Source organism: Zea mays, chromosome 8, assembly GCF_902167145.1.
Source record: "Zea mays cultivar B73 chromosome 8, Zm-B73-REFERENCE-NAM-5.0, whole genome shotgun sequence".
NCBI lineage: Eukaryota > Viridiplantae > Streptophyta > Magnoliopsida > Poales > Poaceae > Zea > Zea mays.
The window spans coordinates 17,257,323-17,328,167 of NC_050103.1; the positions used below are offsets into that span (position 1 = coordinate 17,257,323).

The 70,845-nt window shown below is 47.7% G+C and overlaps 4 protein-coding genes and 1 pseudogene across 6 annotated transcripts; 3 read left to right on the plus strand and 2 right to left on the minus strand.

Moving 5' to 3' along the window:
* The first annotated feature begins 27,865 nt into the window (after window positions 1–27,865).
* LOC100501577 (Autophagy-related protein 18c) lies at window positions 27,866–32,083 on the plus strand. 3 transcript variants are annotated; one of them, NM_001196268.1, is made up of 5 exons: window positions 27,866–28,025; window positions 28,642–29,517; window positions 29,710–29,968; window positions 30,847–30,970; window positions 31,548–32,013. In NM_001196268.1, the coding sequence occupies exons 2-5, from the start codon at window positions 28,756–28,758 to the stop codon at window positions 31,654–31,656; spliced, it is 1,254 nt and encodes a 417-aa protein (NP_001183197.1). In that variant the 5' UTR covers window positions 27,866–28,025; window positions 28,642–28,755; the 3' UTR covers window positions 31,657–32,013. The 3 variants fall into 3 exon arrangements, with proteins under 3 accessions (NP_001183197.1, XP_008655369.1, XP_008655370.1); XM_008657147.2 differs by having other exon boundaries at window positions 28,019–28,280; window positions 31,548–32,083; XM_008657148.3 differs by having other exon boundaries at window positions 28,019–28,147; window positions 31,548–32,083.
* Window positions 32,084–32,674: 591 nt separating this feature from the next.
* On the plus strand, window positions 32,675–35,848 carry LOC103634857 (rhamnogalacturonan I rhamnosyltransferase 1). The gene is made up of 7 exons (XM_020542522.1): window positions 32,675–33,646; window positions 34,257–34,324; window positions 34,435–34,523; window positions 34,657–34,822; window positions 34,918–35,207; window positions 35,297–35,501; window positions 35,582–35,848. Exons 1-7 carry the CDS (start codon window positions 33,406–33,408, stop codon window positions 35,780–35,782), a joined length of 1,260 nt encoding a protein of 419 aa, XP_020398111.1. The 5' UTR covers window positions 32,675–33,405; the 3' UTR covers window positions 35,783–35,848.
* Window positions 35,849–41,837: 5,989 nt separating this feature from the next.
* On the minus strand, window positions 41,838–43,347 carry LOC100285935 (uncharacterized). Its single transcript, NM_001366736.1, has 4 exons — window positions 42,611–43,347; window positions 42,439–42,528; window positions 42,260–42,327; window positions 41,838–42,143 (listed from the first exon to the last, which is right to left on the minus strand). Exons 1-4 carry the CDS (start codon window positions 43,301–43,303, stop codon window positions 42,014–42,016), a joined length of 981 nt encoding a protein of 326 aa, NP_001353665.1. The 5' UTR covers window positions 43,304–43,347; the 3' UTR covers window positions 41,838–42,013.
* Window positions 43,348–57,311: 13,964 nt separating this feature from the next.
* LOC100285289 (anthocyanin regulatory C1 protein) lies at window positions 57,312–58,495 on the minus strand. Its single transcript, NM_001158182.2, has 2 exons — window positions 58,229–58,495; window positions 57,312–58,116 (listed from the first exon to the last, which is right to left on the minus strand). The coding sequence occupies exons 1-2, from the start codon at window positions 58,386–58,388 to the stop codon at window positions 57,470–57,472; spliced, it is 807 nt and encodes a 268-aa protein (NP_001151654.2). The 5' UTR covers window positions 58,389–58,495; the 3' UTR covers window positions 57,312–57,469.
* Window positions 58,496–65,080: 6,585 nt separating this feature from the next.
* LOC103636784 (EIN3-binding F-box protein 1-like) lies at window positions 65,081–70,211 on the plus strand (annotated as a pseudogene).
* Window positions 70,212–70,845: the final 634 nt, after the last annotated feature.

Genomic DNA, 70,845 nt, shown 5'->3' on the forward strand with positions numbered 1-70,845 from the left:
CCTCGAGCCCTTGTTGGAAATGCCTTCCGACAAGGTTTCTACTGGCCAACGGCGGTGGCCGACGCCACTAGAATTGTCCGCACCTGCGAAGGGTGTCAATTCTACGCAAGGCAGACCCACCTGCCCGCTCAGGCTCTGCAGATGATACCCATCACCTGGCCTTTTGCTGTGCGGGGTCTGGACCTCGTCGGCCCCTTGCAGAAGGCACCCGGGGGCTACACGCACCTGTTGGTTGCCATCGACAAATTCTCCAAGTGGATCGAGGTCCGACCCCTAAACAGCATCAGGTCCGAGCAGGCGGTGGCGTTCTTCACCAACATCATCCATCGCTTCGGGGTCCCGAACTCCATCATCACCGACAACGGCACCAAGTTCACCGGCAGAAAGTTCCTGGACTTCTGCGAGGATCACCACATCCGAGTGGACTGGGCCGCCGTGGCTCACCCCATGACGAATGGGCAAGTAGAGCGTGCCAACGGCATGATTCTACAAGGACTCAAGCCTCGGATCTACAACGACCTCAACAAGTTCGGCAAGCGATGGATGAAGGAACTCCCCTCGGTGGTCTGGAGCCTGAGGACAACGCCGAGCCGGGCCACGGGCTTCACGCCGTTCTTTCTAGTCTATGGGGCCGAGGCCATCTTGCCCACAGACTTAGAATACGGTTCCCCGAGGACGAGGGCCTATGGTAACCAAAGCAACCAAGCTAATCGAGAAGACTCGCTGGACCAGCTGGAAGAGGCTCGGGACAAGGCCTTGCTACACTCGGCGCAGTACCAGCAGTCTCTGCGACGCTACCACGCCCGAGGGGTCCGGTCCCAAGACCTTCAGGTGGGCGAGCTGGTGCTTCGGCTGCGACAAGACGCCCGAGGGCGGCACAAGCTCACGCCTCCCTGGGAAGGGTCGTTCGTCATCGCCAAAGTCCTGAAGCCCGGAACATACAAGCTGGCCAACAGCCAAGGCGAGGTCTACAGCAACGCTTGGAACATCCAACAACTACGTCGCTTCTACCCTTAAGATGCTTTCAAGTTGTTCATATACCTCGCTCCCACGCAAAGTTTAGTCATCAAGGAAGGGTCAGCCTTGCGTCGGCAAAGCCCGACCCTCCCTCGGGGGCTAAAAGGGGGGACCCCCTCTGCGTTGAATTTTTTCCTCGAAAAAAAGATCCTTTCTGCCAGAATGCCTTTCGTGCTTTTCGACTACTTCGAAAGTGGATCCTAAAAACGACGGAGTACACGTAAGCAGCCAAGGCTGACCGAGCCGAGGGACTCCTACGCCTCCGGGATACGGATACCTCACTCATCACCTTCTGCGATAAGTAACTCGCGTTCGGATAAGCGATTTCGCGGACCGAACAAGTCTTCACGCTCGAAAGCTCCTCTGCCGAAGCGGTTCTTCGGGCCTTCTCGACTGCGTCGGTGACAGAACCCCATGGACGGGCAAGAGCGCGCGTAAGCGGCAAGGCCGACCGAGCCGAGGGATTCCTACGCCTCCAGGATACGGATACCTCACTCATCACCTTCCGTGAAAAGCAACTCTCGCTCGCACAAACAATTCTGTTACCGACGAAAAAGTCCAGATACTCGAAACAAGAGGAAAAGAAGCGCAGCTTTACAACGCGGCGAGGGTGTGTTTGGGCCTTGGCAGCCGTAGAAAACACACGCTACAAGATGATCCGATCCTGCAGGCCCGGATCTTGACGGTTGAAGGGAGTGGCAGTACCCTCGGCGTCAACTACACCTTCGGCGAGGTCCGACCTAGCCTCGGACGGCGATGCGGTCCGAGGACCTCCACTCTGAAGGACGACATCATCATCACGCCCGAGCCATCGCCGCCAGGGTCTTCTCCGAGAATCTGACCCGAGCAGGCGGCTCGGCTGGTCACCCCGAGGCCTCGGCCAGCTGTCCCCCGAAGACATCAGCCCGGCTCGAGGCCTCGACAGATCAATTCTGGCGTCGGTCCCGCTAACAGACGACCCGGCCAGGCTCCGGTCGACCAAGTCTTCGGGAGAGTCGCCTTTAAAAGGAGGGTGAGTCTTCTCCAGCACGCTCCAAGGTCCTCCCCCTACGGCGCGGGGGCTGGGCCCCACGCGTCATGCAAGCCGGCCCAGGGCAGAAGAAGCCAAACCGCCGCGCGCGATGCATGCAACCGTCCGGCAGTTACAAGCGTCCCTCCACTTTCGCCCAGACCAGCGGGTGAAAGGGCGGGCAGCCATGCAGGTGGCATGCAACCGCGCCAAGTGGGCGTACCTCTCCGACTTCCAACGCGCCCAACATGGAAGCCTAGACCCACGCGTCATGCAACCGGGGCGCCGGATGCTGCGCGCAAGCAACTGCACCGCCGCCCGCGCCACTGTCACGCCTCCTCGACTGCGGGACCAGTACCGCGACTCAAGGCAACCCTACGCGCGACCCAGCAGCGCCAGCCTGGCGCGACGGTCAATGCGGCCAAAAATGGGCCGGCAGTAATGACGGTGGCAGACGGGCAGGAGCAGCGGTCACATCGTCAGCCAAGCTTACGTCCCATCCGGGGGCAGCGAGAGAACCCTCTCTCATGGCGTGAAGACGACACGCCCGAGCCCGAGGCACCCTCGGCCCAGTCCGAGGCACCCTTGGCTCAGTCCGAGGCACCCTCGGCCTCGCCCGAGGCACCCTCGGCCCAGCCCGAGGCACCCTCGGCCCAGCCCGAGGGTGAGGCACTACGCGTCGAGGAGGAGCAGAGCGGGGTCACGCCTGATCGAAACTGGCAGACCCCGTACCTGCAATATCTCCACCGAGGAGAGCTACCCCTCGACCAAACCGAAGCTCGGCGGTTGGCGCGGCGCGCCAAGTCGTTCGTCTTGCTGGGAGACGGGAACGAGCTCTACCACCGCAGCCCCTCAGGCATCCTCCAGCGATGCATTCCCATCACCGAAGGTCAGGAGCTCCTACAAGAGATACACTCGGGGGCTTGCGGCCATCACGGAGCACCTCGAACCCTTGTCGGAAACGCCTTCCGACAAGGTTTCTACTGGCCGACGGCGGTGACCGACGCCACTAGAATTGTCCGCACCTGCGAAGGGTGTCAGTTCTACGCGAGGCAGGCCCACCTGCCTGCTCAGGCCCTGCAGACGATACCCATCACCTGGCCTTTTGCTGTGTGGGGTCTGGACCTCGTCGGCCCCTTGCAGAAGGCACCCGGGGGCTGCACAGGTGGATCGAGGTCCGACCCCTAAACAGCATCAGGTCCGAACAGGCGGTGGCGTTCTTCACCAACATCATCCATCGCTTTGGGGTCCCGAACTCCATCATCACCGACAACGGCACCCAGTTCACCGGTAGGAAGTTCCTGGACTTCTGCGAGGATCACCACCTTCGGGTGGACTGGGCCGCCGTGGCTCACCCCATGACGAATGGGCAAGTAGAGCGTGCCAACGGCATGATCCTGCAAGGGCTCAAGCCGCGGATCTACAACGACCTCAACAAGTTCGGCAAGCGGTGGATGAAGGAACTCCCCTCGGTGGTTTGGAGCCTGAGGACAACGCCGAGCCGAGCAATCAAGCTAATCGAGAAGACTTAGAATACGGTTCCCCGAGGACGAGGGCCTACGCCGACCAAAGCAATCAAGCTAATCGAGAAGACTTGCTGGACCAGCTGGAAGAGGCTCGGGACATGGCCTTACTACACTCAGCGCGGTACCAGCAGTCCCTGCGACGCTACCACGCCCGAGGGGTTCGGTCCCGAGACCTCCAGGTGGGCGACCTGGTGCTTCGGCTACGACAAGACGCCCGAGGGCGGCATAAGCTCACGCCTCCCTAGGAAGGGCCGTTCGTCATCGCCAAAGTTTTGAAGCCCGGAACGTACAAGCTGGCCAACAGTCAAGGCGAGGTCTACAACAACGCTTGGAACATCCAACAGCTACGTCGCTTTTTCCCTTAAGATGCTTTCAAGTCGTTCGTATGCCTCGTTCCCACGCAAAGTTTAGTCATCAAGGAAGGGTCAGCCTTGCCTCAGCAAAGCCCGACCCTCCCTCGGGGGCTAAAAGGGGGGAACCCCCTCTGCGCCGAAATTTTCCTCGGAAAAAGATCTTTTTCGCCAGAATGTCTTTCGTGCTTTTCGACTACTTCGAAAGTGGATCCTAAAAACGACGGAGTACATGTAAGCAGCCAAGGCTGACCGAGCCGAGGGACTCCTACGCCTCTGGGATACAGATACCTCACTCATCACCTTCTACGATAAGTAACTCGCGCTCGGATAAGTGATTCCGCGGACCGAACAAGTCTTCACGCTCGAAAGCTCCTCTGCCGGAACGATTTTTCGGCCTTCTCGACTGCGTCGGTGATAGAACCCTATGGACGAGTAAGAGTGCGCGTAAGCGGCGAGGCCGACCGAGCCGAGGGATTCCTACGCCTCTGGGATACGGATACCTCACTCATCACCTTCCGTGAAAAGCAACTCTCGCTCGCACAAACAATCCTGTTATCGACAAATAAGTCCAGATACTCGAAACAAGAGGAAAAGAAACGCAGCTTTACAACACGACGATGGTGTGTTTGGGCCTCGGCGGCCGCAGAAAACACACACACACTACAAGATAATCCGATCCTGCAGGCTCGGATCTTGACAGTTGAAGGGAGCAGCAGCACCCTCGGCGTCAACTACACCTTCGGCGAGGTCCGACCTAGCCTCGGACGGCGAAGCAGTCGGAGGATCCCCACTCTGAAGGACGACATCAGCACCACGCCCAGGCCATCGCCGCCAGGGTCTTCTCCAGGAATCCGGCCCGAGCAGACAGCTCGGCCGGCCACCCCGAGGCCTCGGCCGGCTGTCCCCCGAAGACATGAGCCCGGCCTGTGGCCTCGGCAACTCAACTCCGGCGTCGGTCCCGCCAGCGGACGACCCGGCCAGGCTCCGGCCAACCAAGTCTTCTTTTCGAAGCCACCTATGCCTCTGTTCGAGCTGACACCGCTACCCCCGGCTTCGGCTCATCGAAGAGCGACCGAGGGGTTCCTTTAACTAAGCAAGAGAAGCCCTGGACAGCAAGGCCGACCGAGCCGAGGGACTCCTACGCCTCCGGGATACGGATACCTCACTCGTCACCTTCGCACGAGGCGACTCACGCTTGGTGAAGCGGTTCAGATAACCAACAGGCGAGTCTTAGTGCTCGAAAATGAGGAAAAAACACGGCCCCGCGCCAAAAATACATACATGTTCAGGCCCCGACAGCCACAATGAACAAGACACCGACACTCAAGGTGCCATTACAAACGGAACCCCGGTTCCACCTCCGCAGGTACGAACAACCCCACACGATTGGGGGGGCCTGCAGAGCAACAGAAGGCCGACGGGTGGCTCGCCGCCGCCCGCTCCGGCAGCAGCGGCAACGACCCCCGCTCCGGGTGGGCGAACTGCAGCAGCGATGGCCTCAGGGCGGACGCCGCTGCAACCTTGCCCTCGCCCACGCCGACGCTCGAGGGGCGAGGACAAGTACAAAGAGCCAGAGGCCCGGAGCGCGGATGGTGGCGGTGATCCCGTCGGCGACGGGGACTTCTCGAGGCGCATCCACCTCGGCACCGACGACAGGAGCCGTCGGCCCATCGGCAGATCCCCACTCGGATCCTCCCGGACGAGCGGGGCACCGACCTCCGTGCGGAGGCGCCGTACCGGTGCAAAGGCAGGACAGCCCCAGAACACGAACGCCGCCCTAGCGGCGCGCGACGTCTTGGGCGGTCCTCCCGTGCGCACGGCGCGACAACTGCCCTTGCGGCGGGAGGGGGCACCGGGAGCCAAGCCGGCGAGCCCAACGTGCTGAAGCTGGCGACGCCCGCCGCCGACCAGCCCCGCGTTGTCGAAGTCCGCCCCTCTCGCAAGGCCAGTGAGCGCCCTCTCCCTTGAATGCTGAAGGAGAGGCTGACCCACGAACCCGCGCGGGAGGTAGAGCTCCGGCTCAGCCCGGCCTCTGCCCCAGCAAGGATGATGAACATCCTTGAAGCTGAGGGCGGGACCAAGATCGCAGCCCGGCTTGCTTCTCCCCACCCAGGGGCTGGTGGTCACCGTCTTGGGTGACCACCGGCGAGGGGATGCAACCGGGCCGCCTGATGAAAATCCTTGAAGCCGAACGATGGCTGAAAGGTACCAACTTCCACGAAGTTGCGTTCCTCCTACGACAAGGCGGAAGGACTGCGGGTGTTCCCCATCCGAGGGCTCGGAAGGTGGAAAGACACGATGCATGAGGGAGCGCGAAGACATGGTCGCTTTCCAAGGGGGTCACCCTCCTTTTAAAGGCGACTCTCCCTGCTTGCGTCCCCAGCCGTCGCGGGCTGAGTCTTCTCCAACACGCTCCAAGGTCCTCCCCCTATGGCACGGGGGCTGGGTCCCACGCGTCATGCGAGCTGGCCTAGGGCAGAAGAAGCCAAACCGCCGCGCGCGGTGCATGCAACTGCCCAGCGGCTACAAGCATTCCTCCACTTTCGCCCAGACCAGCGGGTGAAAGGGCGGACAGCCATGCAGTCGGCACGCAACCGCGCCAAGTGGGCGCACCCCTTCGACTTCCAACGCACCCAGCATGGAGGCCCAGGCCCACGCGTCATGCAACCGGCGCACCGGTTACTACGTGCGAGCAACTGCACCGCCACTCGCACCACTACCACGCCTCCTCGACTGCGGAACCAGTACCGCGACTCGAGGCAACCCTGCGTATGACCCAGCAGTACCAGCCAGGCGCGACGGTCAATACGGCCAAAAATGGGCCGACAGTAATGGCGGTGGCAGGCGGGCAGGAGCAGCGGTCACGTCGTCAGCCAAAGCTTATGTCCCATCCAGGGGCAGTGAGATAACCCTCTCTCACGGCGTGAAGACGACGCGCCCGTGTTCCGTTCCTCGAACGGCTCGCACACGCGCAACGGCCGCCTCGCGAACCACTCGCCCCGTCACATTAACTCCGCGGCGGGACAGGCGGCGCCTCAGGCAGGAGAAGCAAGCGACGCTTCGCCTTCGCCATAATGACCGCGTCAAAAAGGTACGCCACATCATTCGATTTCGTATCCTTTTCCTTTTCCTCTTTCTCTCTCTTACAACAGGGACCGGGAAAGGGGGATACCCCGAAAAGGATCCTTCTCCGTGAAGGAAACATGCCCCGAGCCTCCCTACTGATCAGAGGTTCAAAGGCTGGCCCCTCGGAGGGATTCAACAGCCGCCTCAGAGCGCTTGGGTTCCGCGCCCACTACTGGTCAGAGGTTCGAAGGCCGGCCCCTCGGAAGGGTTCAACGGCCGCCTCAGGCCACTCGGGCTCCGTGCCCACTACTGATCAGGGGTTCGTAGGCTGGCCCTCGAAGGGTTCACAGCCGCCTCAGACACAGAGCGAGGGATGGCCCTGGGTACGTTCGATACATAACCAAGGCTCGGGCTATGCTCCCGAGGTACCCTAGGACATTTCCGAGACCAGCGGGGATGATCTTATAACGGAATCCCATCAGAGGGAGGCATCGAGCCCTCGGACCCCGTCGAAAGGGGACCGGGTCCGGCTGTAATACCCACTTTGCAAGAGAAGTCTAAAAAGAGAAATTTTATTCCTCTATATACGGTTGTTATCTATATTTGTCATTTGGACATCTAACTTAAAAAGAATAAAAGATTAACAACAGACACTCAAATAACTTGTGCATCTTTTGGAGTTTTGTTTGCTTGTGCATTAAAATAATAACAATAATAATGCTGATAGTAATAAAACAATGACTTGAGATGAAGTTTAAATCCTAACTTGAGAATTAGGGTTTGAAATAGAGAAGGGAGGAGAAAGTACTATACAATACAAAAAAATAAATTCATAAGCAGATAAATTTATTTCATAATGATTTATTCAGATCATATACTCAGAAGTTTGAGTACAAGATTCGCCACAAATTTGAAATTCAAATTTAGGTTCAGAAATAAGAAAAAATGGAGAAAAGAATAAAGAAAAAGAACTCCTAACTCGGGTGGGCCGAGAAAACTAATTTTGGCCCAGTAATCGCGCCCTCGCGGGCCGGCCTTGGCTCTGCGCCATCCTTCACGCGCGCGAGCTCATGTGGCTGCCGCGTGGGACCCATTCCCCAGTAAACCGACCAAGCGCCTGGTGCTGACGTGTGGGCTCCGTTAGCCAGTCTTTCCCCCGCTCATCGGACTCTCTCTCTCTACCGCAGAGCCCGCTTCCTTCCTCCTCACCTCCAATCGTAGAACACGCAGAGAACTCCGCAGCGCTCGCCTCCACCCGGACTGCCTTGACCATGCGCAAATAGCGGGGGGCTGCAACCACCGCCCCCACTCTCCAGCCTAAGCGCGCGCGCTCCCTGCGACGCTCACCAGTGGAGCTGCGCGGCAATCCGGCCAGCCCAGCACTGCGCAATTCTTTCTTTCCCCTTGCGTCCGCGTCAATCGGGTGATGGAGAAACCGCCCGCGGCAAGCGCGGATCAGCTGACCGCCTGGGCTCCGGGTTCATAAGGGGCAGGTGGGTTCCCAGACCGCGACCTTATCCTTTCTGAGCCTCAACCACAATCCGCGAGAGAGAGGAGAGAGGGGTAGGAGTTGGAGCCGGATGTCACTGCCGCCTCTGTATTCGCCGCCACCCAATCTCGCCTGGCGCAGGGAGATTTGAGTGATGCAGCAGATGTCGATTCCGGGCTACGTTCGGGCTGGGGCATCGGGAACCCTGGCGTGGCCCTCCCGTGCATTGTGGGTCACCAGCACGTCGGGGACTCCTCACCGGAATCGTCCGTACTCCGCGATGCCGCTGTTCTACGTGGACGGGGATCTGCGCGCCTGGGACCAATGTAAGGATTCCCCCATGTAGTTCTATGTATCCTTCTCTGCATTTAGCACCTTGCAGAATCGTAGTCGGGCTTGGGCGTCGTGGTATGAACTCTGGTATGGGCGTCCGCCGTGGTGGAGTTCCTGACGCCGCCGCGCTCGATAGCTGGAGGTAGGAGATGTGACCGGAACCGTAGGATGTTGAATGTGCGGATGGGATTGAATTGACCAGGAGAGTTGTTCGGCGATGAAATCTAGGGCGTTGGGTTGTTGATCTGTGGCTGGGATTATTGCGGGTGCACCCACTCGGCGGGTTCCGATTTTGGCCGTCGATAGCATGATCTACGCGTAGGATTAGATTCTGGGTTTATAAAATCCTGGCCTTTGGCTCCGGATCGTGTGGCTGGCGCTACTTACCGATTCACAGTCGCGCCGATCTAATCCTCATCATCGGCTGATGATCCAACGACCCTGAGTAACCCATACCCCTTCGACCAACACATTTGTTAAAGGACCCCTGTTTTTCAAAGATATCAACCCGTCGTCCACCCTAGGGTTGGACTGAGTCTGGTGAAATATTCAAATTAGCCCCTGTGCTTATCTGTTTTGTGCGCGAAGACCAGAGGGCAGGGAAAATCCCATAAATAATTATAAGAATTGAATTTTAGTGCCAAAATAAATCCAGAAACTTTATTAATTTATAGAAAATTAATTTGAAGTCCAAATTAATCCGTTCCAATTCCTATAATTTTATAATATTATTGTCTATCATCTAGTACCACTGTTTTGATATGAAAGTCACCTTAAAATTTATATCCCATTTAATCTTGTACAAAACACAAAGAATCTTCAGAAAATCATAACTCCTCCGTTTTAACTCCGATTTGATCCATTCAAGTTGCGTTAGTCCCGTAGCAATGCGTAGATTATTATTATTTAGTTTGTTCTTATGTTTGGTGTGATGTTAATTTTATCTATACCATGTTTGTATTGCTACGACTAGCGCGAGGACACGTGTCATCTGAAAAGCAAGTTGGTACCTGAAATCTCAAGTGCCAGGCAAGTTGTGCCCTTGATCACTTACTTTTTCCCAGCCATGTTCTTATTAATTATAATGATCTGCATAGGATAATTTTGATGGGACCCAATAGGTTACCCTAGTTTTGGCTATCTTTATACCTTGTTTACCACTGAAATATTTCTTTGGGTAGTACCTGCTATTGCTTTATGTGGATTTGGGTATGAAGATACTTTATTCATAATTACTCTTTTATTATTACTGTTCATGCTAAGATCATTATGTTAATGGGAACATGGAGCGACCACCCGGGAAAACAGTGCTACCACAAGGGTATAATGGGACGCCCTTGGCTGATTAACTAGGAAAGCTAGTGGAGGTCTTCCTTACCCGAAAGGGGCAAGGGCAGTAGGGGAGTGGTTAGTGTAGGGAGGTCCTTGGATTGATTTTGCTGCGATGGCGGTCAGACAAGAACCCTGCACTGGAGCTTCCTATAAACTGTAACGGGATTTCTGAAGCTAGTGGAACTTTGTAAAGGCCTCGTAGTGTTACCCTGCCTCGCCTCCTCGGTACAGGTGTATGGGATTGGCCATCTCTTGGCAGATGGGTAACATGACTTGTGGGTAAAGATGCGCAACCTCTGAAGAGTGTAAAATTGGTATACTAGCCGTGCTCACGGTCATGAGCGGCTCGGACCCTCACATGATTAATTTATGGAACTTAAATTTAATTTGACATTTGCATCGCATTTGGGATTATTTTACTATTACTTTTCTTTATTATTATTAAGGTTTGGTATTTACTTACACCTAGTAATTGCTAATAAAATTTTGACCAACTTATAAAAGCGATGCTCAGCTTCAGCCTCTATTTCATTGATCAGCCTTACACTACATGAACTCCCACCTTTGGTGAGTTCATGCCACATTATTCCCCACGACTTGTTGAGCTATGAACGTATGTGAGCTCACTCTTGCTGTCTCACACCCCCCCCCACAGGAGAAGAGCAGGTGGTTCAGGAGGAGCCACAAGGCGAGGAGTTTGATCTGATCTAGGTGGCGTTTCTCAGTTGACATTGGCGCCGACGATCCTTAGTTCGTTTTATATTTATTCTTTTACTTTGTAATAAGTCTTCTGCTATGTAACAATACTCTGATGTTTTATGACATTTATCTCTATACACTCTGTTATTATATATGTTGTCTTCTTGGCGCATGTATGAGATGCACCCGGCTTTGTTCCTTAAAACCGGGTGTTACAGAAGTGGTATCAGAGGAAATGTTGACTGTAGGACGAAACCTAGATAGAAATGGACAAAACCCTTACCTACTTATCTTATTCCGAATCATTCTACACTTACCTCACACTAATTCTTTCTACACTTATCTTGATCCTGTCTCACTTTCTACTGTTCTACTCTGATCATTCTTATCTTTTCTACTCTTAGACAAGATGGATTTCACACCTTGGAATCCCTACCCCTATGACATTTTAAGGGATAGGAAGCCTAAGACAAAATTAAAACTATTTTCTATATTTAAAAATGTTATTTGATTGTTCTGATGATCAATGCTTGATTTGCTTCTTTGATTGATTGAAACATTATAGTCGGGCATCTTAGCATGTACCACCATAAGGTAATGTATTAGCTTTAGAGGATAACACACTAATCCACTTAGCTAATAAATCCCCCGTAGTAACATTCCTCGTAATTACTCGCCTTGTCTACAATCCTTCCTTTCTTACCCTGTGTTTCTAACCCAGATGGACTACCCCTATAGTGTTAGAAGAGAGCACCATAGACGTGATCCTTGGTATGTCATAGTTAAGAAAGGCAAAGGCAGTAGATACACTGTGCTAAGGGAACCATAGAACTCACCAGTTCCAAAGGAGAAAGATTTGAAGTTGGAATTGCAGTAACTACCGCCAGCAAACTAGCGACATTCTTATTCGATGGGAAGTTTGTTGGTGACAACATCCATGTGGTTAAGGATTTTCTGGATGTCTTTCCAGAGAAGTTACCAGGGATGCCACCAGATATGGAAGTTGAGTTGGTCATTGATCTCTTACCTGGGGCTGCCCCTACTTTCAAACGGCCTTACAGGATGTCTGTGGAAGAGTTAAATAAACTGAAGAAGCAATTAATAGAGTTACAAGAGGCTGAGTACATTCGTTCGAGTTCCTCACCTTGGGGAGCACCGGTGTTATTCGTACAGAAGAAGGATGGATCGCAAAGAATGTGTGTGGACTATAGATCACTCAATGATGTCACGGTGAAGAACAAGTATCCATTACCCCGTATTGAGGATTTGTTTGACCAAATGAGAGGAGCCAGGGTATTCTCGAAGATTGATCTCCGATCGGGTTACCATCAGATGAGGATTAGACCATCGGATATTCCTAAGACGGCTTTCTCAACCCGATATGGATTATATGAGTTTACTGTCATGTCATTTGGATTAACCAATGCACCGGCTTATTTCATGAATTTGATGAACAAAGTGTTTATGGAATATTTGGACAGATTTGTCGTGGTGTTTATCGACGATATTCTGATCTATTCTAGGAATGAAAGTGATCATGAACAACATCTAAGGTTGGTGCTACAAAAGCTGCGAGATAATCAACTCTACGCTAAGTTCAGCAAGTGCGAGTTTTGGATTGACAGGGTGTCATTCCTTGGTCATATTATTTCTAATGGAGGAATAGCAGTGGATCCTGCTAAAGTGAAGGAGATTATGGAGTTGAGAGTGCCCACTACAGTTACTGAGATTCGGAGTTTCTTGGGACTCGCAGGATATTATCGGAGATTTATTGAAGGATTTTCTAAGATTGCTAAGCCTATGACCTCGCTTCTGGAGAAGGGAAGAGAATTTAAGTGGGATGAGAAGTGCCAAGATAGCTTTGATCAATTAAAGAAGAGGTTGGTGTCGCCACCAATGTTGGTTATGCCAGATCTACAGAAAGGATTTAACGTTTATTGTGATGCATGTGGCTAAGGACTGGGATGTGTGCTCATGCAAGAAGGACATGTGATCGCCTATGCGTCTCGTCAGTTGCGGAAACATGAATTGAACTACCCCACTCATGACTTGGAGTTGGCTGCCGTTGTGCATGCACTTAAGATTTGGAGACACTACATTATGGGAACCAAGTGCCAAGTGTACACAGATCATAAAAGTTTGAAGTATATATTCACTCAGAAGGATCTCAACCTTAGGCAACGCTGTTGGTTGGAGCTTATTAAGGATTATGATTTGGAGATTCACTACCACCCAGGCAAGGCAAATTTGGTCGCAGATGCTTTGAGTCGGAAGGAGCATGTTCACTCCGCTTTCGTGGTCCAGCTACCCGATGAGTTGGCAAAAGATTTTGAGAGGCTCAACCTGGGAATTGTTACACATACAGAAGGAGTTACCATTGAGCTGGAACCTACCTTGGAGCATGAAATTCGTAAAGGTCAGGTTGGTGATGCTAAGATTCAGGAGATCAAGGATCTTATTACGGAAGGTAGAGGTCTAGAGTTTACAGAGGATGAGCAAGGCACCATATGGATCAAGGACAGAATATGTGTTCCTGATATTGAAAGCCTTCGAGAGACTATACTAAAGAAGCCCATGACTCAGATTATTCTATTCATCTTGGGAGTACCAAGAAGTATCAGGATTTGAAGCTGAAATACTGGTGGTATGGATTGAAGAGAGATGTAGCTGCACATGTGGCTATGTGCGATGTGTGTCAAAGAGTTATGGCTAAACACCAGAGGCCAACTAGACTATTGCACCCACTAAAGATACTCGAGTGGAAGTGGGAAGAGATTGGTATGGACTTCATTACTGGATTGCCTCGCACCTCGAAAAGATATGATTCTATATGGGTTATTGTGGATAGACTGGCCAAAGTGGCTCATTTCATTCCGGTCAAGACTACTTATAAGGTATCTCAATTGGCAGAATTATATATAGCTCGGACTGTGTCTCTACATGGTGTACCAAAGAAGATCGTTTTGGATAGAGGATCACAGTTTACCTCCAGATTTTGGGAAAGTTTTCATGAGAATATGGATACGAAGTTGAATTTTAGTTCGGCCTACCATCCTCAAACTGATGGACATACTGAAAGGATTAATCAAGTATTGGGGGACGTGTTGAGAGCTTGTGCCCTTCAACATGGTAGTAGTTGGGACAAGAGTCTACCTTATGTTGAGTTCTCGTATAATAATAGTTACCAGACCAGTCTAAAGATGTCACCGTTCGAGGCTCGATATGGCACGAAATGCAGGACTCCTCTATATTGGATCAAACTAGAGGAAGACAGATCTTTGGACCTGAACTTATTCAAGAGGCAGAAGAACAAGTTCGTATAATTCGAGAGAATTTGAGGGTAGCTCAAACCAGGCAAAAGAGCTACGCAGATAATAGAAGAAGACCACTGGAATTTGCGGAAGGTGATCATGTGTACCTCAAGGTGTCACCACTTCGTGGAATGAGGAGATTAAAGTTTAGGACAAATTGTCCCCACGCTATATTGGACCATTCTGAGTTTTTAGGCGAGTTGGAGAGATGGCATGCCAACTCGAGTTACCGGATAATCTATCAGATGTGCACAATGTATTCCATGTGTCTCAACTTAAGAAGTGTCTACGTGTTCCTTAGGAACAATTACCAATGGAAGAGCTCGGTGTTCATGGAGATTAGACTTGCACGGAATACCCGATCAAGATTCTTGATACTTTGACTAGAGTTACAAGAAATAAGGTGATAAAGATGTACAAAGTGCAATGGAGTCACCATGGAGAAGATGAAGCTACTCGGGGGAGAGAAGAGCTTCGTATAGATTTTCCCCATCTTTTCCCTAGACCTTCCTAAATCTCGAGGACGAGATTATTTTTAAGGGGGTAGGATTTGTAATACCCACTTTGCAAGAGAAGTCTAAAAAGAGAAATTTTATTCCTCTATATACGGTTGTTATCTATATTTGTCATTTGGACATCTAACTTAAAAAGAATAAAAGATTAACAACAGACACTCAAATAACTTGTGCATCTTTTGGAGTTTTGTTTGCTTGTGCATTAAAATAATAACAATAATAATGCTGGTAGTAATAAAACAATGACTTGAGATGAAGTTTAAATCCTAACTTGAGAATTAGGGTTTGAAATAGAGAAGGGAGGAGAAAGTACTATACAATACAAAAAATAAATTCATAAGCAGATAAATTTATTTCATAATGATTTATTCAGATCATATACTCAGAAGTTTGAGTACAAGATTCGCCACAAATTTGAAATTCAAATTTAGGTTCAGAAATAAGAAAAAATGGAGAAAAGAATAAAGAAAAAGAACTCCTAACTCGGGTGGGCCGAGAAAACTAATTTTGGCCCAGTAATCGCGCCCTCGCGGGCCGGCCTTGGCTCTGCGCCATCCTTCACGCGCGTGAGCTCATGTGGCTGCCGCGTGGGACCCATTCCCCAGTAAACCGACCAAGCGCCTGGTGCTGACGTGTGGGCTCCGTTAGCCAGTCTTTCCCCCGCTCATCGGACTCTCTCTCTCTACCGCAGAGCCCGCTTCCTTCCTCCTCACCTCCAATCGTAGAACACGCAGAGAACTCCGCAGCGCTCGCCTCCACCCGGACTGCCTTGACCATGCGCAAATAGCGGGGGGCTGCAACCACCGCCCCCACTCTCCAGCCTAAGCGCGCGCGCTCCCTGCGACGCTCACCAGTGGAGCTGCGCGGCAATTCGGCCAGCCCAGCACTGCGCAGTTCTTTCTTTCCCCTTGCGTCCGCGTCAATCGGGTGATGGAGAAACCGCCCGCGGCAAGCGCGGATCAGCTGACCGCCTGGGCTCCGGGTTCATAAGGGGCAGGTGGGTTCCCAGACCGCGACCTTATCCTTTCTGAGCCTCAACCACAATCCGCGAGAGAGAGGAGAGAGGGGTAGGAGTTGGAGCCGGATGTCACTGCCGCCTCTGTATTCGCCGCCACCCAATCTCGCCTGGCGCAGGGAGATTTGAGTGATGCAGCGGATGTCGATTCCGGGCTACGTTCGGGCTGGGGCATCGGGAACCCTGGCGTGGCCCTCCCGTGCATTGTGGGTCACCAGCACGTCGGGGACTCCTCACCGGAATCGTCCGTACTCCGCGATGCCGTTGTTCTACGTGGACGGGGATCTGCGCGCCTGGGACCAATGTAAGGATTCCCCCATGTAGTTCTATGTATCCTTCTCTGCATTTAGCACCTTGCAGAATCGTAGTCGGGCTTGGGCGTCGTGGTATGAACTCTGGTATGGGCGTCCGCCGTGGTGGAGTTCCTGACGCCGTCGCGCTCGATAGCTGGAGGTAGGAGATGTGACCGGAACCGTAGGATGTTGAATGTGCGGATGGGATTGAATTGACCAGGAGAGTTGTTCGGCGATGAAATCTAGGGCGTTGGGTTGTTGATCTGTGGCTGGGATTATTGCGGGTGCACCCACTCGGCGGGTTCCGATTTTGGCCGTCGATAGCATGATCTACGCGTAGGATTAGATTCTGGGTTTATAAAATCCTGGCCTTTGGCTCCGGATCGTGTGGCTGGCGCTACTTACCGATTCACAGTCGCGCCGATCTAATCCTCATCATCGGCTGATGATCCAACGACCCTGAGTAACCCATACCCCTTCGGCCAACACATTTGTTAAAGGACCCCTGTTTTTCAAAGATATCAACCCGCCGTCCACCCTAGGGTTGGACTGAGTCTGGTGAAATATTCAAATTAGCCCCTGTGCTTATCTGTTTTGTGCGCGAAGACCAGAGGGCAGGGAAAATCCCATAAATAATTATAAGAATTGAATTTTAGTGCCAAAATAAATCCAGAAACTTTATTAATTTATAGAAAATTAATTTGAAGTCCAAATTAATCTGTTCCAATTCCTATAATTTTATAATATTTTTGTCTATCATCTAGTACCACTGTTTTGATATGAAAGTCACCTTAAAATTTATATCCCATTTAATCTTGTACAAAACACAAAGAATCTTCAGAAAATCATAACTCCTCCGTTTTAACTCCGATTTGATCCATTCAAGTTGCGTTAGTCCCGTAGCAACGCGTAGATTATTATTATTCAGTTTGTTCTTATGTTTGGTGTGATGTTAATTTTATATATACCATGTTTGTATTGCTACGACTAGCGCGAGGACACGTGTCATCTGAAAAGCAAGTTGGTACCTGAAATCTCAAGTGCCAGGCAAGTTGTGCCCTTGATCACTTACTTTTTCCCAGCCATGTTCTTATTAATTATAATGATCTGCATAGGATAATTTTGATGGAACCCAATAGGTTACCCTAGTTTTGGCTATCTTTATACCTTGTTTACCACTGAAATATTTCTTTGGGTAGTACCTGCTATTGCTTTATGTGGATTTGGGTATGAAGATACTTTATTCATAATTACTCTTTTATTCTCTTTTATTATTACTGTTCATGCTAAGATCATTATGTTAATGGGAACATGGAGCGACCACCCGGGAAAACAGTGCTACCACAAGGGTATAATGGGACGCCCTTGGCTGATTAACTAGGAAAGCTAGTGGAGGTCTTCCTTACCCGAAAGGGGCAAGGGCAGTAGGGGAGTGGTCAGTGTAGGGAGGTCCTTGGATTGATTTTGCTGCGATGGCGGTCAGACAAGAACCCTGCACTGGAGCTTCCTATAAACTGTAACGGGATTTCTGAAGCTAGTGGAACTTTGTAAAGGCCTCGTAGTGTTACCCTGCCTCGCCTCCTCGGTACAGGTGTATGGGATTGGCCATCTCTTGGCAGATGGGTAACATGACTTGTGGGTAAAGATGCGCAACCTCTGCAGAGTGTAAAACTGGTATACTAGCCGTGCTCACGGTCATGAGCGGCTCAGACCCTCACATGATTAATTTATGGAACTTAAATTTAATTTGACATTTGCATCGCATTTGGGATTATTTTACTATTACTTTTCTTTATTATTATTAAGGTTTGGTATTTACTTACACCTAGTAATTGCTAATAAAATTTTGACCAACTTATAAAAGCGATGCTCAGCTTCAGCCTCTATTTCATTGATCAGCCTTACACTACATGAACTCCCACCTTTGGTGAGTTCATGCCACATTATTCCCCACGACTTGTTGAGCTATGAACGTATGTGAGCTCACTCTTGCTGTCTCACACCCCCCCCACAGGAGAAGAGCAGGTGGTTCAGGAGGAGCCACAAGGCGAGGAGTTTGATCTGATCTAGGTGACGTTTCTCAGTTGACATTGGCGCCGACGATCCTTAGTTCGTTTTATATTTATTCTTTTACTTTGTAATAAGTCTTCCGCTATGTAACAATACTCTGATGTTTTATGACATTTATCTCTATACACTCTGTTATTATATATGTTGTCTTCTTGGCGCATGTATGAGATGCACCCGGCTTTGTTCCTTAAAACCGGGTGTTACACCGGCAGATCACCCGCAGGTACTTTTGGAGCGCGCCTCTGGGCCTCTAGCCGACCCCTAACAAATGGGGCACGAGCGTCCACTCGGATTACCCGCCAGCAGCTCACCGGAGACACCATGTTCGGCGCCCTCCGAGGGCAACATGGCGCTTTCCCCCCTCCTCCTTGCGGAAAGGCGACGCAGGGGCGTATGTAAAAAAGTCGAGTCTGTCCTTGACCGTCCTCTCGCCCTGTGCGGAGGCTCGGGGGCTGCTCTCGCGAACCCGGCTCCGGCCAAACCGTTGACAGCGTCAACATACCAGCCCGAAAACTTGGGACCCGACCGTGCACCTGGGCTACGGCCAACTCGCATGAGGGAACGACCAGACCAGCCGAAGCATTGTGCGAGGCATTAAGACCTCGGAGGAGTCAAACCACTCCTTCGAGGCATCGGGGGCTACACCCGGCGGGTGCGCTCGCGCGCACCCACCGGAACAAAACGCAACTTTGAAAGGCTCGTCCCCTTGCAAAAAAGTGCGACAAAAGCCTCCAAGCGAGTATTAACACTCCCTTCGAGGCTCGGGGGCTACTGTCGGGGACCATAATTAGGGGTACCCTCAAGACTCCTAAATCTCAGCTGGTAACCCCCATCAGCACAAAGCTGCAAAGGCCTGATGGGTGCGACTAAGTCAAGGATCGGTCCATTCGAGGGACGCGATCACGCCTCGCCCGAGCCCAGCCTTGGGCAAGGGCAGCCGACCCCGGAGGATCTACGTCTCGCCCGAGGCCCCCCTCCAGCAACGGACACACCTTCGGCTCGCCCGAGGCCCAGTCTTCACCAAGAAGCAACCTAGGCCAAATCGCCACGCCAACCGACCAAATCGCAGGGGGATTTAATGCAAAGGTGGCCTGACACCTTTATCCTGACGCACGCCCTCCAGTCGACAGAGCCGAAGTGACCGCAGTCACTCCGCCGCTCCACTGACCGATCTGACAAGAGGACAGCGTCGCCTGCGCCGCACCGACTGCTGAGCCACTCGACAGAGTGAGGCTGACAGCAACCAAGTCCGGCCCTAGGCGCCATGGGAAATTCCGCTTCGCCCGACCCTAGGGCTTGGACTCGGGCTCAGCCCCGGAAGACGACGAACTCCACTTCGCCCGACCCCAGGGCTCGGACTCGGGCTCAGCCCCGGAAGACGACGAACTCCGCTCCGCCCGACCCCAGGGCTCGGACTCGGGCTCAGCCTCAGAAGACGACGAACTCTGCTCCGCCCGACCCCAGGGCTCGGACTCAGGCTCAACCCCGAAGGATGACGAACTCCGCTTCGCCCGACCCCAGGCCTCGGACTCAGCCCTGGCATCAGCCGACGGTCTCCGCCTCGTCCGACCCGGGGGCTCGGACTCGACCTCGACCTTGGAAGACAGACTCGACCTCGACCTCGGAGGAGCCTCCACCTCGCCCAAACTAGGGCACAGACCGACCACGTCAACAGGAGGCGCCATCATTACCCTGCCCCAAGCTAACTCAGGCTACGAGGAACAAGACCGGCGTCCCATCTGGCTCGCTCCGCCAGACAAGTAATGATGGCGCCCCGCACGCTCTATGACGACGGCGGCTCACAGCCCCCTTACGGAAGCAAGAGGACGTCAGCAAGGACTCGACAGCCCCGACAGCTGTCCTTCCGCCAGGCTCCAGCGCTCCTCCGACGACCACGACACCACACGAACCGGGTGCCAAAACCTCTTCGGCTGCCACGATGGCATGTACTTAGGGCGCTAGCTCTCCTCCGCTAGACACGTTAGCACACTGCTACACCCCTCATTGTACACCTGGATCCTTTCCTTGCGCCTATAAAAGGAAGGACCAGGGCCCTCTTACAGAGGGTTGGCCGCGCGGGGAAGGATGGGACGGCGCTCGCGTGAGGCCGCTCGCTCCCTCCCGCGTGGACGCTTGTAACCCCCTACTGCAAGCGCACCTGACCTGGGCGCGGCACAAACAAAAAGGCCGCGGGATTCCACCTCTCACGCCCGTCTCCCTCCGGCTTCCTCCCCCCTTCGCGCTCCGTCTCGCGCCGACCCATCTGGGCTAGGGCACGCGGCGACAATTTACTCGTCGGTCCAGGGACCCCCGGGTCTCGAAACGCCGACAAGGGCGGGTGCACTCCGCCAACCGGCCAGAGATTTCCTCTCCGACATTTGGCGCGCCAGGTAGGGGCTAGGCTTTAGGTTTTTGCTTGTTTCCTCGATCAGCATGATGGTGCGGATCGTTGAGCACCGCGCCGAGACTTCGATGGATTTCGAGGTGGAGGAGGAAGTTGCTTCTTCCACACCACTGGTTCCCAACCGCCCTGTGCCGGGCGCTGCTACTGTGCATGCCGCACGGCAGCATACGGCTGCACAAGCATCCCGGACTCCATCGAGGGCGAATCCGGGAGCATTGTCAGCAGCCAGGGAGTTGCTGCGACACCCTCCAAGCTCCACAGCCTCACCAGGGGCTATGAAGCAATGGCGGGACGATGTTGACCGACTGCTCGGCATGGCACACTCTACCTCGACTAGGTCGAGGCCACGGTCATCCCGGCGCCAACATGAGGTGTCGGCATCTGTGTGCTCACCCTCAGTGAGGGGCGCACAGACCAACGACCTTCGAGCAGAACTCGACCGCAGGCGTGCGGGAGAGGACGCCAGAGTCTCTTTGGAGAGGGCGCGCGAGCGTCGCCAAAACATCGAGGGCCGCAACCTCGATCAAGACTTCGCCGCGGTGGCACCACAGACACCAATGGGCACTCGGTCCCCAACAGGTGTCCCCTTGGCCAGCGTCGGTTGTGCCGCTCTCGCGGATCATCTCCGCGCGGCCTCATGGCCACCCAAGTTCCGGCCACACCTGCCGGAAAAGTACGATGGAACGTCAAATCCGTCGGAGTTCCTGCAGGTGTATGTCACCGCTATCACAGCGGCCGGTGGGAACACCGCTGTGATGGCAACATATTTTCATGTCGCCTTGTCTGGTCTTGCCCGGACTTGGCTCATGAACCTCGTCCCAGGGTCAGTCTACTCTTGGGAAGAGCTCTGCGCAAGGTTCGTTGCGAACTTCGCCAGTGCTTACCAGCAGCACGGTGTGGAGGCCCACCTCCATGCGATGAGGCAGGAGCCCGAGAAGACCCTCCGGACGTTCATCTCCCGCTTCACCAAGGTGCGAGGTACTATACCTCGCATTTTTTATGCTTCCATCATCAGGGCCTTCTGTCAGGGAGTACGTGATGAGAAAATGTTGGAGAAGTTGGCCACGCATGACGTGGAGACTGTCCCCACACTCTTCTCTCTGGCCGACAAATGCGCCAGAGCCGCCGAGGGCCGCGCACTGCACTCAGCCCCACAAACCGGGGCTGCCCAGTCGGGTGGCTCGGGTGCATCCCCCGGGACGGTAAGAAGAAAAAGAAGAAGGACCGCGACTACCAGAAGCCGTGGTCCACCGCTCTGGTTGTTGCAGCCGCGACCAGGGGCCGGGACAAACGCAACAAGCGCCCACGGCCGCAGAAGGGTAGCAGCGGCCCATGCCCTGTGCACCCCAACGGTCGCCACAACGCCGCGGAGTGTCGTGAGATCATTGATCTCGCGAAACGTGTCAGCGAACGGTGCGAGCAGTCCTCTAAGGACAGCTCCCCACCTCGTCGCCGACCTGGCAAAGAAAAGGTCGACGACGGCGAGGTGGCCACAGCTGAACGGGACCTCGAGTATCAGTCACCCGAGGGGGACCTAAAGGATGTCTTCATCGGAGTCTCCTACTCCGGTGGGGACAACTAGACGGACCCCCAGAGGGACCCCGTGCTCCCCAGTCTACGTGGCTGAAGCCTGTCTTCCCCCTGAAACCCTTCTGGACTCCCCACGGGCCCAGATTTCCGACAGGATCATGCAGAAATGGCCACAGCCAAAGACGAGGGCTCCCATGTCAAACGTGGATGGGAACCCAGGGTCGGGACCTAGCCCTACGGCAAGTACCAAACCAAGAAGGGCTCCACAACTCTCCCCCAGCTGGGAAGGACCCTTCAAGGTAACGGGAATGCACTGACCCGAGGGCAACCATCTAGCTACGACTGAAGGAGTGCCTCACCCCGATGCCGGAACATCTCTGTAAGTTCTATCCATAGAGCAAGTCTGAGGGGTCGATTTTGTTTCCCTTTTGTAACCAGGTAGCGCATACGTGTACGCCAACCCGGTGGGGTCCGTCCCCATAAACCCGGCCTGTTGGTCTGCACCCATGCATGATGAGTTATAAAGAAAAACTACCCCTCAGTTGTGCCCCTATGATAGTTCCATCTTGCTGCTCCATGGTCTTACCTTGCAGTTTTTCAGATGATACTTTTTATCTAACCCACCCGTACGGTTCCCCTTGCTCGCTCTGCTACACGCTGAAAGGTAGAACATGTCGACGATGATTCAAGCGAAGACTAAAGAGCGCGAAGGCTGAAGAGTGGGCTCTGCTACGGAGGGAGTGCATAAAGCGGGCGAAGACCTAGGTGCTCCCTCCGTCTGGACGGGTCAGAACGAAGACCATCGAGAATTCCGAAGGTTGAGCGTGTGGAACGTGAAGACCATGTGTTGCAACCTGCTCTTTATTGTAATAAGGGGCCCACGTAAAGCCGACCCATGTTGCAGGGTCCCACCTGTAAGCCGCTATTAGGGCAGGGTTGTTAGTGCGTTTGTCCATGCTTGTAATTAATTACACTGTAATGACCCGTCATAACCCCCAAGTAAGAATATTCCGGGGATAGAGTAGGTAACCGAGGGCACAATCGTCTTTGACAGGGCAGAGCGGACCCTCAATTACCTATAAGTACCTCCGTACAACACCATTGCGGGGGACGAAAAAAAACTGTTGCCCTAATACTCTGGGTTATTCGGCATCAAATCTTTTTCTGTTTTCACACTGTTTGAGCTTGACTGACCGCGAGTTAGCGAGTTCCAACACTCCCTCTAGGCGACTTTCATATATACTATAATTAAGCTATTTAACTTTTTATCAGTTTTTAAAGTTTTAAAAAAATTATAGACTATTTGCACTACCATAATACACATTGTTATCAGATTATAGTGCTTAAAAAGAGTTAATATCGCAAAGACATGAAGTAACTAAAGAATTGAGGAAATTAGAACTCACTCTATACATGGTGGAGTTTCTTCTCTTCCCCCATATGGGGTGGATAGTGGAGGGAGCTTTTGGAGCAGCTGCTCCCCCATAGTACACGATACACGTGGTGGGGGGCTTATGGGGGTGTGGTTGGAGCTGGTCTAAGAGCAACTCCAATAGTTAGCTAAATTTTAGCTCTCTAAATCACACATTTAAGAAGTTGCTAAATGGCTTTTGGAGTAAAAAAATGTGAGTTATCCAATAGTTCTCTAAATATAGGTTATAATTTTGTTTTGTATCTATCCACATAAAAATAAGTCACAAAAACTATATAATACAGTCAACATTTTTGTTTAGGGAGTTGTTAAATGGTTGCCAAATGTAGAGAGAAAATGAGGTTAGATAACAAGTTGTTAAATTTAGAAAGTTCATTTAGAGAACTGTTGGAGAATAGTTTTCATGTTAACTATCTAAATTATTGATTTAGGAAGTCTTTTAGAGAACTATTGGAGTTGCTCTAAAGGGCATATTCTCTCTCTCCCCTATCGGGAGGGGGACATGAAGGGAGAAAAATGAGAAACGTTGGAGGCTTTCAGTGCACTCACACGAAACTTGGTGGCGCGGGGAGGGGGGTGGAGGGAGCCTGAGGAACCTTCAGAGCCTGTCTTAACATTGCTCGGACACAATGTCTCCTTAGTTAATGATTTTTAGCGACGAGATTAGCACGAATGAACATAGAGGAGGTTTAAGGCCCATTTGTAAGAGTGGTTTATATAAATGAGGTACTTCCAAACATACCAATTTATACTTCAGTTTCTAGAAACTGGATTTTCAGTTTATAAGAAACCTATAAGTTGACCTCCGGCTTTCATAAAATCAATTTATGTCCGATAAATTACATAATGTCGTTAGTTGGTTGGGTGAAAATTATGATGATTGTCATCACTCTTAGGTCTATGTATGCACCCCCTCGATGCCTGCTCTATTTGATTTGAATGTTTAATTATCATTTCAAAATTTTGAATTAAAAAATATGAGTTCAATGTATATTCAAAATTTACAGCAAAGAAAATAGCAATTGAATCAATTGTTTTTAAAATAGAGTAATAGACTAAAAATCTAATTTTCAAAAAATTAATGTGTTGGGGAATAAACCTCGCTTATCGTGCGGCAGCTTTGGGATACTTTCTGGACTCTTCCCTTACTAGTGAATTGGTCGCGCCTTGCGCGACTCATTCACCGATATGTTTTTACATTTTAAAAGTATTGCAACATAATCATACATAAATCAATGATTTTGTGAAACTAAAACAAAGAAAGATAGATTTATAACTTGTCTGCCAGTTGATGAGTTTGCTATGGCTCTCCTCATTCCTCGGGTTCTAAGTCAATCACTGATTTTGATGCTGCTAGACAATAGTTATTTCTTGTACCCACTAATTTTCCATGCACATACCTTATCATCAATTACTCTCATATTAGATGGTATGTGCACCTGCTCATGCACTCACACTCACACAAATAACTCATTAAGGGCTTACCCTGTTTGGTGATATAATTGATCAGTGTATTATCTCCCAAATTAGTTCACACGGGTCGTGACTGTCTGTGTCTAGACCTCCACACGCATCAATACCTCGAACACCACATCCTCCCCCAGATTCGGCAAGCTGACCAGCTCGTACCCTCCGGCCTCAGAACCTGGTGGTGGCTGCTCGCCTATTTCTGCGTCTTGTGGCAACTGCTCCTCTAGCAGCGTTAGTGGAGCTTGCAAGGACGAAGACGAAACACATTAGTTAGTAGACACTAATGTTCGTAAACAAATCTGAAAAATGCATATGTTCAATTCATATGTAGACATGAAGAACAATGTGTTTTAACTTAGTTCTTCTCCATAAGTTCTAAGCAACATTATTTGAAACTAATTTGCTAGTATTTTAAAAAGCATATGACCTCAACCAGATTGAATATCAGGAACCTTAGAACACACCTGTCAACAGATTGGAAAAACTTCAGCAATTTTATGTTCTGTTACATTCAAATTGAGATTTTTTTATACTTGACACCAACAGATCAAGGAAAAAAATACTACCTCCGGTTTTTAGTTGACATTTTTAGTGTAAAATTGCATTAGCTAGCGTCAAAGAAAAAACAGAGGTAGTATAATATAACCAAACACGATAGCTCGAATACATGCAGCTCAATATCGAAGACAGACTATTTGTCACACACTATCCTCGCTATCAGCTCGACCAAATGCAGCTGATCAAGATTTAAGCCCGTATGAAACCATTCCTTCCCTGTAATCACAAACCAAATGCAGCTGATCAAGATTTTCACTCCAACTATACTACCCAACTTATAGCACCGACTAACAATATTCTGGGAGAACATAGCGCAAAAAAAACTATAACGAACATCTAATGATAGAAAATTCATTTCATAAGTATGTGAATCAGCTTGTAAGAATCTTCTAAACATCCTTGTATCATACTGTATCAATATCAATCGACTCGTCTGATGGATTGAATTTTATATTGTGGGTAATCTAGACATAAAACCCTCCCCAAAGATTATCTCCCCAAGCGATGGCAACAAAAAATGCAAAGCCATTAACATAAAAAAGTCCAAAGCCGACCCATCCATCGACCCAGAAATAGCCACTACAAACCTCTAGGACGTAGCCGGAGATAATGTGCACCGAATCAGACTCAACAATTCAACGATAATCCAGCGATTCGGCTGATCATTGGCAGATCCATCGTTTGGTAGAGTCGCTGCCCTGGACTGACGAGGGAGTTTTGTGCTCTGGTGAAGCATGGTGTGAAGCCTCCAGCGCCTATGTTCGCGGGGTCGGTAGAGGGGCGTTGGCTGTGTTTGACAGGGCAGTAGAGCTAGAGCAGCAGCGGGGCCGCGGGTGGGGACAAGGGCAGGGGGCGCCGTTGCAAGGTTGGAGCAGCGACATCGTGGTGAGCAGTGGCGAAGGGGAGGGCTTGACCACCGGCGACGTTTGTGGCTGGAGCAGCGGCGGAGCCGTCGGCTTCGCCTTTGGTGCGAGCGAGGCCAGGTGCAGGAGGCGCCATCGTGAGGCTGCAGCAGCAACATTGTAGGGAGCAGTGGCGGCGGTGAGAGCAATGCCGGCGCTCTCCTTCTCGATCTCTCTTCTCTTTTTTTATCGCGTAGCGTGAAACTTCCAGGAAAAGCGAGGGTGGACGGCAGCCTACGCACATGCGAAGAGACGTAGCCGCTGAACAGCGATCGAACGGTGCAACTTTTTTTCGCCGACGTGGACGAACGCGGTCGAGCGTTTACGTCGCGCTTTATATATAGTAAACGCTTTATATATAGTAAATAAATGACAGATACAGTTACCGTACTGTAAACAATAAAATAAGATCCAATGCTGTAATCTGTATCCCATTTAGTTTAAAAATAAAAAATTCCTATTACTACTGAGTAAACGGGGTAGCAAAAGCTAAAGACTACGATGTCCACGTCTTCCTTTTAATTTGCGCCATCAGGTATGATTTCAACAGTTGTGAACATTTTATCGGAAGATTCCCACCGCCCTACACATCAGGTCATCAGCGGCTCCGCAGGCGTAGCAAGCCTTTCCCAATTTTTTTATCGCTCACTTTTCCATGTGATTTCGTAAGACATCTACCATCATACAAACTCCTTTGTGCATACTTCCGTTTTAATGTATTGTAATTACATGTACATTATTCTTTCAAATTACAATCAATGGATCAACAAGCATAACAACATGTACTAACTATTCTGCACCAACGCGAGCCATTCTTCCATGCTAATCTCGATGTCCAAGGAGGCATGCTTTGCTGCATTTTTTTATTCACTATAATTTTTATTCTTCCAATACTCCTTTTTATTGCTTTGCTTGATCTTTGATCAATGAATGATGATTTGTAGTCTTAGACTATCTCTAGCAGATTTACTGTCATATTCACTAGTTTAAACTCTACTCTGTAAACAATGTCATCTACAATTTCACGTCCCATATTTTACATTATCTGCTAGAGAGAGAACCTAATTGTAGGCTGGTTGCAAAGTTTAGTGGTAGTGGACATGATTCCATTTGATAAGTTGTGATAATGAGTTCTAAATTTTACACTATAAAATTTAAGGATCAGATTGTCTTTGGATCGAGCTCTATTTCTATTCATTTATAACTAAAATTAATTGAGATCTCAAACGAATCGTGAAGAAATATTTGAATCATGATTCATTATCACCTCTACGTCCGATTAAATTACTATTTTGCTAAGTACCAAGTCGCCATGCTTATATTCTCAATCCTTAGATCATGGATCCGAAATCTAAAAACAAAACAAGTAATTACACGCGCAAGCTGGCGTGCGCGCCAGTTAACTAGTTTTCAATAAACTAGATTCCGGACATATACAACCAGTTTTTCCTTACCTGTTTCTAGAAACCGGGATAGAAACCACAAGTTCTTATAAATCGTGGGCCCTTCAAACATGCTCACGCTGTCACGCATCCGGCGGAGGGAGCGCTTCCCGAGCCCCCCTCTCTGCCCTTCCGGGTCCGGGCGCCCGGCCTTCGCTTGCGCCACTCCCGTGGCGCCCACGGCCGCGCACGCGTGGTCGCCTCCCCTCGGCCTCGCCTGCAACCGTTCCCGCCGGCCTCCCGCGTCGCGGCGCAAGAGGTAACACTCGCGTCTCATTCTCCCGTTCTTGGGGGGCAATCGCGAATCGCGCTCCTCGCGGTAGCGGTCGATTACCCGGCTCCGCCCAGATCCGCCGCGGCTGCGCTCCAGTTCCCTGTCGCGTGCGTAGGGCTCCTCGTCCCTCCCTCTATCCCCGGCTGTGTACGGACTGGGGATCGGGGATCCCTCCGGACCGGGATAGGATTTTCGTTTTGCTGGCGAGGAAGGGAGCTTCCCCCGATAGATGTGCCCTCCGTCCGTTCGAAATCCCATCCCCCCCCCCCCCCCCCCCCCCCCCCCACCCCCGGGTTTCTCTTGAACTTTCGTTTGCCGTGCGGTGGCATAGCTATAGCGTTAGCTTGTCGTTTCCAACTTCTTTTGGGGGCATCATCCTGAACCCCGTGGGCCGTGGGCAGCATTACGCCTTTGCCTACAAACCTTCAGCTATGCATTATGTCTTTTCTTGCGCCACTGACACATCGAGCGCTAAAACATTTATACCAGCTATGCGCTTCGGCGATTTACAACCTGACGCTTCTTTGCTTGTTTAGCAGATTACAATTCATTCGAGGTTTTCTTTCCTTTGGCTGCTATTGATGCTTTCTACTTGCTGTAGGATACCCTGGATTTCGTCCGTGGCGAGTGGCTACCGCTTGTGCTCCTTTTGTGACAGCTGAATCTTTGTGGTTCGAAGGCGATTGACTTGGGTTCACTGACGCGGTGACGCCCAATGAGCTCCCACGTCTCCACATCGCGGGGTCTTCATCCCCCAGGCAAGCTTGGGACGTTGGACTCACCCGGTGCGTGGCAGCCGCCAGCACCTATGGCTCAGCCCGAAGCAGGCCGCGGTGATGACCAGGAGGTCAGGCTGTTGTCGGTTGCTTGGAATCAGGATTGTGGATGCTTTGCTGCCGGTACCAGTAACGGATTCAGGATCTTTAATTGCGAGCCTTTCAAGGAGACTTTCAGGAGGGATCTCAAGAGCGGCGGGTTCGCGATTGTCGAGATGCTGTTCCGTTGCAACGTCCTTGCTCTTGTAGGTGGTGGCTCCAATGTGCTGTACCCGCCGAACAAGGTGATTATCTGGGACGATCTCCTGAGCCGTTGCATTGGGGAGTTCGCCTTTCGCTCTGATGTCCGAGCTGTAAAATTAGCAAAGGACTACATCGTGATTGTCCTCGAGCGCAAGATATTTGTCTACAACTTCACCGATCTGAAGCTGCTCTACCAGATTGACACCCTGTCAAATCCCAATGGACTTTGCTGCCTCTCTCATCATTCCAATACTTCAGTGTTGGCCTGCCCTGGGTTGCACCAGGGGCATGTTCGCGTGGAGCATTTCGGGCTGCAGATGGTGAAGACAATCCCAGCTCACGATTCACACATCTCTTGCATGTCACTGACAATGGATGGTCTCCTGCTGGCAACAGCGAGCACGAAGGGCACTTTGATTAGAATATTCAACACAATGGATGGCACTCGTCTACAAGAGGTGAGCATAATTTCTATTGCTCTCTAGAATTGTATCTTTGGCGATCCTTTTCTTTTGTTACATGACATTCTCCTTTGTGAATAAAAAGCATGGTCGTCTTCTTTCTGTTGCCTCTTTGCTTACAATATAATCAAATCATTCATAAATGATTAGGATGAGTGCATAATGATCTAAAATTTAAATGACATGCAGGTACGCAGAGGGCTTGACAAAGCAGAAATATACAGCATTGCATTGTCGCCCAATGTGCAGTGGTTGGCAGTGTCCAGCGACAAAGGGACTGTTCATATTTTCTCCCTGAGAGTCAGAGTTGCTGGAGTGGATTCAAGCAATGAGCAACGCGCTCTTGAAGGTCCACGGATGGATCACCAGAACTCTTCCAGTTCTATTGATCCTCTTATTCAGGCGAACACTGGATCCAATGCTAGTTCATCACTGTCTTTTATGAGAGGTACACATGTTACTCTGGTTTTCTGCCATTCTTGTTTGATCTGTTCTGCACCTCAGTACTGGAAGTTGTGCCATTATACTTACTATTTTTGTGAAGTAAATTAGATGATGCTTATATCATTGCAATACCTGTGGAATTGTCAATCTGTAAGTTAGTTTGAACCTAATTGATGGCTGTTTTCTTCATTTCCAGTCACAAGGATCTTAGATGACCTATTTTGGTTTCAATGCCAATTGACGCCATGCATTCTTATGATCTTTTAAACTTCTGACCTGCGTACCTGACTAGATGCATTTTTTTTGTTCCTGGTATTGGGGTCAGTTCTGTGGAATACATATGCTGATTGTTTGTGGTATCATTACAATTATCTCAACATTTCCCTTCGATATTGTTTAGTCATGTCATTATGGAACTGGCGGGCATGCACTCATGGGAGCATACTACCTCTTGCCCGCTTTCTCAATTATTGAAACATAAAGTTTGTTTGCTACCATATTGCTTGAGGTCATCCACTCATCCAGTATTTTCACAATAAAAGAACCATTCTGAACTCCCAAGTTAGCTAACAGGAGATCACTGGCTGTAATTTTTTCTATATCCTGGAAGTGTACAAGCACTAAGGAATTAACTGGGTCATGTGCTAGTATTTAGGATTTGCACAAAACATAAATCATGCAAGCACCTATTCTGCTATTGACGTAAAAAGAAATTAAACAAGCTACAAGCTACTTTCTAGCAGCTAAACTCATATATAACCTAGATAATTATTTACATGTTGGCAAAATCCTTCCATCTCATTTTATAATCTTTATGAGAGAGTATTGGGCCGGTTTTCTCAAGGAGTGCAAGTTAATTTTCTGCTGTTTTTTTTTCTCCAGGGATCCTGCCGAAGTATTTCAGTTCAGAGTGGTCATTTGCTCAGTTCCATTTACCAGAAGTCACTCGTTACATAGTAGCCTTTGGTGCCCAGAATACTGTGATGATGGTTGGCCTGGATGGCAGGTACTTACCTTAGTGAATTAAATTTTATAATAAATTTCAAGATTTTAGGAAAAAAATGGAATATGTAGACTTCAGTGCTGGTTTGAGCAAATCTTTTTCCCACCTTCTCTGTTTTGTGGTACCTTGCAAGATGAACCATGAATGGAATATAAATTGTGGTACCTTCTCTGTTTTGGATCAAGACATTATTGGCCTTGTCATCCTCATTATCATGTCCTGTTTGAGCCACTGGAGTCATACTGGAGCCCTTGCTATTCATCTATCCTTTGGACCACCGATGTGGCGATGTCCATTGACCAGGTGTCCTTATTGAGTCATGTGGTAGTTTCATTTCAGAACGCCACATCAGTAGCCTGTTATTTATAGGTATGAAAAATACATCAGCCAGTGGAAACAACAACAGTTTGTGTCATGCCTAGAAGTGTAGAACAGTTTGATTTTGAAGATTTATTTTTGGAATAGTTTCTATTCAGTTATTTGTAGGGTTGATTTAGACGATTCTGTTCCTATCTAGCGATTGCCCCACCAACTTCCAAGCATGGCTTGTTTCAATATATAACCACGTTCCCCTCTCCAGCTTCTACAGGTGCAGCTTTGACCAAGCGAATGGAGGGCAGATGTTGCAGAGGGAACATTTCCGGTTTCTCAAGTCCGACAGCCCACCTTTCAGGACTGCAGCCGCTTGACCTGCAGCACAAGGATCATCCATCCCACCATGTAAATGTCGAAGGTCCACTGTACATATCGCCTTCTCGCCGGCGAAGTTATAGGCAGCCGGAATAAGGAGAGCTGGCTGTTGGATCGAAGCCTACAGGATTCCAACGTTCGGATCGGCGCCCCGTCCAAATTGCAGGCATTTCTTTGCCGTTCCCTCTTCTATCTTCAAACGAGAACACACACCCATTGCTGGTACAGAACATGACATAAAAGATTCAGTAACGTGATATTTGACCGTGTGGCTTTGTGGTGCCTGCAAGGCCGTGTAGCGAATCTCAGACCTGTTCTTGCCGGTGGCTTGTTGATGCTGATGACTGTTACGCACTACCTCAATGTTCTTTCTGCATGTTGTGCGATTGCGTTGCTGATTGCATGAAGGGCCTTCTTATATGCTTACTCTTTTTTTTTGTTCCTGTTAGCAATAATGATCCTTTAAGATTGTCTTCGCGGGCTTTCTTATTTACTTATTTTTCAACGAGATTTGGGAAAGGGTGGGAAAAGCACTTCGTCCACCTCCAGCGGTTGCGTCCACGGACGCCCGAGCTCGCCGGCACGCACGGTCCACGGGCAAACGTTTTGTCATAGTTTTCAGGATAGCAGAGCAAGTACCATAAGCTACGGTTAAGGGTGCGATTGGTCCTGGATTGGTCCTGGATAGATACGACAGTGACGTCCCTCTAATTTTGAGAGATAATTGGAAAACACTGAGATAGTTCTATTCTAACTTTCTGACTCTAAACCAAACAATTTTATTTGAGTGATTGTCCCACTCTGTCCTGTTCTATCATTGCAACTAAACGTATCTGAAGGAACTGACTGGGACAGTGACTTGCAAATGTAACCTCGCATCACATCCTAGAAGATCGACGGGAGGATTACGGGACAAGCTATGTACTGTAAGACCACCAATTTGGGGGTGAGTTGGGCACCGCTCCCGGCACCCGTCGCCTCTCTCGAAGCCCTCAGTATTGTAGGTAGCTATGAGTTCTTTACACGACGGCGCACAGCCAGTCTCCGGACGCAGCCGGTTTCAGAGTTCGTCTATAGTCTGCCCTCCTCACCGCACAATCGCCAGGGTTATTTATAGGTTGCCTTTCTCACTGCCCCATGGGCCCTCTCTCATATACATCATTCATCACCTGTGAAACGTTTGTTGGGCCGCGGTACTCGATGACTTCTCCTGGGTTGTTCTCTGCTCGGCCCAGACGTGTGGTCTTCCTGATGCACCTCTTGGCCCACGTCTCCGGCGCCTTTGTCTTGCTTCTCTTCTTCAGTACAGTCGTTGACATGTACTGCTGTATAATTCGACATGTGCAGAGTTTCCGAAGCTTCTGAGGGCGTGTTTGAGGGCGTTTCTGATAAATTTAGCTGATTATTAATCGCCGTGTGTTGAGGGCGTTGTTTACGACTTTCGACTTACCACCCAGGCACCCACCATGTCCATGAGGCGGAGTGCATGAGCCAAATGCCCAGCGCCGTGCCCGTGCGTGCCGACGCACGCAGCCACCTCCGGCCTCCCTTCGCATAAACACCCCTCCCCCGACCGACCCTTCCCACTGTCTCTGCTCGGCCGCTCTCCCTCCCCTTTCCATCGTCTCCCCCTCCCACTCGTCGTGTTCCTCATCCTCCTGCTGGTAGGTAGCAGCAGCGGCAGCAGTAGCAGCCAGGGAGGCGGTACTGATTGGGTGGTAGGTAGGTGGAGGCCGCGGCCGCCAGGGATGGTGGCCGTCGGCGGTGTGCGGCGGAAGCGGGCGTGGCGGTGGGCCATGCGGGCGGTGGCCAGCGCCGTCGTGTGGACCGCGGTCGTGCAGGTCGCCTCCATCGCCGGGCTGTTCCGCCCGCGGGTCGTCGCCGACTGCGGCGGGAAAGGCGGCGGCGGCGCCGCGGCCGGGCTCGCCGCTCTCGCCGGCGAGGACAGCGCCGCCGCGAGGCTGTCGCCGCCGGCGCTCGTGCCCAAGAGTGAGTGGCCTCGCCTTCCTTCGTAGCGGCGATCTAGGGGGGAAGCTCGCCCCCCTCCCCGATTTGGCAAGTGATATACATAGTAGGTCAAAAAGGGGACGTTGTTGTGAGCTTGGCAAAAAAAATGTGGCTTCAGGCCTTCATCCCTATCTTCCATACGCTACATTTAGGTAGCGTTTGGTTCGGTGTCAACGAGGGATGGGACGGGATCAAGTCTGGGCTGACCCGTCCCTTATTTTTTGAGGGATGACCTCATCCACCATTTTTGAACAATATTCCTTGATCCTGAGTCTGGATCTCTAAACCAAACGCGGGTCAAGTTAAAATGATTCCATCTCATCCCTCTTCGTCCTTCCTCGTCCTTCCATCCAAACACATCTAGAGCTCATTCCGATGCTTAGTAGAACCACTGTTGTTCATAGCATTTAGTACTAGTGATCAGGGGGGACTCCTTCGTTCTGTATGCTGAAGGCCGAGCGTTGTTCAGTTCCTTCAGACACGTGGTGATCAGGATCGATGCCAGTTAGCGTATCTTGTTGTCTCAGCCGTCCTTGTTCCTGTTCCTGTCGGCGCTAGAGCTGATTGGGTTTCCCTGATACCCCCCCTACAGGAATTTACAAGAGCAACGGCTATCTACGAGTGACTTGCAATGGTGGCCTCAACCAAATGCGAGCCGGGGTTCGTACCTCAGCTTCTTGCTGGTTTGTCACCTGGTTTCATTTCTGCTAACCAGTGCCGCTGTTCCTTCCTCATTCTGTCTCAAGTTTGTAAGAAATGGTGTGCTGCAGATATGCGATATGGTTACTATAGCACGCCATCTAAATCTAACGCTTGTGGTCCCTGAATTGGACAAAAGGTCGTTTTGGGCTGACCCAAGGTATGACTCCTCACGAGCTCAATGTTTCACGTGTCCAATGGGCCGGTTACCTTTTCCTTCAGGAAACCTCTGGGTATTAGTTCTTTTGTTTTCTGCTCCTTGCGTATTAGTTCGTTTGTTTTGATTCTTGCAGTGATTTTGGAGATATTTTTGACGTGGACCACTTCATTAATTCCTTGAGAGATGAGCTGATGATAGTTAAAGAGCTGCCTTTGAAACTCCAGTTAATAAGAACTAAGAAGAGACTGTACTCCATGTCTCCTGTCAGCTGGTCGAATGAAACATACTACCTAAAGCGGGTAACCTTTGATCTTTCGTACCACAAAGCGCAGGCTGCATTTAGCAGCACATCGACAGAGTGATGTCAAGTGGTCTGAAAGCACATATTTTGTAGATACTACCTCTTGCAAGGAAGCACAAAGTAATCCATTTCGATAAATCAGACGCCCGCCTTGCAAACAACGGCCTTCCAGTTCAGCTCCAGATGCTGCGTTGCCGTGTAAACTTCGATGCTTTGAGATTCACCCCACAGATTGAGGCCCTTGGCAGACAGCTTATCTCCACTCTCCAGAGAAGCGGGCAATTCGTTGTGCTTCACCTGCGCTATGAGATGGACATGCTCTCCTTTTCAGGCTGCACGCATGGCTGCTCTACTGAAGAAGCTGAGGAGCTCACTAGAATGAGGTCTGTGTCTTTCACCGTTACACACTACTCAACTCTTTGCGCTACTTCGACGCTTCGCTGGGTATAAACTGATCATGTTTGTGCTATAGATATGCTTATCCATGGTGGAAAGAAAAAGAGATTGGTTCTGAAGCGAAGAGGCTTCAGGGACTTTGCCCCCTCACGCCAGAGGAGATTACTCTAGTGCTTAAAGCTCTAGGGTTCACAAAGGACACGCTGATCTACATTGCTTCTGGTGAGATCTATGGCGGCGAAAGGCGCTTGGCAGTGCTCAAGGCTGCGTACCCTAAACTAGTGAGCACATTTCTATCATCTAAATAATTCTGGAGACCGTTTACTCGGATGCTTACTTGCTCAGCTCTATTCTATATCAGGTAAGGAAGGAGAAGATTCTATCTCCTGATGAACTGCGGCCGTTCCAGAACCATTCGACCCAGATGGCAGCGCTGGATTACATGGTCTCTCTAGCGAGCGATATTTTCATTCCCAGCTATGACGGAAATATGGCAAGGGTTGTTGAAGGTCACCGCAGGTCCGCATCTCTGGATTCCGTTCGGAACATTAATAATCACTAGCTGGATGACCGTGCGTTGCAACGGGAATATATAATAACAGTATACTACGATAGCTTATATACAAAATCTGTGTTATATTGTTATGAGAAAATGTTTCATAATCAATTTGTGATCCTAGCCATACATAAATTTTGTTATTTTAATCTAGTTATTTCACCACTACATTGCAACCATCAGTATCATGCAGACTTCGATATATGCCACGATTTGTATGGTCTCATCATTGGAGAGCACGAGCACGTTCCACACATGCCGGAAAAATTCCTTCATACATCGTTAGTCATCAGACACGCACCACCATATGCTCTTGCTTAAACAAAAAGGTAAGTGTGTATGTGTTTGCGAAGAGAATTAAAGGCAGGCCGGCACAAAAGCTACCCTGACGGTGGCGAGGATGACGAACTGGTCACTGTTGTCGATCCTCCTCTGTGTCACCTCCGGCACCAAGATGACGCCACAATCCTCGATATAGTAGTCGTCGAACGCACGCGACATGACGAGTACCGATGACTCTTGGTTGGGCTGCCAAACGAAGTGCACCCAGGGCTCATCAGCGAGGTAGTACCCCTGGCCGTTGCACCACCGAATGCGCTATTCCACTACATACATCATGTTCGAGGACACTCACACAACGTCAGCAACGTCCATCGTCCCAGCGCACAAGAATTCATGTCCAGCCAGTAGCGACTTACGTGGCAGGTTGGGCTTCAGGTGGACGATGAGCTGGACGGCGTGATGGCGTCGTCGTCGGATGCGGTGTCCAGAACGACCCGAGAGTCGTCGACGTTGGCGACAACCATGAGGCCCCTGCTTAACGATGGACAGCGCGGTGCAGCTGCTCTGGACCGCGTCCAAGCGGCGGCTTCGCGGGAGCTTGTCGTACACAGCGGCGCATGCGACCACGTAAGACTGCTTTTAGAGGTAGAACTGACAGTCGCCAAGCTTCTTCTCGTCATCGATGAGCGACGACCACGCGAATGCCTCCTGCTCATGGAGTTTGTTCGGGGTTTGAAGTAGGAAACATGGATTCATGTTTGGCGTTGGTTTATGAAAATGACTCACAAGTCTGATCCATGGAAAAAAAATATTACGAAGAAAAAATTTCACACATGCAAAAAAGGGAATTTAAGTATAATGCATTATTCAAACAAAAGAAATAGCATGCAAAGCTCTTCTTTAAATAATATTACCTTCATCCAAAAATATAATTCAAGAATATCGGTGATACTTATCTACTACTACGCATTGTGCAATGGTAGTAAGTGAGCTTAGAGAGAGATGTAGTAGATGTGTTTCCTGTCATAGATGTAGACATAAACACATATAGGTAGGTGCCCGTGCGTTGCAACGGAAACATTTAATATCATGATAACTTATGAACAAATGTGTGTTATACTGTTATGTGAAAATGTTTCATAATTAATTTGTGATCCTAGCCATACATAAATTTTGTTATTTCAATCTAACTATTTTATCACTACATTGCAACCAACAGTATCGTGCAGACTTCTATACATGATAGCCGAATGCCCGTGCGTTGCAACGAGAATATATAATATCAGTATACTACGATAACTTATATACAAAATATGTGTTATACCGTTATGAGAAAATGTTTCATAATCAATTTGTGATTCTGGCCATACATAAATTTTGTTATTTATAATCTATCTGTTTTACCATTATATTGCAACCATCAGTATCATGCAGACTTTGATATATATCACGATTTGTATGGTCTCATTATTAGAGAGCACGTTTCACACATACCGGAAGAAATTCTCTCGTACATCGTTAGTCATTGGACACGTACCACCATACGCTTTTGCTTAAACAAAAAGGTAAGTGTGTGTTTGCAAGACTAATGGTCAAACATCGTATAACCACAAAGTTAGAATACTATATTAATATATTAAATAAATTAATCCAATAGACATAGATTAACTCAATTAACATAGGATAAATAAATATCTAATTATAAAAGTATGAAACATGGTATAATCAATGTTGTTACTGCGTAGTAAATATTCATACGAGACTAACACAATTGGAACGATTCAATTTGGAATTAAAATGGGGAAGTTACGAATTCCCAAAGTTTCTATGTATTTGATATAGGATTAATTAGGAAATCAATTTTATTGTTGTTTTCATGACAAAACAGAGGTATTATGTGATAAAAATAATATTATAGAATTATAGAAATTGGAATGAACTCATTTAGATTTAATATGAAATTTCCATGAATTAAATGGGTTTCTACAATTATTTTTAAATTAAAAATCAATTTCTAAACTCATTTTCCCTATTTTCTTTATTTCCTGGACTGCGTCCCAAATTCTAGAAAGATTAGGGGCCAAGCTATAAATGTTTTTCTAGACTCAGTGAGCATACAGAGTGGACGGTGGGTTAAACACAAAAGACGTTTTAGTTGAAGTTGTACACAATTCAACATTAGTCATGTTGGCTAGAGGGTGGAAGGCTAGGCATTTTGCTCAATAGATCCAAGGTTCGATCCCTAGGCAGCCACGGTTTGATTTTTTTCTGCGCGCGGAAAACTGCTGTGCGGGATTGGACGGCTGAGATTGTAGAACGGTAGAATGGACGGCTGAGATCGCAGAATGGCAGAACACAAAAAGGCAGGCTACTATTGCTAACTTAGTAAGTAGTAGAATAAACACATATAGGTGGGTGCCCGTGCGTTGCAACGAAAACATTTAATATCATGATAACTTATGAATAAATGTGTGTTATACTGTTATGTGAAAATGTTTCGTAATTAATTTGTGATCCTAGCCATACATAATTTTTGTTATTTCAATCTAACTATTTCATCACTACATTGCAACCAACAGTACCGTGCAGACTTCTATACATGATAGCTGAATGCCCGTGCGTTGCAACGAGAATATATAATACCAGTATACTACGATAACTTATATACAAAATATGTGTTATACCGTTATGAGAAAATGTTTCATAATCAATTTGTGATTCTGGCCATACATAAATTTTGTTATTTATAATCTATCTGTTTTACCACTATATTGCAACCATCAGTATCATGCAGACTTTGATATATATCACGATTTGTATGGTCTCATTATTGGAGAGCACGTTTCACACATACCGGAAGAAATTCTCTCGTACATCGTTAGTCATTGGATACGTACCACCATACGCTTTTGCTTAAACAAAAAGGTAAGTGTGTGTTTGCAAGACTAATGGTCAAACATCGTATAACCACAAAGTTAGAATACTATATTAATATATTAAATAAATTAATCCAATAGACATAGATTAACCCAATTAACATAGGATAAATAAATATCTAATTATAAAAGTATGAAACATGGTATAATCAATGTTGTTACTGCGTAGTAAATATTCATACGAGACTAACACAACTGGAACGATTCAATTTGGAATTAAAATGGGGAAGTTACGAATTCCCAAAGTTTCTATGTATTTGATATAGGATTAATTAGGAAATCAATTTTATTGTTGTTTTCATGACAAAACAGAGGTATTATGTGATAAAAATAATATTATAGAATTATAGAAATTGGAATGAACTCATTTAGATTTAATATGAAATTTCCATGAATTAAATGGGTTTCTACAATTATTTTTAAATTAAAAATCAATTTCTAAACTCATTTTCCCTATTTTCTTTATTTCCTGAACTGCGTCCCAAATTCTAGAAAGATCAGGGGCCAAGCTATAAATGTTTTTCTAGACTCAGTGAGCATACAGAGTGAACAGTGGGTTAAACACAAACGACGTTTTAGTTGAAGTTGTACATAATTCAACATGAGTCATGTTGGCTAGAGGGTGGAAGGCTAGGCATTCTGCTCAATAGATCCAAGGTTTGATCCCTAGGCAGCCACAGTTTGATTTTTTTTCTGCGCGCGGAAAACTGCTGTGCGGGATTGGACGACTGAGATTGTAGAACGGTAGAATGGACGACTGAGATCGCAGAATGGCAGAACACAAAAAGACAGGCTACTATTGCTAACTTAATAAGTAGTAGAGGTATTCATACGAGACTAACACAACTGGAACGATTCAATTTGGAATTAAAATGGGGAAGTTACGAATTCCCAAAGTTTCTATGTATTTGATATATGATTAATTAGGAAATCAATTTTATTGTTGTTTTCATGACAAAATAGAGGTATTATGTGATAAAAATAATATTATAGAATTATAGAAATTGGAATTAACTCATTTAGATTTAATATGAAATTTCCATGAATTAAACGGGTTTCTGCAATTATTTTTAAACTAAAAATCAATTTCTAAACTCCTTTTCCCTATTTTCTTTATTTCCTGGACTGCGTCCCCAAATTCTAGAAAGATCAGGGGCCAAGCTATAAATATTTTTCTAGACTCAGTGAGCATACAGAGTGGACGGTGGGTTCAACACAAAAGACGTTTTAGTTAAAGTTGTATACAATTCAACATGAGTTATGTTGGTTAGAGGGTGGAAGGCTAGGCATTCTACTCAGTAGATCCAAGGTTCGATTCCTAGGTAGCCACGGTTTTATTTTTTTTTTCTGCGCGCAGAAAACTGCTGTGCGGGATTGGACGGCTGAGATTATAGAACGGTAGAATGGACGGCTAAGATCGCAGAATGGCAGAACACAAAAAAGGCAGGCTACTATTGCTAACTTAATAAGTAGTAGAGATTACTAGCAGTCAATGGAAGTATAGCTTATGCCGATTTTGAATTCCTTTGTGCGAAAGAACTGTCTCTCTGCCTTCACAAGTTCATATCTTCTGCTGCTACGGTTGTAAACATAAAACAACATTGTCACATTGCTGATCTGTTTCAGGTATATGGGTTTCCGCAAGACCATTGCTTTGGACAGAAAGAAGCTCGTTGAGCTCTTGGACCTTTTCCAAGGACGCGCTCTATCTTGGGACGAGTTCTCAGGCGCAGTGAAGGAGGCGCACAAGAGCCGCACGGGGCAACCTACGGATAGAAAGGCCATCCCTGGCCAGCCCAAGGAAGAGGACTATTTCTACGCTAACCCTCAGGAATGCCTTGGCTCTAGTATCCTGACAGCTCGTCCTGGGAACCCGTTGCCAATGAATAATGGCGCCTCGACGACTGTAGTATAGCCTGGGTTTGTCGACACCGTCACTTCTTCTGTACAGCTGACCGAAGGTCCTCTCTTGCCTAGTACAGCCAGATTTTTCTCACAGAATAAAGCAGAAAGAAAGAAGGTGGGAACCTCTGGGTTCAGAAAGAAGAGATGCCGCTCGTGCATCCAGTCCGCTCCTTCTCTGCCATCTGCCGTAGTTGCTGTAACAACCCTTTCGTTTTCCTATCAGTTTTTTTTTTCTTTTCATTCCATTGTTCCCAACTCGTCCTTTTACTGTTCCAGTTTTGAGTTTTCACTTCTTCTAGGTTGCATTAGCTCTCTCTGCTCATGTGAAAGTAGTTCATTTTTTCCCCTGGAAGTTTATTGTACCAGTAAGCAATCATTCAAGATTCACAACAACATTCTGACAACATTACCCTTGACTTGATCAAATTATGGCGATGGAGCAATTGCTTGGTTCCTATGGATTTTAACGTCCATGGTGTATAGAAACTGTCGACGTGGTTGTTGCCGTTGGTCTGTAGGTACGGGTCGGCTGATCCCGACTTGGCTTGCACTTGCACGCCCGTCTCGATCAGATGGCATTGATCATTCGGCTGTTTTGTACGTAGCACCAGAAAGGAATGCGCTCTGGAAATTTGCAATCTTTTAACCGCTCTCGTTCGGCGTGGACGAGTTGCCTTTTGTCCGTGCAAGTTCTGCGGCGTTGGCCGCTGGGCGTTGCCTTCTGAACTAGAAGAGGACACCAGGGCATGGCCTCGTAATCTCTCATAACATTACACCAGCAAAAGACGGGAGATGGGCGGCGGAGGGAGAATGCGCCGCACCGCACGCTGTGAATCCGATCGCGGACGATGAAAACAACGCTGACGTACGTAGACATGGCCGGCGTCGAGAAATCTGTGCCACAGTAATAAATCAAACCTACATCATTAGACACAAGGTAGGATCTGCACATTGCCACCCTCTTGAATTTCAAAACAAGCCAGCCATGGAGAAAAACAAAAACAAAAGGCGGCAGCGCCTCCTCTCCACTCTACAAACAAACAAGAACGCCGGAAACAAAAGGCGGCAGCCGAGCGAGCTATAAGCTGTTTGGCTTGGGCGCTGCCGTTGGAGGTCAGGCGGCGGTGGAGGAAGGGCGCAGCAGGAAGTCGAGGAGGACTCGGTTGAAGAGCTTGCTGTCCTCCTGCTGCGGCAGGTGCCCCGCGTTGGGGATCACCTTCACCGTCGCCTTCTCCCCGAGCTTCCTGCGCACACAAATACACTCCATGATATCAGTTGACTTGCGTTGGATTGGAAAACCAAAAGTGACTGAGTGAGTGAGTGAAGAAACGGACAGCTCCGAGCAGAAGGGACAACTTACTCTTTCACCTTGTGCGCTTTGTCCACCGGGAAGATCTGGTCGAACTCTCCCCAGATGATGAGCACCTCCTGCAGTTAGTTCATCGATGTGCTCGTGTTCATAGTACATTCCGTATTTCCGTAGTCGTAGCGACCTGATCGGTGTGCATGCTCTGGTGGTGTTCAGTGGTGAGTACGTACCTGAGGCAGCGGAGCAAGCTCGAAGCCTTCTCCGGTGGCGATCCCTCTGATGAGCGCCATCTTCTCCTCCCTCTTGTCCGCGAAGTATCTCTGCATACATGTGCATAAATGCGCACGGTTTGAATACAATCGAAGCCGGCCGGAGCATGTCGCGAGGCGAATGTGCGCATACCCGGAGCATGTCGCGGAGGAGGCACTCGGGGACGTACTTGACGGGGCGGTGGGCGCAGACCGCCATGAGGCGGCGCAGCGCCCGGGTGTCGGCGGGCGCCAGCAGCTCCGCCACCTCCGCCACGCCGCTCCTGGCCGCCAGCGCGCGGTCGTCCTCGGCGCCCTTGCACGCGTCCGAGTCGCACAGCACCACCTTGCCGACGCGAACGCCGCCGCCTTGCCGCTCCAGCTCCCGGGCGAGGTGGTACGCCACGAGGCCGCCGTAGCTGGTGCCCACCACGTGCACGGTGCGGCCGGCGCCGAGGCCCGGGAGGTGCTGCTGGCCCGGGCCCGCGAGCAGCGCGGCGAGCGCGGCGGCCTGGGAGGCGTCGGACCGCGCGGGCGCGCGCGTGCCGGACGCCCCGAAGAAGAGCAGCGTCGGCACCACCAGGCGGAAGTGGCGCGACAGCGGGCCCGCCTGCGCCGCCCACTGCCACGTCGGGTCCGGCCCGAACCCGTGGATCAGCACCACCACCGGCTGCCGCTGCTCGGAGTCGGAGTCGGAGGGCGGCGGGCGGAGGAGGGACGGGTGGGCCCAGTAGTGGATGACCGTGTCGTCTTCGGCGTTCACCGTGGCCGAGCCCGGGCGGAGGCCGGCCGACCGGAACATGCGGCGGAACACCGCGTCGAGGAGGTGCACTACGCCGAAACCCATTGCTCCCTGGACCTCCTCACCTGCCTCAGGGTCAGGTCTCTCTGTTCACGCCACATTCTTCTCTTCTTTAGTGGGGTACTGGGGTCCTTCTTTTGTTGGTGAGCGAGCCCTTTTTCTGTTCACGTTAAAAGGACACCGACCGATCCAGCTTTGGCAATTGCAGGCGTGCCCCACCTGTCATTGGCCAAAACATCTACGCAGTGGGTTTCTAGAAGGTTTGTTCGCAGTTGTTGGGTCGTCAAAGGTGAAGTGTGGGTATGGTGGAGTCGTGTGTCTCACTCTCACCTATCACCCAGTTAGGCTCATTGAAAGATTCTCTTCTCTAAATATTAATCCCCCTGTACTTTTCTATAACTTTTTATTTTTCTAAAAACACCTTCTAAATATATAGGACATTTCTCTATCCTTCCTTCGTATATAGAGTTTTTCTCTACTCTACTCTATCCATTTTAATACTTTAAGAAATTTGAGGACATGACAACTACGTATGTACGGTAACCTAGAGCAAAATGTATTGAATATACGCATATTTACGTATAGAAAACGAGATGAAGAGAACAATTGGAGAGAGATGAGATATAGAGTTAAGATTTTTTAGAGGAGATTATAAAAGAGATATATAGAGTAGGGATATAGAAGACGTTGCTCGAGACGATTTTATATATACTTTTGATTCTTTTGACCACCCCTACTCGTTCCATAAAGATTGTTGGTGGTATCCTGATGGGCTCTGCTAGTGCTAGCCATGGTTTTATAGAAGGTTCGCTTAACAGTTTGTTAGGACGTCGCCGAAATTTAAATTGAGAGCGAAGTGAGGTGGAGATGGAGTGGAGTGGCACCCACTTCTAAAGTTCTAATCACCCTGATTGGTTGCCACCTACCACCCGGTTGGCGAATGGTCGGTCCTGATTTTGTATTCTTACTCTCTTTTTTCTTCCTCTTTTATTTCTTTGCTTCTCATTTATTCTTATTGTTTTTTATAGAAGCTTTCCGGAAGAAATTATGTAAAAAATATACGCTGTACATGTTGTGTATATTTGCAAGATGTTGAGAAACAAAAAAGTTAAACGCTTAAGCTACTTTATTCATAAAAAATATTATGTCAAAGTTTAGTTAGAATTTTTTTTTGCTGAGAAATAGTCTGGATAATTTCTTCTGCCAACATTTATTTATGAACCAAAACAGGGTCGTAAATGTCGCGTACATAATTTGCCATGATAAATTATCTATAAAATCATGTAACAAAACCATATTAAAAATTATGATAAAACGTTATGGTGATATAGTTTTTTTTATATCGTAATATGGTAATGCAAAAAAAAAGCTGTGGTTATAACTTTGTGATCTTGTAAAAGTAGAAAGTCGCAGGAACAAATTTGTCTTGTATATTAAACTGACGAATGCGATCTGTTGGGGCTGATTAGTAGAGTGGCAGGCACCAGTGGGTTGGGGACCTACATGGCTACATCACAGCCGTCGCATTCCTTCGTTGACACTTGACTGATGACAGGCGACCAGACAAAGCAAGGAGGGGAGCTATCCGAAAATGTTAAACCAAGAAAGAGCTAATGGCTGATTTCGGCCCATACTCTGACTCTATTCCTTGCGCAGGCAGGCCGGACGAGGCGACGATCCGTGTCTTGGTTGGGCTGATCCGTGTTTTGGTTAGGCTCAGTTAGGACCAGGCCCATTCGAGCTCAGTTATCAATCACCATCGCCCAGTACAGACTGTAGTACTAATTTAGGCTCTGTTGAGTAACAGCGTCATCACACATCATACATATCCGGACCATGAATCCTCGCATCAATAGCGGAGGCACGTGAAAGTTCTACAAGACTGTAGTACAATATGCATATGACCATAATAATATAATCTACAACATATATCTGGTAGCAAGAATTCAATATATATAGATTTACTAAACCATGAGTTTAGAACAGATTAAGAACGGCATATCACACATCTTGATTTAGCGAGTGGAGACAAAACTTATTACTTAGGATAGTTTCGCAAGGTTAGAGACCTACCGGTTTGACATAGTGTTGGTGTAGATTTAATACGCAACAATGTTGGGGGTATAACATTTTGATTAATCGTGTCGTCGTAGATCATCGATCCGTATCTCAAAACCCTTTTGTCAGCAAAGGAGTCGTGCGAAGCTTTGTCGTACCTTTGCGCCGTTACATGAAGTTGACAACGTCAAACCTAATGCGAAAAGACAAAAAATGTTCATACAATTTATTGTGATTTTACCCCTCGTTATATTGTGTAACTGTGATTTTACTCGTGTTGGGGTTGCATCCGTACATAATAGAAGTTGGGTAGTTAGAACCTTTCACCTAGTTCATTTCATATTCTTTGTTTTTAATCATTAATTCTAATTTCCACTATTGACGTTGAGAGTGAGGGACAAATGGTGGCTTTGTTTTCAAAATGGAGGGGGTAAAATCACAAAGTTGGAAAACTAGGAGTAAAATCACAATTGCAAGGCCAAAGGGGTATAATCACAAATGCCCCTCCCCTTTTGGATCATTTGCTCCGTGGAACGAAAAAAGTGAAAAAAACATCCGAATCTGAATTCTTATCCGAATTTTATATATACTATTTGAGAAGATATACGATAAATTTGAGCTTTTACTTTATACTAATCTTAAGAAACTCGATGCTAAAAGTAGGAATATGGATTTATATATACATCAGATTTTATATTTTATTTATTCGCGATGGAATAATGAAGATAAAAAAATTAACATCCCAAATAAGTAGCCAGAATCGCTCCTATGCATGCTAGCTATAATACTGTAGTTTGCAGACGAGACGAGTGAGGCGCGCAGACGTGCGAGCGAGACAACGACCTCTATATATTGCGCACGTGATTTTCGTACGCGCTACGTTTCCGATGGCGTTAGAGATAATTAAACGCAGAAAGGACGGCGACAAACCATAGACTAGATTCATCAGCAGCAGGAGCTATATAATAGTAGTAGTTACTGTCAGGTGTCACCACGTCAGCAGCTAGCTATAGAGCACTTAGCCCTCATCGATCACTAGTGTCCAGTCCAGCAGGGCCGGGGTGGATGAAGCACATGCTTCGCATGGACCTGATCAGACCTGGGTTTTCAAATGTTTAATGACCACCTGGCTGACTCTAGCTTGGCTGCTACTGCTAGTAGTAGGTCTAGTCTAGGGAGATGCTGAGCTGCACCTGCAGGAGCTAGCTAGACTGGGCCGACGGTTCGGATCCGACATGAATTACGTGTAAATACTTGCTGTCTATCGCACGCTGATAATTTAATTAATCTCTCGCGTGCTGCATGTGCGCTGCGCAGCTGCACTTGCTTTACTAATTCCTTTTTCCATGTACAAAAAACAAAACCATCCGTGGTCGCGCCGACGGTCGAAGACGACGACGACTTCCATTCCATTCCGTACCTAGCTAGCCAGCCGGCCGACAGTTGGTCTGCTATAGAGCATGCTGCCTATAGTGATAATAGCTAGCTGGCCATACGCTAAGAGCAAGCCTAGTAATATAGCTAACAATATCACTAACTAAAAGCCTACTCATATTACAACTCTCTAATGATATACACTACAGGAATTCGCTTAATTCCCGTCGGCCAGAAACCGACGGGAATAAGCCTAAACCGACGGGAATTACTTATTCCCATCGGTTTAGGGCTTATTCCCGTCGGTTGTCAGCCGTCAGGCGTCCCTTGTCGGGGATAAGTTTATCCCCGTCGGCGGTTGACGGGAATTATTAATTCCCGTCGGCTAGAAGGTGGCCGACGGGAGTTAAGGCTAACTCCCGTCGGTGTTGCGGACCGACGGGTGTTATTTATTAATTCCGGTCGATTTCCCAGGCCGACGGGAGTTATGAATTAATTTCCGTCGGCCCTACGTGGCCGACGGGAATTAACTGGGTCGACGAGCATTATTAGTTAATTCCCGTCGGTTCGACCATAGCCGACGGGAATTAACTGGGCCGACGGAAATTACCCTATACTGCTACAAAAACAACACTAAATTATGTTACTATTTCTGCACACATAACATATATCAAACATAACATAAATCACAGATAACAGCCACATTACAAACACATGCATTTAGAGATACGACATCCACAAACACATGCATTTAGACATAAACACTTGCATTTATAATTAAAACATCCACCAACGTGTACGACATAGTATTGAAACATAACATCCACCAACATCCACCAACGAGTACGACATAGTATTGAAACATAACATCGACCAACGAGTACGACATTTCAAACATAAGTTCAAGTGTTTAGAGATAACCACCACTTGGGTGGTTAAAGCTTTGACAGCTGCCGCCACCACCACCAGGAGGAGGGAACGCGAAGAGCGAGTCAACAAATCCAGTCCCTACTGCTGGATCAGACCCACTACCACCCGCTTCAGGCGTAACCTATGCAAGTTAGCAAATATCATCACGTTAAATGCAAATATCAAAAAAGTATACAAGTATATAAATTAATGGAGAGTTATCAAACGTACCCTATCTCCAGGTGCAGGTATATGTGTCGGAGGGGTGGTGAACTGTGGTGGTGGAACTGGTGTGTTTGCAAATTGGCTCCATTGTGGTGGCGGTGGAAAATTTGATGTCATGCCCTGTTGCTGCATTAACTATTAAACACATATGTGTTACTACCGAAGATGTTGTATTGAAATATAATAATTTAGAGTTCGAATTATGTGTACTCACTTGATACATCGCTTGGTTATGTGCATTGCAAGCCTCCATAAATTCGCGTTGTTGTCTCATCTCTTCACGCATCCTCATAATCTCCAACTCCTGCTCATTCGGTCGACGAGAGCATGAGCTACGAGAAGATGAACCCGTCCTCTGAGATCTCACCGACGACGAGTCAATGAATCCGTCGAAGAGTGCGTATCTATAAGTTATTCAAAAAATGTGATTACTGTATAATCAATTTAGTGTCAACCATATAATTTCATAAGCTAGAGCTTACCGTCCATGCGCTTTGCCACCACCACTTGCGTACACCACCAAGGGATCCACCGGTTCATGGCGCCAGTCGAAGTCAGGGCCATGGCGACGAACCATCTCCTCCCCATATGCCGCATATACATCATTCACAACCTTACAAATGCAGGAATTTATATACTTTGAACGTTTGAACTTTTGAGCCAAAACTCACCAAGCGATCCGTGGCTGTCTGGCTGCAGAGCTGGTCAGGGTTGTTCGGGTCTGGTCCTTTGTGGCCCTCCTGGTAGACCTCAATGTCACTAGGCTTTTGGCCACTCGTAGCTTCCTGTATAAACAAAAAACATTCATAAGAAATGGTATTATTTGCTGATCGACATAGCTAGATCAAACTTACCATTCTTTTAGCTTTTCGTATCATGTCGTCACCGCCAAACTTATGGTTAGGATTGGTTCCTCGACATTGTCTGTGATGCGCTGACGCTTTCTGGAAGCCTTCGAGAAGACATAGCATATATGCTTCTCAAGAGCAGTTAGGTGGTTTGGGCTTACAAACCACTATCCGACGGCTTTTGGGTTTAGGCCTCGAAACTCGGTTGGAGTTAAGCGGGAATAGGAGGTGGCATGCACCGATGATGAGTTATTAGGCCATTTTATCCCTAAGACTAATTGATTCCACATAAAATATTTAAGGATAAGTTAGGGATGTGTAATATGCTATATAAATAAGAGCACGGTAGTGGAAAACCATCGTTTTTTATGGGACAAAGTACCCATGTTGGAAGATAAACATGTCTCCTCTAGAGCATCAATTCATGGGCTTAGGAGATTTGTGTGGATCTAACTTACATGGCTCTTGTTGATCTAGTCAATCATGGTTTTGGTGTCTGCTGACCATTTAAATATTGGTTTTGATGCTTGATGACCAACACAACCATTTGGACTAATAACTTTGCTTAGTGGTTATTTATAAAGTTCAAAGGATGCAGCATAAACTTGAACAAAATTTTTGCAAAGTGGTTCAAAAGACCAAGAGAAGGACCTTGAAGGACTTTAAATGACATTGAAGATTTGTCAAGGTCATACAAACAGTCGGTGGAGGTCAAACCCACAACCTCAGGCCTCGTGCGTTCCCCCCTTAACCACTCCACACATAACACATTTGTGTGTATCTATAATATTCATCCTTCTCATTTTATCTTCATCTGATTTAGAAATGAGTAGTTATGACACTAATCAAATCTTGGAATGTATTAGTGTTACGATTTTTCATTTATTATTGTTAACAAGAAAATAATAAGCATTGGGACTAGTATAGCTATAGCGTTTGCATGGGAACTTTTTATATATAGTTGTTGTTGAAAGAATTGCTTGCGTTGAAAACTAGCCCCGTGGATCAATAGTTGTCGACCGACAGCTGTTATGATGTTGCCATGTCACATATAGCTAACTAAAAGTCTACTCATGTTATAACTCTCTCGTGATACAAGTTGTATATTAAATACTTGGCCCACCCCATCTCTCATAGAGGAGTCCGTGTGCAGCCCACTCTCAGTTTGCTACTAGTGAGCAGGCCACTCTCTCTCTCTCTTCACTTCTCTTTCTTCCACATCATCATAAATCTGATATGACAACTCTTATAGCCCGTCTACATCAGCTTATTATACTTGCTCTTATAGCAAGTATAATAAGATGTTGTAGGCGGGTTGTAAGGGATGGCACATCAGATTTATGGTGACGTGGAAGAAAGATAAACAGAGAGAGGAGAAAAAAATGGTTGCTCACTAATAGCCAGCTAAACATGGACTGCTCACGGACTCCAAGATAGTTTGTGAGAGAAAGATGATGTACATATCATTAAATGTGAAGTGTATCACTACATCAATTCAAAGCATTCCCGTCAGCTACATTAATTCCCGTCGGCCTGCGCGCGGGCCGACGGGAATTAATTAATCCCCGTCGGCCAAAGTAAGGCCGACCCCGTCGGCCAGTCAACGTAGCCGACGGGGATTAACTAACTCCCGTCGGCCGCGCCGCCAGGCCGACGGGAGTTATTCGAAATAACCACCGCCATGCCTTTCTTCTTCCTTTCTATTTCTTTCACCGTGCGCTCTCTCTACGCCCGCACCCGCGCCGCCGTTCTGCCTGCCATCGCCCGCACGCCGCCGCCCGACGTCGCCGCCCCGCCGCCGTCCCGCCGCCCCGCCGCCGTCACGTCGCTCGCCTGGCCGCCCCACCGAGCCCACGGCCGCCGCCCCCGCCCACGGCCGCCGGTCCCACGCCGCGCCGCCCCGCGCCCACGGCCGCCGCCCCCGCCCGGGCGCCCGACGACCGCCGCCGAACGCCGTCGCCCGCCAAACGCCGTCATCCGCCGTCGTCCACGGTAGCCGCGGCTTCCGGTGGTGCACTGGACAGTCCGGTGCGCCAGACCAGGGTGCCTTTGGGTTGTCTTTTGCTCTCTTTGTTTGAACCCTTTCTTGGTCTTTTTATTGGCTTATTATGAACCTTTGGCACCTGTAGAACTTATAGACTAAAGCAAACTAGTTAGTCCAATTATTTGTGTTGGGCAATTCAACCACCAAAATCAATTAGGAAAAAGGTGTAAGCCTAATTCCCTTTCACATACTAAACACCATGAACACATATCAATATACTCCATTCGTTCTTTTCTATTTGTCGCATTTCTCTACTATACTTAAAGCACCAGTTTCAACGGTCGTTCCGCGTCATCTTTTTACAAAAAAAGTCCCTACATTTCTTCCAAATCAACTCAGCGTAAAATATTAAAAAGTGATGTAGGAGGTGGGGTTTGAACTCACACTCTGATGGAAAGAAGGGTGGAATACAATGGGTGAAGCTGTCTAACCAGTAAAACATCATGTCCAGGTGTTTATAATATTGAATATAAATTGTATATATGTATATATGATTTTTTGTAAAATAAAAAATAATCGTGCCAGGCCGGGCCAGCACTACGGACCGAGGCTACGGCCTAAGCGTCGCACGACGCTCGTGTCGGGTTGGCCCATACACTATTAAATGGGTCGTGCCTCGTCCCGGATCGCTAGACACGACCCATTTGGCTATCTATACCTGTTCTCGCCTCAGTTGCCACCACCTCGTTCGTCATTCTACTTCTTTTCTCTCTCCCATCATGCCTCTACCTCCGTACCACCCAATTCTCGGCAGAGGGCGTAGTAGCAGGCGCCTCCTTCCCGTATTCGTCTGACACCAGCCCTGACACCGACTCACGCAGTGGCTATTGCACGTCCACGAGGACGTTACACATCATGCATGCACCATCGTTTTCGCCGTCATTGAACGTCTCATTTGTCTTCTCGCCCTTCGCTCTGTTTTTCATCCCCAACTTGATGCCCTCGCCCACGGTCGTAGCCGCGAGCCGACCGATGCTCGTCGACACGAGTACGGGGCGAGTCGGTCATGCTCCTGGCCTTGCTCCGTGCGTGCCGTCAAGGAGGACATGGCGGCGCCTGCCACGCTTAGGTTATCTTAGCGATGAGAGTCCAGGTCTGAGATATTGGACAACTAAGACCCGTAGCGTGGCAGCAGTCAGCATATGCTATGGAGTTGGTGGTGGTCTTGTGTCGCTTCGGCGGGTCAGGGCTGGGAAGACACTCGCATTCTCTCGTCCTTCTCGGACTGACGCCTGGTGCGGGTGCCTCTCGGTTTGGAGCTGCTCCGGCTGGGTTTATTTCTCCGCTTGCGTGCTCTCTCCCTATATATCTAGCGGTATACTACCTATGTCGTCTTCAGATGTTCATGTCTTCGTCGTGTCCTTCTCCAGCAACGAACATGTATGTCCGTCTCTTCCCTTCTCATCCTGCTCTACGAAACTTTGGAAGTGATGGAGGCGAGGGATGAGGGTCTCTAATTTGCTGCCTATGGTACCCGTGCGTTCATAAAAAATATTATGCGAAGAGCGGAGACAATCAATAAAAAATCTTGAGGTCTTTTTGGTGGATAATTTACGTGGGTATTGTTGTGAGCCATCGCAACGCACGGGTAACCGACTAGTTTAAGTTAAAAAAGAACTAGTGTTTGACAAATATTTAAGATTAGAGGCAGTATTTAATTGAGTATGAAATCTCTACTACCTATTAAGACGGTAAGGGGTAGGCTGCCCCATTTCGTGTTCTGTCATTCCCATTCCGTCCTCACTGTAAAGCCCATTCCCCCCCTCCCACAAAGCCTATTCCCATTCCCACGTGCATCCCACGCCTAGCTAAAATTAAGTTTAAAAAACAGGTTCCAAGGGGATTCGAACCCGCGACCTCTCAAATAAATGTGTTTGTAGCTACCACTACACCACATGTGTGTTTATGTCTACATCTATTATAGTAAAAACATATAATACATCTCTCCCGAAGCCCACCTGCTACCCTTGCACAATGTGTAGTAGCAGATAAGTATCACTGAGATTATTAAATTATATTTTTGGATTGAGGGAGTAGTATTTAAAGAAGAGCCTTGCATGCAATTTCTTTTGTTTGAATAATGTTTTCAACTTAAATACTTTTTTTTGCATGTGTAACATTTATTCTCCATAATATTTTTCCATGGATCTAACTTATAAATCATTTTCATAAACCAATGCCAAAGATGAATCCATGTTTCTTACTTGGAAACCCCGAACAAACACCACTAGCACGAGGCGCTCGCGTTGGCGTCGCTCACCGACGACGAGAAGAAACTTAGCGACTGCCAGTTCGAACTCTGGAAGCAGTCCTACATGGCCCATGCGCCGCTGTGTACGGCAAGCTCCAGCGCAGCCGCCGCTTGGACGTGGTCCAGAGCGGCTGCACCGCGCTGTCCATCGTCAAACATGGGGACCTCATGGTCATTGCCAATGTCGACGACTCTCGGGTTGTTCTGGGCATCACAACCTACGACGACGCCATCACGTCGTCTAGCTCATCATCCACCTGAAGCCTAACCTGCCACGTAAGTCGCTACTGACCGACCATGAATTCTTGTGCGCTGGAATGATGACCATTGTTGTTGTGTGAGTGTCCTCGAACAAGATGTATGTAGAGGAGTAGCACATCCGGTGGTGCAACGACCAGGTGTACTACCTCGCTGATGAGCCCGGGGTGCACTTCATTTGGCAGCCCAGCCAAGAGTGATCGGTACTCACCATATCGCGCGCGTTCGACGACTATTATATCAAGGATTGTGGCGTCATCTCGACACCGGAGGTGAGCAGAGGTGGACCGACAACAATGACCACTCGCCATCGTCGGGGTACCTTTTGTGCCGGCCTGCCTTTAATTCTCTTCGCAAACACACACTTGCATTTTTTGTTTAAGCAAGTGTGTATGGTGGTGCGTGCCTGATGACTAACGATGTACGACGGAACTTCTACCGGCAGGTGTGGCACGTGCTCTCCAATAATGAGACCATGCAAATCATGACATATATCGAAGTCTGCATGATACTGATGGTTGCAATGTAGTAGTGAAACAACTAAATTAAAATAACAAAATTTATGTATGGCTAGGATCACAAATGGATTATGAAATATTTTCTTATAACAATATAAGACACATTTTGTATATAAGTTATCATGGTATTATATGTTCCCGTTGCAACGCACGGGTACTGACCTAGTAATTTTAATAAGCATTGTACGTGCTAGAATTGCGTTTCCTTTCATGACGGGTCTTGCCCACTTGCCCTCACTACCGGAATCCGAGGCTTTGCCGAGTGTTGGCTTCTTTGCCGAGTGCCTTTTGTCGGGCACTCGGCAAAGAAAGCTTTGCCGAGTGCCGCACTCGGTAAAGTTAGGCACTCGGCAAACCGTGCTTTGCCGAGCGCTGAACACTCGGCACAGAACGACACTCGGCAAAGACAACTTTGCCGAGTGTCAAACACTCGGCAAAGGGGGCTCTCGGCAAACGGCCGTCAGCGGCCGTCCCAAAGCTGACGGCCGTTAGTCTTTGCCGAGTGCCAGCCGTTGGCTCTCAGCAAAGAGGTTCTGTACCGAGTGCCACATAGTAGGCACTCGACAAAGCATACTTTGCCGAGTGTCATCTCTGGACACTCGGCAAAGTATATTTTTATTTTTTTTTATTTTGTCTCTCAAAATTTTTGTGGTATGTTCCTACACTATGTAGACCTACATGTATCATTTGTGGACAATTTTAACAGAGTTTTCAATCGTTAGTAGATTTAGTTCGTTTATTTGAATTTCTTCGGAAAATTTAGATTTGAACTGTAGGTCACTCGAAACTTGGAAAACCGTGCATGCAAAAATGATACTCATGTTACTTAGCATAAGTTACGACCGATTCCAGGAGCGGACCGGAAACTTCGAGCAACATGCTCACTAAACATGGCCGTGAACTTGCCATACACATGTTTAAAAATTGTATAAAACACAAACAAAGTCAAAAAATCCTGAAACTTGTCCACGTGTCATGATATCATATGTACAGGCTGCGATAAAAATTTTAGAATGTTTGGATAAAGTTGTGGGACACTATGTGTAGAAACCTAGGAGAACTACACATGAAATCATAGAGTTTCAATGTAGTTCTCCTAGGTTTCTACACATAGTGTCCCACAACTTTCTCCAAACATTCTAAAATTTTTATCGCAGCCTGTACATATGATATCATGACATGTGGACAAGTTTCAGGATTTTCTGACTTTGTTTGTGTTTTATACAATTTTTAAACATGTGTATGGCTCGAATTTTCCGGTCCGCTCCTGGAATCGGTCATAACTTATGCTAAGTAACATGAATATCATTTTTGCATGCACGGTTTTCCAAGTTTCGAGTGACCTACAGTTCAAATCTAAATTTTTCGAAGAAATTCAAATAAACGAACTAAATCTACTAACGATTGAAAACTCTGTTAAAATTGTCCACAAATGATACATGTAGGTCTACATAGTGTAGGAACACACCACAAAAAGTTTGGTTGCCAAAAATAAAAAAAAATAAAAAAATACTTTGTCGAGTGCTGTCCAGTTAGCACTTGGCAAAGACAACTTTGCCGAGTGCTCTACAGCTAGCTCTCGGCAAAGGCGACTTTGCCGAGTGCCCGAGATCCAGCACTCGGCAAAGGCGACTTTGCCGAGTGCCCGAGATCCAGCACTCGGCAAAGTTTATTTTTTAATTTTTAAAAAATCTTTGCCGAGTGCCGGATCGCGGGCACTCGGCAAAGAACGTTTTAATAGCGTTACAGCGCCCCCACTCCCTGTCTCTCTCTCACTCTCACTTTCTCTCTGCCGCCACCCGCCGTCGCCCGCCGTCGCGCCGCTAGAGCCGCCCGCCGTCGAGCCCGCCGTCGCGCCCGCCGTCGCGCCCGCATGGTGGCGCGCCTTGCTCCACGTTCTCGGCATATGCCATGGCCCACAAGGGGAAGGCGACGTCCGACGTCACCTACAACCCGGATGACGGGCCCGAGGCGTACACCAACCCCGCCATCCACAGCCGACTCAGTGAGTACACCGCCATGGCCAAGGAGGTCCATGGGCCAGATTACGATCCGAGGACCGAGGACATCGACGGAGATGTCCTCATGAGGGTCAGAGGAGGCAAGAGGCATGGGCGGTACTGGATTGCCGACGGGGCAATCGACTCGTCCTCCACTCCCACTCTCTCTCAGGTGCGAGCAAGGAGCACGAGCGCGAGCCCAGCCATACGACCTCGGCAGGACACCTCACAACATCGTATCCAGCAACTCCAGGTTATTCCTTATCTATTCATCGTTCATTGATTTTTATATATCTTCTCTTTGCATTATCGTAACATTAGGGCGAAATATTACAGACTCAGCTAGATGATGAGAGGAGGCAACGTGAGGAGCTAGAGAAGAGGATGGCGGAGATGTTCGCGTACATGCAGAGCCTTGGCGCCGCACAGGGTCATGCTCCACCACCTCCGTTGTTCCCTGCAGCTGACCCTACAGAGTTCACTACTCCTGTGAGTATCAAAATTTTAGTACTGCATGATATATATTCATATGTTCTCACACATACAATCTCTTCTCTGTGCAGGGTCAATCGGCGGCGTCGAACAACCCTCATGCTTCGTCCAGCCCTTCGCCGAACCAGTCCAGATGCCCACCTCGTTGATGATTTGTTTTGTGATGATCCAGACTTACCTTTATGAGTGTTGGTGATGTTAGTTACACTTTATCTTGTGAGATACTTGGTGATGTTAGTGATGATGCAGACTTGTATCTGTTTTGTGATGATCCTGACTTTAGTGAGACTTGTGATCTGTTTTGTGAGACTTTGTGATATATATGGTGTTGATGATAAATGTGTTCATTCTGTGATGTGCTTGATATATAATGTGATGTGAATGATATATACCTTTTGTTTGTTTGGATGGAACAACAAAAGCAAATAAAAAAGGGACATCCTGGTCACTTTGCCGAGTGTAACACTCGGCAAAGGGTTGCTTTGCCGAGTGCTATGACCATGGCACTCGGCAAAGAAGGAAACCTGGGAACCGGTAAAGCCATCTTTGCCGAGTGCTGACAGTGGCACTCGGCAAAGAAGGAAACCTAGGAACCGGCAAAGACATCTTTGCCGAGTGCTTTTGCCAAGGCACTCGGCAAAGATACTGGCAAAGGGGCCCACTGGAGGGTTCTTTGCCGAGTGCCAGTCCACCAGACACTCGGCAAAGAAACCTCCTTTACCGAGTGCCTACTAGGGCTCTCGGCGCAGGGACTGGCTGTGGGGTCCACTGGACCAGTCTTTGCCGAGTGTCGCCGTAGGCACTCGGCAAAGGATCCGTCACCGTCACTTGGCGCCGTGACGGTGACTTTTCTTTGCCGAGTGCCAAATGGCACTCGGTAAAGTCTTTGCCGAGTGCCCGACAAAAAGTACTCGGCAAAGATGCTGTTGCCGATGTACAGTTCGCCGAGCGTTCTTTGCCGAGTGTTATACTCGGCAAAGCCTTTGCCGAGTGTAAAATAGCCTTTGCCGTGTGTTTAGAACACACGGCAAAGGAGCTGATTCCGGTAGTGCCTCCTTGTGGCTGCTTAGAGAATTGATTGATCAAAATTTCTTTTTAATAGGAATACCCACACGTCATCATGCATTCCTTCTCCAAAAAACCCAGTGAAATTTCACATAAACAATTCATACAACCTATATATGATTAGCGGGAACAAGACAATGGCTGTGCTATATGCAATTGGTAGTGTGGATCAACAGAGCGAGCTCATCATCGGATTCGCATAGCACAGTTGGCTCTCCCACGCGTCCATGGCGCCCGGCACATCAATGAGCAAATCCCCGGGATAATCCAGATCATCGAACGAGAGGAAATGGACCATGTCGCTGTCGCCACCGCCACCGTCGCTCGCATCGCTCTCGTCACCCGCGTTCTGCCGCATACTCGCAGTAGTCGACGACTGTGGACTCTTGCCGCTGCCGGGAGACGAAATGCCGCCGCCGGCTCCGTCGGGCAGCTGGCACCCGAAGACCGGGAACCGCGCCGGGATGGGCGTAGGCTGGGCCGCTGGCGGCGGCGCAGCGTTGGCCGAATCCTCCTTTCCTCCCGCGGCCGCGGCCCCCGATGGCTCGGCCGCGCTGTCACCGCCGTCGCCGCAGCCTGCAGCTCTGGAGGCGGCGGCGTTGAGGCGCTTCCTGATGCGGGAGTTCCAGTAGTTCTTGATCTCGTTGTCCGTCCTGCCTGGCATCCTCGCCGCGATAGTCGACCACCGGTTGCCGAGCGACTGCTGCAGGGAGATGATGGTCTCCTCCTCGCGCTTGGAGATGGGCTCCTTCTTGAGGTCCGGGCGCAGGTAGTTCAGCCACCGCAGCCGGCAGCTCTTGCCGCTCCTCCGCAGGCCTGTGCATTCAGCATTTAAGAAGAGATTAATCATACCGCGTTGTGCTGTCCGATAGCTGAAATAGAATCAGGTACCGAGAGTCCCGATCGGTTTGCAAGAACTGAATCTTGCCTGCTAGCTGCGCGACGGAGCTCCAGGTGGAGACGCCGTGGTAGGTGATGTGGGTGAAGAGCCGCTCGTCCTCCTCCGGCGACCACAACCCCTTCCTCTCCTTGCTCGCCTCCGTGCTCTTAGCGCCGGCGTCGTCAGCGTGGATCGGCTTCCGCACCATTGCTATGCTTTCTCTGGTTCCCTACTTCCCTGTCTGGTTCCTTCTGCTGTGTAGGCAAGTAGAGATTGACTAGTCGGTGCTGCTGTGCCTGCTAGTCGTGTGTGTGTGACTGCACTGCCTCGGCCTGGAGTATATATATATGTCTACTATATATATAAACAAAGGGAATATATCCGGTGTATACGATTATTTGGTGTATATAGAGTATACATGAACTAATAGAGTTTACTAAAACTTTTGAAAAATTTCATACATATTTTTTCTATCCTACTATTATATACGAAATTATAAGTTCAAATTCGTTAAATTTTAGATGTAATAAAAAGAGAACATTTTAGATAATTTTCTAATTTAAACTTGTAATTTTATCTTTTTTATTATAGCTAAAGTATAACGATTTTGAGCTTAAAATTTTATATATAAGTATAACAAGATGAAAAGAATATGTATGAATTTTTTTAGGATTTTCATAAAATTTATTAGTTTATATGCATCATATATTTATTAAAGACTCATGTGCATAAGATATATGCACATATGTGGTGATAAACAAATATGCAGACATGAGGCATATGCTTCTCTGTACATACATTTTCCCTGCTTGGAGGAGCTAGCTTGTAGGATGGACGCATGCGACCAACTGCAAGGAGATTCCAGACCATGGATCCTATTTGTTGTGCTATTCATGAGTCAGTCTTATACAACTACTCTAATGAGAAAAGTATAATGCGTTTAAATTACTTCTGGTGGAGGTCACCATCCATGGTTATAGTAAGTGTGGGCATGTGCTTTATTATGTATGCATGAATATGTCTCACGAGTTTTTTGTTATTATGGGACTCTTATTAACATGCTTCTCTATGATACTCTCAATATATCCTTCTCCATAACAGTATTTATAAGTGTTATTACTCTCTAAAATAAAATAGTATTCTAACCAATTTTTTTAGTATTTCTTTTTTCTCACCTCCTAAATTGACCGTACTGCCCTTGATTTGTGATTCACATAGTCCCATCCATTAGATTCTCACATCGTTCGTAGCCGCTACACGAGACACGACTCCCCGCCGCCGCTCTCCCAACTTGCTGCATCGCCGGTCTCCCACCTCGTCGTCAGCCTCCCTCCTCTCGTCTCCCTCTTTGCCACCCTCCTCACCGCAGTAGCATGGTCGTCGCCCTCCTCGCTGACGTAGCAGGGTCGCCTCCCTCCTCGCCGACGTAACAAGGTCGCCTCCCTCCTCGCCGCCATATTAGGTTCACCTCCCTCTCCGCGACAATACTTTCTTGGTCTCTGCTCCATGGTCTGCTTTGTTCTTTGCTCTGGTATGTGCTCCATGGTTGTTTCTTGGTCTCTGCTCTGGTCTCTACATCATCAAACCTGAGAACATTCAATGTCTTGTATCTTCAATTTGTTGACAAAGAGAGTCTGTTATGTTCAATGTGTAGAATATTAATTTGTTTATTTCAGATTAAGTGAAGGATATACTATCTAATTTCTTCCTATGGATGGAGGTAAATCATTTGGGACAATCGAACAAAATTGTACACAAGAACATAAAGAAACAAACAGATTGCAAAACATACACTAGAAGTCCAAAATTGCTCATAGCAGCGAACGACCCCTGCGTGAGTGCGGCACTTCTCCTCTGTGACACTGCCGCTCTGCATGCTACCAGCAGTCCGAACCAAAGCTCCAAAAGGCAAAATGACCCAAATGAACTACGATTGAGCTGAAATTTTGTATACACATGTCGATGTTTCGAACTAGCTCCGACAAGTAAATTTATTTCTGCGTGTTCCGGGTCCGGATGATGTGCTCAGTGGATGCAAGATTTATACTGGTTCAGACATTATGTCCTACATCCAGTTTTCGGTGGTTTGTGCTAGCAGCACCTTGTTGCTCAATACTATGAGTAGGGGTTACAAGTAGGCGAGAGAGGGAGGAGATTCCCAAGTCTTTTTTTCATGGTTTAGGGTTTAGGGTGGTGAGGCCTAAGGACTATGAATCTGGTGCTCTCAACCTAGCTAAGCCTTGGGCATCGCGATGGTGTGCACCTTGGCTTCGGCCTCCGTAGTCCTCCCTTCCTCCGTGCCTATTCGTTCTCTCTTGTTGTTCTGGGCCGACCCTCCCCCTATTATAGCGCAACGAAGGAGTCGGTTACCGATGGCTTCTCGTGGAAGGAGTTACTACGCCATGGTTAAACGAGGCGTTCTACCTTAGTAGAGTCGTGCTTGTTGGTATGTGCCTCGATCGTCTAAGCTTCTTTGGTCATGCTCTTTAAGACCGACTACACATGGGCAGTGAGGAGCTCTGGCGTCATCATTACCATCTCTGTGCCACGCCGGCCCTTGACCTTCACAGCATGGGTCTTGGCGTGGCTCGTCATGTTGCGAGTCCTGTAGATGACCAGTGCACTGAGGCCTAGGCTTGATATGTCATGACTGGGTCACAGGGCTAGGGACCTAAAGGTCATGAGTGGAGGGAAGACCGACTCTCCTGCTGCGGCTCGACACTAGTTGCAGTTAATGTGGTTAGTCATTTATGGTGGGTCCGTCCCAGACCAGACGTGGAATCCACTTGAGTGGTTTCATCTCAGTTCGCCCGACCCCTCTTCTGGCTCTGCCTCGCCCGATCCTGGGCTCGGTTCCTTAGGTCTATCTGAGGAGGATTCTTCCAGGGCGGCCTTTTCCCTTGTCTTCCTGCTGACTTGTGGGTCCTATGTGCTCGGGGATCTTTTCCTCGACAGTAGCCCCCCGAGGGGAGAGTATCTCCCCTTGGTGGCTTCCCCTAGATCGGGGCGGAGATTGCTCTGTCCCTCTTGGCGTCCGAGTCTAGAGGGTAGGTAGGATTTTTGGGACCCGTCATTGTCCCTTCGAGGGCTAGTCACCTGCTATAAGTAGAGTCTCTCCGCTCTATCCTTAATCAGCTTCGTTCGGCGCCTTTAATTTTCGCTCTCTGGGAACAATATCTTGTCGAAAAGCTGCCCCGCTCGAGTCCTTTAGGGGACCTCTTGGCTAATCATGGATCGTGGTAAGTGTCCTGCCTCAGAGTGCCCTCACTAGGATCGAGTCAAAGGTCACCCAATGCGGGAAGGGTAGGTGGTTTTTGGAAACTTTCTAACCCTATCTCCTTTCGTTACTCTTTGGAGATGGTTTCTTTTGCAGGACGACTGGTTCAAGTGCTCGAGGAGACAGCCTCTCCGGATGAGGAGCCAAGGTCTAGTCCTTAGGGTGGCAGGCCCAGGTGCTCCACCGGGGTAACGCGTCTGGCGCTCCAGCTCTGATCGGTCACCCCTCCCGGTCGTAGGGTTGGTTGGGCCTAGGTCGTGTAATTCTGAGCAGGAGGGTTGTTGCTCCTTCCCTTCCTTCTGGTCATATGCAGCCCGGAGCATCTGGCCCCAGACCCTTTTGTTCCTTGCGTTGTCCGAGCTTCAAGGTTGTCTAGACGCGTCGCAGGTGATCTTGAGGACTTATGATGTTCGCATTGCGGGCTTTCAAGCGCGACTGGCTGCCGTAGAGGCTCCCGCTCCGTATCGCCTTTCACACCTTAGGGTTATTTGGACCTCATCCTTGCCTCTTAGCATGATGGGAGGTGGAGCTGACGGAGCTCCATCGACAGATCGATTGGGTGACAAGGAGCATCTGCGCTCACTGGGTGGCCCAGGTCCAACGTTTGCTGGACGTTCTAGTGCCCATCCTTTACCGCTTCGTGTCTATCGATATGAACCCGCATAACCTTCACCTATAGAGTCGACCACCGTATCTAGACCCTACACTTCTGCACCACAAGCTAAAAGACATGTTGCACATACTCATGTCCTAGTTAGTCGGCCCGACTCAAGGTAAGACAATACTCCATATTGACAATCACTCATCACAAGGGCACATATCAACACTATGTTCGCATATCTTAATGTCTATAACAAGTAAACGTAATGTTAAATGTCCTAAAGGACGCACATTTGGAATTGTCACTGAAATTGTGTCAATGTCCTTAAAGGATGTATGTTTGGAATCACAGTTGCAAGTGGTATTATTCTATGTGAGCCGTCCCACTCCAGATGGAGATACATTAACTATGCCAAGATTTACCAATACTACTAGCTAGGAATTCCAATCACTCTGGTCTAGCCACCTATATTCTCTTGACCTTTGTTTGTCAATCGTTGAGTTGTTTTATGCATGTGTGGAGATATAGAGTTGCAAATACGACAAACTTATGGCGGCCTCTGTTTGTATCTATCCACAACCAATCTAACATGCATGTATAATAATAATTCCTCCTATACATATTGTACAATCCTTTGCTAATTGTATATTATCGATTAGGTGCATGAGTTAGATGTACGTATATATATACTACTCCAATGACGTACAAGAGCGAAGCTATATACCCTATATCTGGGAAGGAGCCATGCGACGAAGACAAATAATTTCCCTACTAATAATGCAAAATGCAACTTGCCTGGACAAATCATGCATATATGCGGCTGTGACGTACGCACGTGAATTAATAGTCCGCCATTCTGCAGCCTGCTGGCCTGGGCTGCTCAAGTGCATGCATGCATGGTCTGGTTGTTGCTGTAATGCATATAAAATTAGCCATTGATCTCTGACGGCAGTGGTACTAAACCATTATTAGCAGACAGATTAGTAGGTGCATTGGATGCTCAACATGTCCACTAGCTAGCTAGCTCGACAGCGAATGGCTGACATATGCGTCGTCCTTTGGTCTCATGCTGCTGCTGCTGCTGCATGCTACTGTTGGGCATATTGCAGACATCACAAAAGCTTACTAGCTTTGGGTGTGGTAGTTGGATTTGCTTAATTAAATATCTGCTGCATTTGTCTAGCTACCAAATGCTGAGAACGTACGACGACCATTTTCTGCACGAAAAAAACAGTTTAGGACCACGATCATTGCAACAGTTTAGCTGTTGAGGCTGCGAAGTTGTGCTGGTATTAGCTGCATTTTGATTCTACTTGTTCTCTTCTTGTCTCATTTAGTTTGTTATTCTATACTCCCTCCGTCCCACAATACTATTCGTTTGAGGCTTAGTTTTTTTATCTATATTTAAACGAATGATAATGAATCTAGACACACATATAAAACATATATATCAAATATTGTATGAATCTATTATTTATCTAAAACAAATTTTAATTTTGGGATAGAGCGAGTATTTTCTTAGGCTGATTGGTTGCCTCAGGGCCATTTTAACTGCCTTTTGAACGTATATATATGTTGCGAGGAAAATATCCCTTGTTGATAAATGTGTCAAAACTCTAGAAATATACCAATCGGTTAGGTCGGATTAAAGCCATGAACTATTTCAATTTTCAACTAATCAATAATAGCAAATAAACGTATCATTCTAGCCGAAACAGTTCCAATGGAACCATTCCGGAATAAACGAACCGGCCCTAAGGTGTTCGCTTTGCATGAATAGTGCTTCTCTCTAAAGGCTACTTAGAACCTTGGATAGATATACATTGCATTTGAGCACTTCTAAGAACTATCACAAGGAAAGGTTGGTCATGCACCAACAGACACACCAACTTTTTCTTTGCTGTGTGGATCCTATTGTCACAACACTTTTGAGAGGGAGATTAATTATCGGGGTGCTATCTCTACTACTTATTAAGGCTCTAAGGGTAGCCTGCCGTTCTGCCTTCGCTCAATCTGGATCGTCCATCTCTGTTGTTCAATCTGGATCGTCCATCCGTATCCTGTTGTTCAATCTGGATCGTCCATCCGCGCGCACAAAAATTCTATACATGTTCACAATATACCACTAACTGATTATAAGAGCTGATTGCTTTCTCTATAGCAGCCACGTTTATAAGTTGCTACTGCACGCTTTTGCTAGGCGATATGGTACCATTTATTTGCGCCGCGGTAGAGAACATAGAATTTATTTGGCTGACTTGTATGAGGCCCATCTATCCATTCAATCGTAAACGGCCCATCTAGGAAAAACCCTAGAGATGCCCGCGCCCGCAGCCTCTCCGTCGGTCGCGCGGCAGCTCTCGCGCGGCGGCTCCTCACCCGCCGTCGGTCGCTCCTCACCCGCCGTCGGTCGCTCCTCATCCCGCAGGCAGTCGCGCACCTCCTCTCCTCTACCACTGTCGCCCCCTCCTCGCCGCCATTACTGCTCGCCGCGTCCTTGCTGTGCGAGCTCCTCACTCCTCATCCCGCAGCCACTTCGCTTATTTCCATCCGGCTTCTCGGCGGAGAAGAGGAAGGGGATGGCGCACCGGTTGCTGTGGGACGTGCAGGCGAACGGGTGGGAGCGATTGAACTTCCCCATCATCTGTGAGTCATGCCTCGGCGACAACCCCTACGTCCGTATGTAACACATCAAACCCTAGCCCTTCCTGAATGATTTGTCTGGTTCTCTTTGGCGTATGTTATGTGATTGAAGGCGTGCTGGTTCTCTTGATTTGGTTTTCGTCTATGATTTCTTATGCTCGACAGGAACCGAGTCTAGGTTTCGCTTCTATTCAGTTGTTTAGATGTCGAATTATGTGCATGTTTTTTTTAATATATTGCCTTTTTGTGAAATTATCTCTTATAGATGTGCTATTGAACTTGGGATTAAATTGTTGAGGAAGTCTGATGCTTGCTTCAGGATTATGCGTTCTTGGTCTTTTGCGGCTCGGCATGTCTTCGTTCCAGAGATACAAAGGAGATGCAGTTTCAGGGTTTGAACGTTACTTATGCTTCTCTTGCCGTGATTGGGTACTAAGGGAAGTCAATCAAAGATCTGGCCCTCACTCGCCTCCCTGCTGTCAGTGAGAGGGGATTCTGGGTGATGGCTAATGCCCTGGTCGTGTAGAAGCTTAGGCATATGACTATTGCTTCCTGCCCAGGACTCACGGATCTTGCTCTTGCATCCGTCGCCAAGTTCAGCCCAAGTTTGAGGCTTGTTAACCTCAAGAAGTGCAGCAAGGTCTCAGACGGATGTCTTAAGAAATTTACATAATCATCTAAGGTCCTGGAGAGTTTGCAAATCGAGGAATGTAGCAAGGTTACTCTTACGGGCATTCTTGCTTTCTTCCTCAACTGCAGCCCAAAGTTCAAGTCCCTCTCTCTGTCCAAGTGCATCGAGATCAAGGACATATGCTCCGCACCTGCACAGCTTCCAGTATGCAAATCGCTTCGGTCCCTGGCCATCAAGGATTGCTTAGGCTTCACCGACACCAGCCTTGCTATGGTGGGCATGATCTGCCCTCAGCTGTAGAACATCAATTTGAGTGGCCTTAGTGCAGTCACCGACAATGGCTTCCTTCCACTGATGAAGAGCTCGGACAGTGGGCTGGTTGACATTGATTTGAATAGCTGCGAGAATCTCACGGATATGGCTGTTTCTACCTTGGTTAAGGCCCATGACGCTTCCCTTGCCACCTCCCACCTCAGTCTCGATGGATGCAGCAAGATCACTGATGCAAGCTTGTACGCCATCTGTGAGAGCTACAGCCAACTCATCGAGCTTGACCTTTCGAACTGCATGGTCAGTGACTACGACGTCGCGGTCTTGGAAGTGGCGAAGCAGCTCAGGCTGCATGTCCTCATGCTGTGTGGGTGTGGCTATATGAAGGTCACCCAGAAGAGCGTAGCTTTCTTTGGCAGCATGTCTTCATCCTTGGAGGGGCTGAATCTCCGGTTCAACTTCATAGACGATCTACTTATACACTTCAACAAGTTTATCTATTGGTTCATACTTTCATATGATAACTCTCATCGACGTTCTCACGAAATGTCAGGTTCTACCACAAAGCATATAATGAAGTATTCTCAGGTGTAACTACTGACCAGGAGCCCAAATTGTCGACTAATACTCCTGAGTATATGCTTTTTGGGTGGCATCTCTTCTTGATGTTTCGTTTGAGGATCTGGTGTCCTGCATCCATGGATTAGTTGTTGTGTTGGTCAGTTTGCTTATTTCCTATTTCTTTTGATTCATTATGGATTTTTTAACTATGACTTCTTTAGTGTTGTGAGTTGCTACTTGTATTTTTAATTGACCACAAAACTGCTTACCGCAATGAGGCCATACTTTTAATTAAGGCGCCAGCTAAATTTAGGAGCTTCAGGATTGATGGCTCTTCTCGCTTAAGTAATTGTTCTTTCTGAATCTATTTTAAATTGTTCAGTCATCATATCGTCTATAGTTATGTTTTTTTGTTTGCTTGAATTCAGTCAAACAAACTGAGAAAGACGTGGATCTGATTGTTTTGTTATGTCATAATTATCACGCCTCTGAAGAACGTTTTCAGCATGAAAGCACTAAGTGCATCAGAGTGCAAAACAGAAAACTTGGATAAATAGACACATGCATGGAACCCTTCCTCACATGTTTTATGCATGCAAACATAATTTTGGTTATGCTGCAATGCTGCATACTTGAATTAGCTGAATTGTTATGTCATTGTTCTATTGCAGATGGCCTGATGTAATTCAAAGGTCTGATTGTTATGGACTTAGAAAATGTGAGGAAGGTTTGCATGCAATAAAAATCACTTGATGTTAAATAAAAATCTCTCATCTCTTTTGTTTCGCTCGCGCTGCTTTATCCACATGTCCATGAGATGATGATGTGATCTAGATGTCTAAATAATTTCCATGCTTTATTGGGTTAAATATCACTATATATGTACCTCTGCAGAATAATATGCAACGCACGCTGAGCCATTCAAGTACATCAATCGCAACCTGCGCACAGAGGTTAGGTCAACAACACGAATGAATCACCACTTTCTTCTTCATGTGCTTCCTCCTTTCTTATTGGATTTATTTATTTATTTGTCATGTGGATAGAGAACCGTTGATAGTAATTTTTAGAATCTTGAATAATTTCATCTTATGTTCATGTTTTATAAATCTTCCCCACCTCTGTTGTTGACCCTTCTCTCATTTGATTTTTCAATACCATGCCACACAGACTAAAACCTACAAGAAAAAGGTAAGAAAAGCTAGCATTATCGACTAAGTAATAGAAGCACATAAAATTTTATCACACATCAACTAGGCAAGTTTGATAGATAGCTGCCCCTAATTCTCAGAGTTTTATTTACATTTTACTGACGAAGGGGGGTGTTGACGATGAATGGGCTCGCCAAGGACGTGCGAACGGGATGCACAAGGAGCCCATGGTCACACATCCCAGATTGCTCATGCAGCCCACCGCACATCCGAAAAGTGAGTATTAAAAACATGTATATTCCATCGCGCTTAGGTTTCAAACAAAAACTAATTGGTGCTTTATACTTTTTTGTTGAAGCATGATCTAATAGGGAATGCTTATTCACATGGTGAACTATTATTCCTGCTTGATGCTGATGGTGCAAAATAAAACTTGCCTTACTGTTACAAGTGGAACTAAAGGGTCTAGCAGGGTTCAATGGTACAAGGCATCTTCCTCTGAATTTACGAATGGACATGAGCTTGAAGCCCTTACTTTATCAAACGTTTCTAAGATTATATCAATTTATTCTCTACTACTGTCATTGATGCACTACTCAAAATTTAAGCCATTTGTGCAATAAGGCCAGTATTATCCATCAATAAATATCGCTAAACATTTGGTCTGCATATCGTATTGGTTGTTCATTCCAACAACATAAAAATATAGCTCGTATCACAGTTAACTGTGTCGAAGTATAGGACGATCTCTTGTTTCTTTTTCTTGTTTATTAGGCTCTGATATCTGAATATCTGCTTGTGCTTCCAAATTCTATTTTCTTTATGCTCAATATCAGTCGGTGCAAAATTGGTGCAAAATAAAACTTGGCTTAGTACATGCAAATCAGTCAGTATTGGAAACAAAATTATTTTGTAAGTAACAGTTCATTTAGCAGCAGCATATATTTATGTGAGGGACTCCCTCAGAGCTACTTTGTAGCCGCGTCTGTGTAGTACTACTACGTTGATGAGATGTCGTGGACCAGTAAGCATGATTATTTAATAAAAAAGAAAACTAACATGTGTTGTTCCAAAATTTAGTGATGCTAATATTATTTGTTGATATCTCGATATATGAAATGCAGGCATGTTGTTTACAAGGAACAACTTTGGCTGAACCAAGTTGCAACCAGCACTCTCATGGCCAGATTGGAGGCCCAAAGATTTAGTTCCCTAGGTCTGACATCACCAGGAGTTTCCGGTCACTACTATCATCACAGTTGATGTTAGTAAGAGCCTGCTTTGGGAGGCTTCTGCATGATCTTGATGTCATTTGTGCTTCGTTGTTTGATCATGTGCTTCACTTTATTGTCCAGTTCCAAAAAAACGGTGCCAGATTTGGTTCCTAGAGCATTTCTTCAGCTAAGTCATACTTACATTCTTCATGGGCCATCTGCGCTACAGTAGTTGTTGTAGTGTATTACTAGCTTACAGTTTAATGTTTAGGTAACTGTTTGCTTATTTATTGTTTTAATACCTCACTGGTAAAGTACTTATGTTATAGCCAAACGTCAATGGTGTCTGATGTTATAAAAATCTTATGCTAATAAAAGGAGGGAAGATTACATCTTTTGTATATTTGGTTGAAAATGTAGTCTGGTATCTGATATTGTGACCATCAGTTCATTTATCTTTTGGAAACATGGATGATGTGTTTCATCATCTACAATGTACATTCTTTGAATTCTTTTACATCTCATTCGATGCTTCTTTCTTTCATTAAAATGATCCAAAAATGACCCTAATACAAACTTTGTTGGTCCAAGAAGATAAAATTTATGGGGAATACTTATTTTCGGATGTCATTTCAAGGGCCTTATCTATATTATAGGAGATAAGAGTTTTAGATGGATGAGTTTGTGGTGTAGCTGTCAGGTTAGACACCAGGTTCATTCTTCTCTTTTGTTGGTGGTTATTTTGCATATGTATTTATCTAGAATTTTCACTGATTGTGATTAATAGTATGATGACATTGCAGCTGATTTATTTGCATCTGTATTTATCTAGAATTTTCAATGACCCGTTTTTTGTCTAGAGCGTCATTTTTAGTAGTTTTTTAATAACTGCTATGAACGCATGTCACTGTACTACTTGAATAATGCTTTATAAAGCTGATTGACGCAATAGGTAAAGAAATGGTTGGTTGGATTGTGCAAGCATGCTTTAAAACATAGAACATAACATTGGAAACTTATAATGAGTTCTTTAATCTATGTTTACTATCCTAACTTTATGCTTGGTTTCCTTTTCAGGATGACATGTTAGGTTGGGATATCCTGGCGTACTTTTTCGAACAGCCCTCTTGCTTCAAGCAAGAGACAAAGTATCTTAAGAGTTAAGACTTATGCTAAATCTATTTAGAAACTACGGCTAAATCTTTAACAGTCGCATACTTTGACGTCCCATTTCTTACTTGGATGTCAATGGTTGAACCCAATTTTAGAACATTACGTATCATTTTTTCTAGCTGTTTCTGTTGTTTTTCTTCCTGTCCATACATCATCAATTTGCTCCCACAGTATTGCTGGTTCCTGTGCTCTTTCCAAAGTTTCCTTGGTACTTTGAGAAAGATGCTGAGGTGGACAGAGAATGTTGCTTCCACCAAATCAACTGAATTGGTGAAACAACAAGGCTGTTTGGAGTTTGATGATCCTGATGAGGTAGACGAAGAGGAAGAAGTTGAGTATGAGAAAGAGGAAGTTGAGTATAAAGAGCTAGATGGCAAGTATGAAAAAACTGAAGTGTATGCCAAGTTGATGCTAAACATGACAGGGATGAGGATGGAAAAGATAGTCATGGTTAACTTCTTGCTCTTCCTCCTCATGGATCCGAAGTTTATGTTGGGGCATCTCCTCTGATGTCTCTTATGGTGATCTCAAAAACTCTGCCAGTCTTTTGGACAAGTAGTGGAAGTGACTACTCCTAGATTTCTTTGTGCTAGCTTTTGTTTTTTCTTTCTTCTAAATTCAGAGATTTTTCTTTTCTTTTCTGTAGGTGCAAATGCATGTATGCTTTTGTCAATTTTAGAACTAAAGAGCTAGCTTCAAAAGCCATCCAGAAGTTGAACAATAAAGATCTAAAGGTTTGTTTTAGGCTGAACTCATAGCTGATCTTCATGTTATCCATGCTAGCAATGTATTGCATTTATTTATATTGCTCTTTTATAGTAGGGTGGGTATATGTGAGTGCCCGTGCGTATCGCCGAGCTTGGTCAAGTGACTCACCCCTCTGGTCAGTACACAGCCAGTGGGAACACCACCGCGCTCCGGTCGCTAGAGAGCCAGTGGCACCGCCGCCGGGATCATCCTCACCTTGCGTGTGGCTGTAGGGCTCCTCCCCACCCCTCTCGACCCCACTTGAATCCATGGCCCTCGAGAGACAACGACAATGAGGAACACCACTGTGGTTCACGTCGGGCTGCCTCCTGAGCGGTGGCCATTCTTGGATCCACACCTCGATGGTGCCACCCTAACCCTCGCCGCCCCACCGCAT

Excerpts from the sequence above, each read along its gene's own strand:
- LOC100285289 (NM_001158182.2), bottom strand. The coding sequence starts at position 58,388 with ATGGTGCGGAAGCCGATCCACGCTGACGACGCCGGCGCTAAGAGCACG. Across the intron at positions 58,117-58,228 it reads CTCCGTCGCGCAGCTAGCAG|GCCTGCGGAGGAGCGGCAAG; the intron begins GCAAGATTCAGT and ends CTGAATGCACAG.
- LOC100501577 (NM_001196268.1), top strand. The coding sequence starts at position 28,756 with ATGAGCTCCCACGTCTCCACATCGCGGGGTCTTCATCCCCCAGGCAAG. Across the intron at positions 29,518-29,709 it reads ATGGCACTCGTCTACAAGAG|GTACGCAGAGGGCTTGACAA; the intron begins GTGAGCATAATT and ends AATGACATGCAG. Across the intron at positions 30,971-31,547 it reads ATGGTTGGCCTGGATGGCAG|CTTCTACAGGTGCAGCTTTG; the intron begins GTACTTACCTTA and ends TCCCCTCTCCAG.
- LOC103634857 (XM_020542522.1), top strand. The coding sequence starts at position 33,406 with ATGGTGGCCGTCGGCGGTGTGCGGCGGAAGCGGGCGTGGCGGTGGGCC. Across the intron at positions 34,325-34,434 it reads TCAACCAAATGCGAGCCGGG|ATATGCGATATGGTTACTAT; the intron begins GTTCGTACCTCA and ends GGTGTGCTGCAG. Across the intron at positions 35,502-35,581 it reads AGGCTGCGTACCCTAAACTA|GTAAGGAAGGAGAAGATTCT; the intron begins GTGAGCACATTT and ends ATTCTATATCAG.
- LOC100285935 (NM_001366736.1), bottom strand. The coding sequence starts at position 43,303 with ATGGGTTTCGGCGTAGTGCACCTCCTCGACGCGGTGTTCCGCCGCATG. Across the intron at positions 42,328-42,438 it reads AGCTTGCTCCGCTGCCTCAG|GAGGTGCTCATCATCTGGGG; the intron begins GTACGTACTCAC and ends AACTAACTGCAG. Across the intron at positions 42,144-42,259 it reads AAAGCGCACAAGGTGAAAGA|GAAGCTCGGGGAGAAGGCGA; the intron begins GTAAGTTGTCCC and ends TTGTGTGCGCAG.